Source organism: Dioscorea cayenensis, chromosome 5 (assembly GCF_009730915.1).
Source record: "Dioscorea cayenensis subsp. rotundata cultivar TDr96_F1 chromosome 5, TDr96_F1_v2_PseudoChromosome.rev07_lg8_w22 25.fasta, whole genome shotgun sequence".
Taxonomy (NCBI): Eukaryota; Viridiplantae; Streptophyta; class Magnoliopsida; order Dioscoreales; family Dioscoreaceae; genus Dioscorea; species Dioscorea cayenensis.
Window position 1 is genome coordinate 24,866,620 of NC_052475.1, and position 52,405 is coordinate 24,919,024.

Here is a 52,405-nt window from a genome sequence, read left to right on the forward strand (position 1 = left end):
TTGTGTTTGTTATATCATAGCTATTATGGTTGTATAAGTTTCTAAAAATTAAAATAATAAAATATTTTTAAAGAGAATTTTTTTTTTTAATAGGCCACCAAACTATGATTTTTTTTTTTTTCATTTTTTGTTCCAAACTTCAATTTGAATAGAAAATAATTACTAACTTTTATTTTGTTTCATCGAGTATTCACTTAAGAGATTTTTATCTATTTTTTTATGATGTATATGGCTGAAAATTCTCGTCACCATATATATGACATGTTTGTTCAGTTGATGATTCTATTTCACTTGCTAATGGAGAATTTTTAAAATTACATTATAAAAAATAAGCCAAAACCTCTCGGATGATATTCTGATAAAATGAGTAATAGTTTTGATTCAAATTAAAGTTTGGACCCAAAAATTTTTAAAAAAAAAAAACCATAGTTTGATGCTATGTAAAAAAAAAAATTTACCCTAATTTTAAATCTTTTTTTTTAATATTTTTCACACCATTTTACTCCGTTGGATGTGTCTATTTTCCTCAAATTTTAAATGCCCCTCCAAATCTTTGAAATTTATCAATCTTGCATTAATTAAAAATTAACTTTTCAAATAACTCTTTGCATTATTATATCTCCTTCAACTCCTCTTGTTCAAATGAGATCTTGAGAAAATACAGAGTGCAATTTTGTTTCTAAATTAGTAGAAATCGTATTTCAAAAATATTATTTATTGAGATCATTTGCACCTAGTAAGAAGAATAATAAAGAGAAACTTTTCTATAAATGCCTTGTTTACATCATTCAATTTTATTTTTCTTTCGTTTGTTATTTTGGTGAAAAAATTCTTTCAATTTATCATACTTTGTGCACTTATTTACAACAATTATTCTACAACTAGTGGAATTGATTCTGCATTGTATTTCTCTATACTGTATATCTCTTCCATTACCTCTCTTCTATTTGCGTTATATTATGATTTCTATAGGTCATTGGTAACAACATTATGTGTATAACTAATTTAAAAAAATTAAAAATAATTTAATGGATCAAGTTTTATTTTTGAAAAAAAAAAATATCACTTAGGTTGTTTGAAATCAAACTTTCTTTCAAAAATATAAACACCTTCATAATAGGATTTTAACTTTTAATCATCCTTTTAACAGTTCATTCGAATTGGTTAAAGCTGATGGTTCAAGTTTTGGTTGTTTTGGAAATTAAATTTTTTGTAAAATTTATGTTCTCATACAACATTTTTATTTGTTTGTACAGTTATGGTTAAAAATAAATTTATGGATTTTGTATATATATATATATATATATTTCTTAAAAATGAATGAAGTGGAGAGGAAAAAGAACAATTTATTCTTTTTGGAATTTTTGAATTGATTTAAGCCTAAAAATACATAAATAAATACACATGAATATATACTGTAAATTATGTATGACACATTTTTTGGAAAAAAATGCAAGCAAATATCTTTGTTTAAAGTTTTTATTTGTGTATATATATCCCTCAACCCCGTGTTCATTATTAAAATATTTATAAATTATATAAATATTTATTTTTAAAGTATTTTTAACTATTCTCAAACTAAATTAATTTGTATTTGTTATAATAAATGGGGGGACGCTACTACCATCCCCGCCCCGGATGGCAATGAGGTGGGGCAGGGCGGGGCACGCCTTTACTATCCTCGGCCCACCCTGTCATGCCCCCTTTTTTTTCATAAACTGTCGTCTCGTCCAGCCTGCCCCGCTCATAGTACAAATAAGCAACTAAAATTTTTAAAAATATTTTAAATTTTTTTTTATAAACATATACTTATAAAAACAAGTGTTAATTGCCAAATACCCCCTGAAAGTTTCGTTTATATATTATTTCCCCTCTCTAATTTTGGTATCCCAAAAAAACCCTCATTTTCTCTCCACTTATTTTTAAACCCTTCAAGTCTTTAAAGTGCCTAAACGGAGTCGGTTGGGTTTTTTTTTTTTAACAACAATGACCTTCATCTACTGGCGTAATCTTTTTCTTTTCTACGGGCCTTTATCTACTTGTAAGAAAGGTTCTTCTCCTAAAGGAGTGTTGGTTGTCCTCTTTTGGCATGTTTGCTCGTTCCATGTAGAATCTGTGAGATCTTAGGTTGGGTTGGCAGATTCGATCTGGAAATCGGAGTCACGACAGAGACACCTAGATCCGCCGGTGACAGCATGGGAGTTTGATGGAAGTGCACCATCACCGAAGCGGACCTCAATCATTTCTTGGATATGTGGGTGTTTTCCCTGTTGTTTTTTTTTCTCGGCGGCAATGAACGACAGACACAGAGATCAATGGTTTGAAGCCAAAGAACCTTTTGGAGGACTCCGCTGATGCGACCTTAGCCGATGGTGGAGAGTTGGATATGTAGACAAGCTCTGCTGGTGTTAGGGTTGAGGAGAAAGAGGTCATGGAGATCGTTAGAGAGGTTGAGGAGCTGGTGGCATTGGAAGAGGAGAAGGAGAAGAGCGAGGAGGGTGAGAAATTGGGGAATCATACTAAGTTTCTGGTTGAAGAGACAAAGGAGAAAGAGAATGTAGTTGCGGAGGAGATAGGCATAGATGAATTAGGAGAAAACTTGGAGGTTGCTATGGTTATAGATGCCAATGAATCCGAGAGTATGGTTGAGAAGAAAGGTAGTGATGAAGCAATTGAAAGCCGTAAGATTGTGGTTGAGGAGAAAACTTGAGATTAAAGTATGTTTCTGTTTAAATATACATGTTTTCATGTAACTTAGGTATTTTCTGTTTTAAATTTTTTTTTCTTGTTTAATAATTTTGGTCAATGTTTAAGTTACAGAGTAGAGTTTAACACAGACATACAATTTTAAGCTGAAACTAGGTTACTTAAGTTGAAACTAGGTTAGTTACACACAAACATACACTATTAAGCGGAAACAGAATAAGTTAAGTTGCTAGTACAATAATACATTATATTTTGACTAATTTAGATCCCAAAACTCTTTAGAAATTATTGGATTAAAAATAAAAATAAAAATAAAAATTAAAGTAAAAATTAAACTCAAATTCAATTGTGGCTTAAAATAATATGTAAAAGAAAATATCTTGGAATAAGAACTTTACGGAATTAGAATGTAAGAGAACCACCTTTTTTATGGATATATAGATCAATCTCTAGACTATTTTACCATGGATTAATTCTTGTTCTATAAACTTTAGAATGTTTTACTCATACTCCTTTAAATCATGCAGATTCCAATCAATATTTCCCTCCGAAATTAGAAGTACATTAAACATAAAGATAAATTTTAACGTTTTATGTTTGACAATAGTTGTTTTTGTTTAAGTTATTTTATTTCTGTTTATCAATCCGGGTTTCTATTGAAGCTAACACAATTTCTTTTAATAGTCTTGGTCACTATTTAATTTACTAGTTTATGTTTATCTGATTATGTTAGAGCACATTGTTAAATGTTTTACTTTTAATTTCTTGGGTTTCAATAGTTTTACATTATATGTTAATGCGTATCTGATTAAGTTTACTAGTTTTTGTTTAATAGTTTTGGTTTCTGTTTGCGAATACGCTTTTTACGTTTAACAATAGTTTTTTGTTTAAGTTATCTTGTTTTTGTTTAATAATTCGGGTTTCTGTTTAAGGTAACGCGTTTCTGTTTAATACTCTTGGTTTATGTTTAACAATAGTTATTTTTGTTTAAATTACCTTGTTTTCGTTTATCATTCCTAGTGTGTGTTTAAGCAACGCGCTCCAACAATCAACCCCATGATAAACATTCCGACAATTTCAAATTTATCCATACAAAAAGAATCGACATAAATCAGACGAATAGGAATTAAAACACACACACACACACACACATACCAATTAAGAATCTCCAAGGGGATTGACATAAGTCCTAAATCGTTCCTTCCTCTCTTGCAAAACACCAAATACCCTCCCCCTCCTCATCCTTCTTCCGCCAGTCCGATTTCTTTGGTTCTCTAAAGCACAACACATCCCCCATCAGTATATCGATTCTCGCCGGTCTCTTCCTCTTCAAGGCCGAGCCTTTCCCACTGACTCCGTCGTCAAACCAGAAGGGCGAACCCAAAGAACCCATAGCAACAAAAGGTGGTGATGAAAATAGTCGAAGCCAAATAGAGATACCTAGTGAGGTTGAAGGTTTTTCAAAAAATATTTGAAAAGATGGGAAAAAACTAGGTCATTTTAAAAAAAATAATGTGTTTTTTTCCCACCATTGCCGAGGGTAAAAATGGAATTCAATTAAATGAATTAGACGGAATGAGCTGAAGGGGAAAAAATGAAGTGAAACAAAAAAAAAGAAGGATTGTACGGCAAATTCAAAAGTCAAAGGGTTGACTGGGAATTTTTGAAACTGTTAGAGGGTAAAAAATAATTTTTCCTAAAAACAAATTAATAAGAAATTTATTGGATTTTTTTTAAAAAAATTCATTTACCCCTATATTATATAATATTTATGATAAGTTAAATTATTAGCAGGGTCGTGCGGGGCATGGAAAAACCAAACCCACCTCGTCCCCCCTAAAGCTGCCCCGTTCGGGACAAATCGGGTTGAAAACTACAGGTCAGTTTAGTTTTTACCATCCCTAATGTAAGGGTACCCATATGAAAACATTAATTAGAAATTTTTAAGATTTACTCTCTCCAAGTTTTTTATTTTTCCATTTTAACTAATTCATTTGATTAAAAAACCAGTTAAATTTAATTAATAATTTAAAATTTATGAAAAATCATATTAACTATAAAAAATTATCCTAATTTAAAATATAATTTAATAAAATATGTACTTGAATATGATTAGGTTGTAGAAGCATTTTAAATATAAAAAATAATTTTTTAAAAAAATATTTAATGTTAAATAAATTTTTTAAATGAACAAATAAAAAAAATCAAAGAAGAACTCTAAAGACAATTAAAAAGGACTGGAGGGTATATATCTAATGAACAAAATTAATATTTTTTAAAATGATATACACATAAAAATATTAATGTAATGATTATTAAAAAATTTTAAAGTATATATGAATAGAATTTTTGGTCATTTATTACAAATAATTAAGTGATTTTTCAAGAAGCTATATTTAAAAAAAAAAAAAATTGTTTAAATTGCCTTCTCTGACCAGAGAGCAATAAATAATTTTAAACATTCGAAGGGGCCAAAATGTAAAACCGAACATTCTAGAAACCTTTGTTTCACGGTGTCCGTTCTCCCGCGCCTAGCCTATACTATATAAGAGAGTTCGCTGGAATCCGTCGGCCATTCTCCGGAGCGCTGCCGCCGGGGATATCCCGAAGAGCTCGAAGCAGCCGTCCTCCATCTCCCGCTGCTATCGATAATGGTTGCTTGAATCGGGAGATGAGACTGCCACTCCCCTAAGGTTGCTCGACTACCTTAAATCCCTAATTCGATTGGTTTTGTTCCTTTTTGTTGTGTTAATTGAGGGTTTGGCATTGCGTTCTTTGTCTATAGTATTGATTTAATCACGAACTCGATCGAATGCTGTGTAGTGGGTTTTGATTGATTTAAGTTATTTATTTTTGGGTGGGGGGAGGTGACGGGTCAATTTTTCTCACAAATTCATGGGTCAAGGTGGAGTTCTTAATCGGTAAGAATCACTAAACTCGCTGGTAATGTTTGCACGAGGTGTTTTTCACTGTTTTGTGTGTGTGTGTGTGTGTGTGTGTGTTGTAATTACAATCTGGATTGATTATTTAGGCAAGAAAGACAATTAGAGAAAGTTGAGTTTTGAGAAAAAAAGAAAGAGAGTTGAGTGTTAGCTGTGACAATTAGAACCAAATGAATTCCAGGATAGTAGGAATAATTATGAATTATTATAGTTTTAAAGCATGATCGAAGTTTACATATATCAATAGATTGTTCACAGCCAGGATATAGACAGAAGTGACTCAGGGAGATACATTAAATTAGACTGTAATAAACCCTAGATGAAGCCAGTACACATCTTAAACTAAAGATATGTTATTGACCTTTTATTTATTAAGACACTAGAACTGTGGTGAGTTTTAACATCTGATGATATTTGGTGAAGGAGATGATCGTATTCCATTATTTGCTTAAAGAGTCCAAGCACCAACAGTAGTTGTCAGAAGCTGAGATCTCTAGCAGTGCCTCTGGTGTCATCTTCTCAAGGTCCCTCTGTTTCCAAGATGCAAAGTTATTGCGGCTCTGTGCTTCCCCTGACCCTGAAGAGTAGTCAGGTGGATGCACCTGAGAACGCATTCGATTATAAAGCCTAAGTGCAGCCACACAGTCCTCGTATGGATCTTGCATACCAGTCTGAATATCATATCTGTACCATGTGAGAGAGAGAGTGCTAGTTAGATACTAGAAATCTTCTTGGCATTTTCTTAGAAAGGCATATTTTGGACTGGAAACTCACCCGAGGTATGCTTGGGTAAGGTATTTGAGTGAGTTGCTAAGCTTGCTCGTTTTCATCAGTGGTGGATAGTTGGCCGTGTCCCTAATAATTGATTATGAAAGAGATTAAATTGATAATGACTTGTTCCTGAAAACGGATTAATTTTATATGAAGTGAAGTGATTATGTTGTTTACCTGATTAGAAGGGCAGGGTATTCAATGCCTAGGCAGTTGAGGTCATGATCAAGGCCATGTCCAACAAGAATCCTTGCCTTCCCGCCCCTTGACCGTATCTTCCATATTGCTTCTCCATTGCATAAAAAGTCCTGAATCTTCCTCTGCACTTGCTTCAGTGGTGGTGCATCTCTCAGATGCTCAGCTCAAATGCCCGTTGTCTCAAACCTACCAAGTTACTTCAGGTGTTAGAACAGACTGAACAGTTACTGGTCAAATGAACCAAATTAGCTTGAGATGATCTATATAGTTTTCCTTTTATATTGTAGTGTATGAGTCTATGAATGTGTTGTAAAAGAAGACCTGTGATGAATGGGTCTACTCATTCTTTGGATGGCCTTAGGTTCAATAACTATAAAAAAGTTCTCTTTGTATGTGTTGGTTACCTATAGTTTGTGACTGGGATTTGGGGCTTGACATAAGAGTGAAAGATGATGTTTTCATCTTCATCAATCAGGCAAACCCTTGCACAGATATCTAAAGATCCATCACTCCCACCTCCAACCATCTTGCACGCCAAAGCAACCACTTGTGGGTCTCTTGCTTTTGTGTCAATTTCTGTTGAAGCTTGTAAGTTCAACCTTCCCATTCGGTGGATGAGACCCTTCAAAGCAGAGATTATGTCAGTTTTACTCCAAATAAGGAAAAATTCAAGAGGAAGTTTATCATATACGCATATTGCTAGTAGTTGTTAAGTTAAAGTAATATGACCATAGACTTAATGGAACACTAATCAAAGTTATATATTTCAACTATTACCAGGCTCTGATGAATTTATTGATCAATAGACCTTTAGGTTCCTCGTCATGTCCAAGTATTTGGGCTTATGTTTGTATTATGTGCACAATCATTCTGTTTGTGAGCTTTCACTGAAACAAAAGGGTTTCGTTGCAAGTCTAAAATATAGAATTCCCTGGAAAACCTAACAGTTCCCATTATGTTCACAAATATTAAGTGATAAGATTGTTACTAACACATTACTCATCTGTCATCCTGGTACTTGGGACTGATATGGTACTATCAGGTTAAGCCAAGAAAAATCAAATTGCAGTTAACTTTTTGATTGATGATCAGATTCCTTGTTTCAAAACATCCATCTACTCCTGTTCCTTTGGCACTACAAAGATCACCTCTTTTCCCTGTCTTTTGTGAGGAATCTGCCATGTATCTCTTCTTCAGTCATGTGACCATTAAACAATCGGTGCTTTTCCAATTGTTTCCAAGAGGTTGAGCTAACTAGATCAGATATGTGCTGAAAATGACAAAATCCAACACCAAGGCAAGTGCAGCACTAGAATTTAGTAGAAATGTTATCCAATTAAAATGTACTTACAGGAGCGATGCGTGACAGCTGGCATGATCCTCGGTGAATTCTGAGAGCATTTGAGCTATCAAAAAGGTTCAAGCATAGGTTGCACCCTCTGATGCTGAAAATCTTTGCACATTCAATCTTTGGCAGTGGTCCTTCAAGAATAAAAACCATAGTGGATTTGATAATCAACCAAGAACTGTATTCTGATAGTTCCTTTTTCACTTTTTTAGACCGTGGCTTACCTATGAGATGCTCCCTGAGTGATTCAAATGATCTGCAATGCTTTTGGCAGATCCCGCAATTTGGCTCGTGAGCTGAGTGAAACGAAATCCTCATGTGCTCAACAAGGTGTTCCATCCTGTTGTACTGCTTGAAGCATGCTGCGCATTTGTTCCTGCTGGAGACAAGTAAGGATCAGTTGAATACATATGATTGACATAGGAATGTGTGTCAATATATACATATATGAATGTATGCATGCATGCATACATACTTAATATATATATTATATGTATGTATTGTTGATATCATGTATGCGGTGTCAAGATAACTCCTGCGTAGCCAATAGCAGTGCAGCAGTTTAGGTTTTAGATTTTAGTTAAAACTCTTTATGTTTGTCTCAGGTTTAGTAATCAATAAGGATAAGATTCATCAATTCACAAGCATGATACTTGAGAAGATCCATCAATTTGAAACTGAGTAATGAAGACGAGACTTCTTCCCTTATGTTGTCACTTTATTGATGCTGTCATCAAACAATCATTAACTGATATATTATATATTCATCTGTGATTGACTTGAGGCTACTCTTCAGAATAATGTGGTACTATAGTGCCTGCATATTAGCAAAAAGCTTCTCCTCATGAACCTAGAACAAGAAATATTATCATACCTTTGGGTTTCAGAAGACTCAGGCCTGCTCTCCATCTTTCGTTGATTTGCTTGCTGCTAGGAGCTGTATAGATGGTATGGCTGGTGAGACATATGGGAGGTGGCCTGGTATTTATACAAGAAGCCCAGCAATATTTACTTCCAACAATGTTAACGTTAAAATGCTGTTGGATTTAATGACCAAAGGAATGGTGGTGGGCTGTAGTTCGCAAACTAAAGACTGGTTGCTAATTACTTTAATCTTTCGGCAAAATGCCTCTTGAATCTATTCCAAAATGATTATGGGTTTATCTGTTTTTCCAAGGTATTTTGATGTAGGGACTTCAGAATAATTGCTAAGGTTGCATTTCTGAAAGACTTTTTAAGATTGTGCACACATGTGATAGTGATATTCCTTGCAATCCTTGCCATTTTGAGTTGGACTGTTACTACATGATTGGAATCTGTCTTGCCCATGTGTGCATACATCTGCATGTCTGTCAGTTTCAAATTTATTTGCTTACCCTTTTTCTTAATCCCTATGTATACTGCTCTTGATTAAGTTAAAATTATTTTGTCGTGTGAATACATTGCTCTAGAAAGACTGAAATAACAGCCATGTTAAGATGACACTCATACCAGATGGTAATAGGGTTGGGTAATATGTTTGCAACAGAATATATGTTTGTGTGGTACTGATGACAGCTCCATAATAAGAATCATCTCGCAAATCTTATCCTAACTAGATAGCTTTAAGTAGTTTTGTAATGTGGAAACAAATAGAATATGTGCTTCTGTATCTAATGATACTTATATTGTTATCCATTTGCATGTCCAGATTAGGAATTCCCATCTAAGCCATATCTAGGTTTTTATCATACATTTTGCCTAGGAGGTTAAAAGGATTGAGCGTTTGACTACAATCGTTATTTTTGACAAGCAATTATACTTTGTGATTATTAGTTGCTTGTTGGGACGTAGTGGCTCAGGTCCATAGTCCCACATCGCCTGTGAGACCAATTCTCTCTAGCTTCATATACCCTTATCAAACCTTCCCCATAACTGCAGTTATGGAGAAGTTAGGGTGGTGGGTCCCTATGTAACAGTCTGTACTGTTACTTCTTTGACCAAAAGATTCTCATCTTTGAAAGCTCTTCGGTCAAAAAGGAGGGATAGAAGAAGGAGAAGGGATGGGAATGGAGAATCAATGTCAACACCATCAGCCATTTCCATGGCCATGAAGATCCATTCAATGGAATTGGAATATTATTGGGCTCACCAATGTGATTCTTGTGATAGAGAATCTAAAAACTGCTTGAGACTTTTCCAGTCTTCAAAGTCTTTTTTGTCACAACTTTTGATGTTTGAGAAAATTCTTCATACTTAGTCTTAACTCGGTCATAGTAAACCCTTCTTTAGCTTCTGCCAATTTAATAAAAAACCCCCTTGAAACTTCTCCTTCTTAACTACTCTTCTTATGAATCTATATATACTGCTTTTAATATATTAATTCTTCATCTCATTCTGTATATCAAGGAGTTTATGCTTCAGCTTTGGTTGATGGTGCCAGTGCTCTATATATATAGTGAAATTTCCATGATGAAGTTGGGAAATTTAGTTCCCGCTTCTTAAGATTCCAGAAATGAGCTTCTCATTATAAAACATAATTATTTTATCTTTTCTTTTAGTTGGTGTAATGTATCTTATGTAAGCCATTGCCACATGTCTACTTAACAAACTATTGAATGGCATAACGTTTTACTTCTTCAACTCTCTTTTTCAGCTTTGCTGCTTACAAGGTTTAATATGCAAATGATGTTAGATTTTGGATGCCAAGCTTGTCATAAACAAATAAGATAACCGCTAAAGCAGAGTGTTGTGCATTGTATGTAAATGAACATTCTTGTTAATTGTTACCATTTAAGAGCTATATGCATTAGTAGACAGATTACAAGGATACTAGTATAATGTTCTTTTTAAGTGTTTCCAGTTTTTGCCCTTAAATATAAAGAGGTGCAAGTTTGTCATGGTCCATCTTGTCAGATGCCCTTAGTCTTTTACTTACTAAAGTTGTGGAATATGTGCTTGCAGGCAATAATTTTTTGGACTCTTGACCATCACACCATGCTGCTGCACTGGCAAATCAATCCAAAACCAAAAGCCATGCCTTAACTGAAGTTGTGCAGAACTGGTAAAGAATTTTGAATGTTGATTGTTGAATGTATCTTTTATGTCAATGTTTTATTCTTTGAGTTATACTCCAAGAGCAAACTAACCATCAGATTGAATTTGAATGGCCCCTCCATCAAAAATAAAAAGTTTAGGTTCTTCATTCTTGAAGGAAAGCCGAAAGTGCTTCAGCTTTCTTAGGTTGTTATGTTTTGTGTTTGGATTATATTCGGCTTTTACTCTAATATTTAATTGTTATTTTATGTCGTTTTATTTAAATATAGGGTCTAGATTTTATTTTATTTTTAATAACACTTATATGTTATATATATATATATATATTCCCCTAGTAGTAATTGTTAACTACCACAGATGTTTTGCTGGTTAAATTCTTTTTAATTTTTTTAAGTCTAAATTCTTTTTAGGAAAGCTTTTTGCTAAGCACATGGCAAAAATATGCTAAAACTAATGGGTTTTGGAACAATTGTAGCGGGTCTTTTATGTAGGGTGTTCATTTTAAGAAGAATCTAAGATTGAATTCCATGTTTGCGCAAGGTGAGAGCACGTGGCATGTAGAGTTTGATGGTCGTGCTCCATGGATGCAGTATGTTCCCCGATTTACCTTTAAATCGAGGGACGGTTGTCGCTCTATTGTAAAAATGCTAAAAATCTTTAAAAGGGAAAAGCTTTTGGATTAAAAAATAGGGAAAATGTTTACTTTTCTTTACCGTTCTTTGTCTGCTGATGTTTTTTATGGAGAAACTTTTCTATACGGAAGGAAGGAAATTTATTGATGAATTCTGTTGTTTCTATAATTCATCACTTTTTTCTTTGTTATTTCCTTTATTTTTCCAGTTTGTTCCCTATAAAAAGTAAGCAGACCAGAATCATGGAATGGATGGATGTCTGACTAGACCATTAAAACTTGGACATGTTTCATAAGAGAAGTTTAATATTAATAATTAAATGGCATAGTTTAAGAGATCATTTTCATCAAAATAAATAATTAATTAATTAAATAAGAGATCATGCTTGCAAATTATATGCTCATATTTATTTATGTTTTTTCCCAGAATAAAAGTTATAATCAAAATATTGTCTAATATAATAGCAGGCATGGATCCAAATTTTGAGAAGAAAAATTCAATTTTGTCACAATCAATCATGCACCATATCTGATTTAAAAGGACTTGTTTTATATGAAAATAAATTTTTTTTTTAAATCCACTTTGTAATTAAAAGCTATCTTGACTTTAGAGAAGAAAAAAAAAGTTGATAAATTGAAGGATTACATGGAATCTCTTTTAAGCTTTCTTCTCAAAGTTCAATCTTTCGCTTTGGCAAAAGAAAAGCCAACCTTATCAAATGCCATATCTGAAACATAATATAATATTAAAAAAAAAAATTCTTATACTTTAATAATAAGATCTAGTACAATGTAAGAATGCAATTAAAGTGATCCATAATTGAGTACCATCTTATAAACTATGTTTTTCCAGTTGGATGACAACCATTTTTTCCTTAAAATATACAAAATAAAATGTTCAATTTTTTTATTTTTAATAAAAAAATAAATCACAAATTTATTAAAAATAAATAAATACATAAAATCTAAATTAAGAGAATCGAAAAAATAAAAATTCACTGAAAGTGGATATAATAATTAAAAGAAGAAGAAAGAAAAAAAAAATTTCCTAGACTGGGAAAGAGTCTCCGTCTAGAGAATAGTTAAGAGATTAAACCAAATATTAGTTGGTGACATTATCGGAGCCATCATAGGGTTATATAGATCACGTGTGGATGTCGAAATTATTAAAATGAACAACAATTCATTTAAAAAGTTATATTTATAAAAATGACATTATTTTAAAGTTTCACTATAACATCCAATATTTACTTGCTTATTATTGAGTTGACACATTTGGGGATTTAACAAAGTTAGAAAATAAATTAATTATTTAAGTTTTTTATCCTTCCATACCATATAATAAAATAAATAAACAAACATATAAAATAAGATTGTGAGGAATATTTATAATTGAATTTTACATTTTTTAAATAAAGTGTATAATCCACAAACAAATATATTGAAAATAAAATAATTACAAATAATTGTCATAAAAAAATTGATCCAAATAATTTTATTTTATTTTACTATTCTCTTAAATGAATATATAAAAGATGAGAAAATTTTTGTAAACATATTTATTTTAATTAATATGTCAATTAAGTAGCTAATGATCTACCCTTTATTGTTTATTTGTTCCTTAGTACCACTGGTATTTTTCTCAGAGAGCTCTATAATATATATATATATATATATGCAAATATACTAATTCAAACTTACAACAATATGTGTAAATGTCTCAAAGATTTATTATTTAGATCGTTGATATTTGCATGTACACATGACAAATTTAACACAATAAAAAACATAAAAACTGTAAAAAAAAATTAGATAGTTTTACTTAATCCAACTCAAAGGACAGGACTGACATCGTTTTAAAACTTATGTAGTCCTTCTTTCGGCGTAGAGAAAGAATATATCAAACATCCAGCTATTAATGCCTCCCAATAGCATGCACAACCTCAACAAAATAAAAACACATACATATAAATATCAGCAAATAAAAAACACAAAATTAAATGACAAACTTTACAACATTGTCGGTGGATCAAATCAAAATGAAATCATCCCATATTAATATCCATAAATTTATCACATTAAATCTTCTATGTATCCTCTTTGATTCAAGGGCTGATCTCTGAAAGTGCTTTCATGTTCCAAATCATAAGATAAAATAAAATTAATAAATTTTTTTTTAAAAATGAAGAAGAAGACATGCATAAATATTAATTGGGAGACATTATAAAATCCAATGTCCATGACTCATAAATGACATTAAAGGAGAAGCACATGAACTGGTTGGTGACCTTCTTTTAAGCTATTTATTTCACCACTTTTGCAACAACCACCACCTCTTCTTTTAAATTCTATATATGCCACCTGATATTAAATAAAACTCCAAAACTTTTCATTCTTCTATTCCTCTGTATATCTATTTATTTCTCAATAAACAATTTAATATTTATATGCATAACTATGTAAAATAATCATTAAAAAGTTTTTTTTATTCCTAATGTTCTAAATTAATTCTCTTTGGGATAAGACTAGTTATGGAGAAAGAAGGCTTGAGGTGGATTGGGTCGAATGGGACCATAGATTAATTAATAGAAATTTAATGTTTCCGCGTTTTAGTGTCGCTTCTAATTCATTTCAAACAATTAAAATGGATTATTTTTAGTTGCATAATTTAAGACATAAATTTTCAACAATGACAAATCATAGATTTCTCTGTTTAATTTTTTTTTTATTAAAATAGAATTTTCTATTTAAAAATTTTAAATAAAGGTTTGATCTTAAATCTACAAAGTTAAAATAAATAAAATTTAAATTACTCCCCAAAAAAATTGATATGATCTAATTGAAGACAGTTGAACTATGAAACCATAGAGGTAATAACTAGTAACAAACTTTTATTTTTTTTTAAAATAATTCTTTTATATAATTTTTATTTTTCTTCCCTCACTTGTCAAAAAAAAAGGCATTCTCCTTTACTTAGATAAAAAAAAAAAATAAAAAAAATAAAAGACTTTTATAATCAACATAGATGTAATAAATAAAAATGTGGTCTGAATTTATTATGGAAAAAAAAAGAAATTTGGAAAATAAAAATTGAATACAATACTTGGCATGATATTGTCCAATGGAAGGGCGTACTATTGAAAAAAACAAGGGTTGTGATAACAAGGCAAGAGTTTATTGGGGCGAGTAATATGAGATTATGTTTTTTTATTATTATTATTTTAAGATTTTTTATAATTTTTTATATGAATAATAATAATAATAATAATAATAATAATAATAATTTTTATTATTTTTTCTTGGCTCGCGGGCCAAGTGCGAAAGGCCGTATACGGAAGGACCCATACGGCCTTGTCCGACAAGTCCTCGCAGGAGCTCATGCGGATGCGGGTCCCACCTATTTATAATAATCCAAACCCCAACGTCATCTCCACCCTTCCACTTTTACCCCCTCACCTTCCATTTATTAACCAAACTGCCACCCCTTCTCATAATTCTACTCTCTTTCTTTCTTTCTTGGACGCCATTGCAAAATAAAATTGTAATATTTCTTACGAATCTCTGTTAAGATTTTTTTAATGAAAAATATTTAAATAAATTTATTAACAAAAAAAATATTATTTATAATTTTTATTCATGTTAAGATAAATCAGAAATAACAATCAACGTGTATTTTTATAACTAATTATAAGGTTTCGAAGTTAATTTTCAAACAATAAAAATATATAAGTAAATAAAAGCATTTTTTTAGAGATACATAAATCAATAATAGTTTTATAAAAATATATATAAATTATCCACTCAATTCTTATTGGAGTATGCAAGTCATGTTGTATGTCTTTATTTTGTAAATAAACTAATTGAAAACAATGCAATATACATACACTCTATGATTGAATAATGAAGGATTTTAGTGGATAAAAGCTTTGATACATTAACTAGTAAAATACAAATAATGATGATTGGGATAGTTGCATCTATAGGAACTCTATGTGTGTGTATATATATATATATATGTTTGGTATCTTCTTTAAAATGGGCAATTCATGTTTGGTATCTTCTTTAAAATGGGCAATTCATGCTACCATGACGACAACTACGCTAGATATATATATATATATATATACATATCTGATGGCCATTCAAGACCATCATAGATAATGCTATTAAATTCACATTTTTATAATGTTATTTATCGACATTATTTATAAGACATCCTTGCATTGCTATTTGCTACTAATAACATTTCTTAATTTAATGAACCAAACTTTCATATTGAATCTTCTCAAAGTACACTGACATTAAGTGCATGTTAAAAATAATATACAAAATAAACCATGCCAAAATCACAAGTACACTAAACTAATTAATAAAATTACACACACACACACACACACATATATATATATATATATATATATATGAAGGGTTTAAGATTTAGCTAATTAATAGAATATTCTTGCTTGACTTTGAAGACTTAAGTAGTTAAGTCTGCATATATATATATATATATATATTTTAACAGAAAAAATTTGGAGAAAAATGGACACATTGACAACCCTTAATGAAAATAGACATTTCAGTAAAGAAAACAAAACAAAATTAATATAGTTGGTTGATAAGTCATCCTAATTATCCTAATTCTGCTATAAAAAGATCAAATAAATAAATAAATAATTAAAATAAAAATAATAAAAAATAATAATGTGTTGTTGTTATCAGGTTAATATCATGCCACATCAGCAATCAAGTCAAGCATGGTTTGTAATTTGTCTTTTGGAAGCACAATGGCTTTCAATTCCAATTAAGTCACTAGACATAACATATCAATCGTGACCTAAGATTCCCTAACGATGGCAATTTGGAAATTAAAGTGGAACTACGAGGGTAATTTGTACGGAAGCTTACACTGCTTGCCCCCCAACCCGGGTCTCGTCCCACGTTGTTCATGAGAAACCGCCAATTTCTCGTCCTGCTCCTCTGTTCCCTCTCTCTCTCTCTTTTGCTCTCTCTCTCTCTCTCTCTCTCTCTCTCTGTTCTTGAGACCATAATTCCTCTTCTTCTTCTTCTCTAACCCTAACCCTAACCCTAACCCTAGCTTGGGTAATGTGTGAACCAGTTGCCCGCTTCTTAATCTTCTGAAGCTTCTTGAAAGAATCTATCATCAAGGTTTCTGTTTTTGTTTTTGTTTTATTTTTTTTATAAAGTTTGGATTTTTAATTCATTTGTTTGTGTTTTTGTTTTTGTACGGATATTTTTGTTTGTTTGTTTGTTTGTTTGTTTGGTTTTGATCTGTGGAGCTTTAGATTGTGATTTGGAGGGGAAGAGAGTAATGTAGGCGGAATGGATGGGGTTGCGGGAGCTGTTTTAAGCTCTCTGGTTATTTTGAGGTCCGTTGTTTCGGTTGTTTGTGTTTGTCTGTATTGATTGTTGGTGAAATCATTGGATTTTGGATGATTTTTCTTTTTTGTGTATTGTTTATTGTTTTTTTGAGGTGAATTGAGGTTTTAAACGATGTGGAGGTTGAATTTTGGCTCTGATTACATTTTTCGCACTTGATTTGCGGTTCAAGATTTGATTTTTATATTGAGTTTGGGGCATTTTGAGCTGGAATTGGAGGCCTTTTGATGTTTTGTTGGATGAGTGGTGGTGGTGGTGGTGTTAATCATGAGGAGCTTGGATTGCTTTAAGCAGAACTCCTATCGTGGTGGATCTGATAGACGGATCTCTCTCGGAGAGTATAAGAAGGCAGTGTCATGGTCTAAATATTTGGTGTCTTTTGGAGGGGAGATTAAGGGGGGAGGAGAGGAGGAATGGAGTGCAGATATGTCACAATTACTCATTGGGAGCAAGTTTGCTTCGGGAAGGCATAGTAGGATCTATCATGGAATATACAAGGATCAGGAAGTCGCAATTAAGCTTATGAGCCAGCCAGAGGAGGATGAGATATTGGCAGCTTCTCTGGAGAAGCAGTTCACATCAGAGGTTGCATTGCTTTTTCGCCTTCGGCATCCAAACATAATTACGGTAAACAGAATATCCTTTTTCCCTGAATTGATACTTTCTTAGTTATTTGTTTTATGTCAAAAGGTTGTCTGATGCAGCAAAGGCATGGTGCACATGGTTGTAGCCTCTTGTTATTCATGTTTCTTTAGGTTGTAATATAATTATAGTGATGTCATATGCATTGAATTTACTGGAGTCCAAGTAATTCAGTTTAGTACATTCTGATGTATATCCATCTATGAATTTGGTGCTTGTAGTTTTCAACATTAACATTTAAGAATGTAAATGGTAACTGTAAATGCTCGTGGAAGTGTATGGTAGCTTCAAACAAATGGGCTCTGGGTTATTCTATAACTGATTTTCACAGACTTACCATCATGATAAGTCTGCCACTCCCACCAACTCATGCATACAAAGAAAATCAAGATCTTCCTAATTCATCCATAAATCATAGCATCTTTGTAAGTCACTATCCTTCACTGACATGTGATGGACTTTCTTTTATGTAAAGCAAATTATAGTTGCATTCCGTCTTAGGTGGTTGTCATTGAAGGGGATATGTATTAATAAGATTGTGATGGGTCTTGTCTTTATCTGCCTACTAGTCTTATTAATCTTGATGCCACTTGATGAGTTACTCAAAATTACTAACATTTGCTTATCCATACATGGATTAAATAGGGAAGTGGTAAGTTTTGAGTTTGAGATCTTTTCTGGCCATCTCTTTTAATGTGTCCAGCTTATTAATATTTCTCCAAGTTACTACTTAGTACAAAATCTCATCACCATTTCTTACTTGACCTAGTCTTTTAGAAATATCTACTTCTTGTTCCTTTCTGGAATCAGTTCTCCTTTTTTATTCTTTGTTGCTTTTTTTATGTAATTTGACCTTGCTTGCGTGTCAGAATTTTTACGGCCTAGATCTTTGTTTTTGAAGGCTGTCTCCATCTTCTACTAGGTGGTTTGATGAATCTTGTGCTCTTCAATTTTGTCTTAGCATAATTTAGAGACAATTCTGTAAGTTTCTCAACCAGATTTCTGTTGTGACAGGCCACACTCCTATTAGGACTCAAGATGCAAAAAAACTTCATTGAATTGCATCCCTTTGATACATTCCAAGGGAGATAATTTTGACATGCTATTATGATATATTTAGCAGTCATCTGGTTGCCTCTGCTTATTTCGATTGCTACAATTTTAATCAACTAGTCATTTGCTTTTCGCTTATCAGAAGGTTCAAAAGTGATTGGATGTGGATAATCTAGATGATTCCTGTTGGTTATTCAAAGTAATATCCTGGACGGAAGGGAACTCTTCAAGCTTGGTGATATCAGGAAAACCAAGCTGTTCATTATACCCTACTGTGTACTGCAACATTAGATGAATGTAAAAGTCGCCAATATTGAAGTATGTCCAAATTATGTTTTTTTAACCCATTCTTCAATTAAGACTAATTTTTTGGTTGTTCCAAAACAAGAAACTCAACCACATTACCAGATGCCCCTTTCTTAGTATCACCCTTGTAAAGAAAGAAAAGATGATATGTTATGTAGTGTATCATTGGTCCTGTTTTTAGATGTCATAAACTCCAATGATTATAAAGATAGGATGGTTAATTGCTGGATCAATTATGCACCCATCTGTCATCCTGGTACTTGGGACTGATCAAACCAATCTCTCTGAGCTTATACCTAATCTATGCTCCTTGTATTCACTATATATACATATATATATATATGTCTATTTGTTGATGTCAAAGATCTGTTGCATCAGGGTAGTTGTCAAACATTTTTGTATGACTATCTATTTTTGCCTTCACCATACACGCAATCATTTGAGGTTCCCTGATTGAGTTGAATCAGGATTATTGTTTTTTTAATATTTAAATATCAAACTCAAATGGACACATTTTGCTCTTAATATGTAGTTTGTTGCAGCTTGTAAGAAGCCTCCGGTTTTCTGCATCATCACAGAATACATGGCAGGTGGCTCTCTGAGAAAATATCTCCACAAGCAAGAACCTTACTCATTACCTTTAAAGCTCGTCTTGAAGCTAGCTCTTGATATTGCAAGGGGGGTGCATTATCTTCATTCTGAGGGAATTCTCCATCGAGATTTGAAGTCAGAAAATATTTTACTCGGGGAAGATATGTCTGTGAAAGTAGCTGATTTTGGAATCTCATGTGATGAATCCGAGTGTGGTAGTGGAAAAGGGTTCATGAGTACTTACCGATGGATGGCACCAGAGATGATTAAAGAAAAGCATCATACAAGGAAGGTTGATGTTTATAGTTACGGGATAGTCCTTTGGGAACTTCTAACGGCCTTGACTCCGTTTCAAGATATGACTCCCGAACAAGCTGCTTATGCTGTCTGCCAGAAGGTATGAAAGTGCATTCCACATTATATCATATAAGTTGCACAAGAGGAATTTTTTTCTGAAAAATTTCTGATAAAAATTTATTCTTCCTCACAAATGAAGCTAACAGATTGCATGCATGAATTGCTGCAGAATGCTAGACCGCCGCTACCTGCTGGCTGTCCAGTGGCATTGAGTCATCTCATCAACCGGTGTTGGGCAACCAACCCAGATAAGAGGCCGCACTTTCGGGAAATTGTTTCCTTGTTTGAAAGGTATACAATCTCTCTAGAAGAGGATCCCACATTCTTTTCAACCTACAAGCCTGCTCAGCAGCAGACTCTTCTCAAATGTTTCCCAAGCTGCATTGCAGTGAGGGGGGATCAGCAACTCTAGAAGCTTAACAGCTGAATTTTTCTCAGTTCTCAGTGATATGATTGTATTATATTTTCTTATCATTTACGGGCTTGCGCTATCCTGTTAGCCCCCCGTCACGGCAAGTCCTAAGAAGGTCTTGCTGCTGTCAATGTATGTATGTTAAATTGGTTGAGGTTCCAAGCATTCTTATTGATACCCTGCCAATCAAATGATAATATGTATTAGCTTATATATTGTAAACTCCCCCCTTTTGGTTGGCATTTGCAAATTATATATTCTCTAGAATCTGTTTATAGAATAATATATGCTTTTCAAGAGCTCCTTTTCATGTGACAGTTTGGCCGAGTGGTCTAAGGCGCCAGATTTAGGCTCTGGTCCGAAAGGGCGTGGGTTCAAATCCCACAGCTGTCATTATTTCGTTTTAATCATTTTTTAAATTATAAATAAATAATATTAGTGTCTTTTAATCCCCACCGTACAATAGCTGTATCGCCATCAAAATTCCCGGGTTAATGGGCCCGTGATGGTGCGTTGTCTGTTTCACTGTCCCACGCGCATCCAAAGTTTGGTGCCACACGCCTAACACAACAACCATAATAATAATTAATATTAATAATAAATGAACCCCATGGAAACGTACTTTTAAAACTTAATAATCCTCATGTGGTCATTTAATATAAATTATTTAATTATTTTTTAAAAAATTTGGAAAGGAGGCGGGATTGCGGTAACGTCGCTTTTAGGCTTTGCTTTATTTACAATTTTTTATTAATTTTCACATAAATTAATAAATAAATAAATAAATTCCAACAAATTCTATTTATATTTCCATTTTACCCTCCATTGAAATGAGCTGGTATATAAGAGCGAGCTGCCATTTCTCCCCATATTGTCATTGGGAGGGAAAAAGCTGAGAGCTTTCTCGGATGGCGTGGTGCTAAAGGTATGAGTTTTCTCTTGTAATTTTGCTCTTTCATGGATTTGTAGAGTTTGCTGAATCTTAATGTGTTGCTAGGATGAGCGAGTGCTTGGCTTGCTGAAATTTCTTTTCTTTTTATTGGTTTTATTATTATTATTATTATTATTATTATTATTATTTTCTGATATTTGATGGAGTTCTTTATTGTTGGTTTTATGATATTTTAGGTTTTGGATTTGAATGAATTTGCTGCTTATTTTGGGTTGTGATTAGAATTATTTGCTTCTAATGATCAATAGATTGATGTTCCCAAAACGCATTATTTTGAATCAGTTTAATTAATCAGATTGTAGACATTCATTTAATGCTCCAGATATATTTCCATTTTTTTTCTCTTATTAATAGTATTTTGTTCAACATTTCATATATTTGCACTAGTTCCCTAATCCAAGTTTTTTTATTTGTCTTCACTGGACACTAATCTGCAGATTTCTGTTTATTTAACTACGGTTTGTTGTCTTGTCTTCTCACAATGCCTGGAGTTATAGTGAATGGAATTCACAGTGAGAATTTAAGCTTAGCTAAGTCACCAATGACCACAGTGAGTTTTCAGAGTGAGGCCATTGATATGCTTGCAGAGAATCATGCTGATGCATCAATTGAACAACTTTATGACAATGTATGTGAGATGGAAAGTTATGGTGATGGATCCTTTTCACAGGAAAGCTTTAGTTCAGATGCTGAGGAATCTAGAATTGATTCAGAGTTGTGTCATCTTGTTGGTGGAAATATGAACACTGTTGAGATAGTGGAAGATGAGGATCAGAGGATGAATAATGTGGTTGCACAAAGAGAAAATGGATCATTAAGATTGAAATCTGAGAAGAAGTCTAATAAGATCAAGATGTCTCCTTTAAAAAGTGATGGTATTGTGGGTAAAAAGAAGAATTTTTCAATCAGAGAGGTTAAATTACAGAATGGAAATGAGGTTGCATCAGAGGTAGGATTTGATAAACCTGAGATTGGACTTTCTTTGCTTAAGCATGCTAGGGAGTTGTTGTCTTCAGCTAATCCCCGAAGAGCTCTTAGATATGCACTTCAGGCATCGAAATCTTTGGAGAAATGTGCTTGTGGGAAACCAAGCTTGAATCTAGTAATGAGTTTGCATGTTATTGCAGCAATACACTGCAAACTCAGACAGTATGAGCAGGCTATCCCTGTACTAAAAAAATCACTGCAGATTCCTGTCTTGGAGCATGGTCAGGACCATGCTCTTGCTAAATTTTCAGGATACATGCAATTAGGAGACACTTATGCCATGATGGGCCAGCTTGAAAATTCATTGCAGTGTTATACTAAAGGTTTGGAAATTCAGAAGCAGACTTTGGGTGATCGGGACACTAGAGTTGGTGAAACTTGCCGATATTTGGCTGAAGCAAATGTACAAGCACTGAAGTTTGATGAGGCTGAGAGGTTGTGCCAGATGGCCCTCGACATTCATAAAGAGAATGTTGCTCCATTTTCTCTTGAGGAAACTGCAGATAGGAGACTCATGGGCCTGATTTGTGATTCAAAAGGAAATCATGAAATTGCTCTCGAGCATTTTTCTTTAGCAAGCATGGCAATTGCATCCGGTGGCCAGGAAATAGATGTGGCTTATGTAGACTGCAGCATAGGAGATGTTTATTTGTCTTTGGCTCGTTACGACGAGGCCATCTTCGCTTATCAGAAAGCTGCATCAGTGTTCAAGTCCATCAAAGGGGATAACCATCCAACTGTGGCTTCTGTTTTTGTGCGACTTGCTGATTTGTATAATAAGATAGGGACGCACAAAGAGTCCAAGTCTTACTGTGAGAATGCACTTAAAATCTATGGAAAACCTCTTCCAGGAACAATGCCTGAGGAAATTGCTACTGGTCTTACTGATATTTCTGCAGTTTATGAGTCTATAAATGAACATGAGGAAGCTCTTAAGTTACTGAAGAGAGCCTTAAAGATTTATAATAATGCCCCGGGTCATCAAAGTACTATTGCTGGAATTGAGGCACAAATGGGGGCACTGTATTATATCACCAGGAATTATGGCGAGTCTTATAATTCCTTTAAAAATGCAATCGCAAAGCTGCGGACTTGCGGGGAGAAGAAATCAGCATTCTTCGGCATTGCCCTGAACCAAATGGGATTATCTTGTGTCCAGAGAAACGCGTTGAGTGAAGCTGCAGGGCTGTTTGAGGAAGCCAGGAATATCCTGGTGGAAGAGTACGGACCATACCATCCAGATACTCTGGGAGTTTATTGCAACCTTGCTGGGTCATATGATGCAATGGGAAGGTATGTCACCTGTAATAGCTTCTTATTTGTCAACTTCCTTTTCTTTCATCAATCTTTATGCATAACTTGTGCTAATTGAAGGCATTGAAACTACAATTTCTCATTTTGTGTGCTTGGTTAGCAAATTGCTTGCTATGCTGCTGCTGCTTGGTAAGTTGTACATAGAGTAGCCAGTAGAATTCTGCAAATTGTTTGATATTTTGGGCTTCATTGTATGTAACAAATTGAAATATCAGCCATCCTGCAAATTATCCCCAACAATAGCAGAGTTTAGCATAGGGTGTTTTCTGATATATCTCTAGGCAATGGGCATGCTTGATTTTAAGTAGCAGCTCTTGTTATCTATGAGTAAAACAAAGTTAAACTGCAAAACATTCTTGAGATGAAGTTAAGGCGGCACATGTCTGCTGAAGTACAAAACTGTTTTTACTGAAATGCGGAAAATCATGGTTGATCACTAGTTAGTTTTCAGTTTACAATTTTTAACACCTGTTTCTTCTGAAACTTCAAGCAAGGGTTACCTTTTCTTTCTTTCGATTTTGACACAGGAGTTCTACTTTTCTTTTGCCAACTTCATATTGCTGAAGGCGCATTTTTAACTTCTATTTTCTAGTCTGTGATATTAGTGAAACAAAACATTTCCAATAATTTCCAAGGCATTATTCTGAGTCTCTGACATATTTCTTCTGTAAATTACCAACTTGAGAACTGAAACAACATATTTCAATTGCTCATTCAGGTTGGATGAAGCCATTGAGATCTTGGAGTATGTCGTTGGGATAAGGGAGGAGAAACTTGGAACTGCTAACCCAGTTGTAGATGATGAAAAGAGGAGGTTAGCTGAGTTATTAAAAGAGGCTGGCAAGGTTAGGAGCAGGAAAGCCAGGTCACTTGAAACTCTGCTTGATACCAACCCTTATATTTTGAAAAAAGATTTCATTGCATCATGATCCTTGCCAGTAAGCATGCATGGTTTCATTCCTATCATTATTATTATTATTTTTTAATGTATTCTTTGGTGCTTTGAAGGGTATAAGAGGTTACTAAAATGCTCAATGATTGATGTTGTTGATATGTATATAAATTCATGGATACTCATTCCGTTGGTTCATTGCATCATCGTTGTTAGTGAGTAAAAAGGACTCTTTTCTTGTAGTTGCTTTGATTGTAAGAATGAGTTTGAATGTTGCTTTCCTTTGTTTATTCCTTGGAAAGAAAGGATGTTTACTTGCCAACTGTTCTTCTTATCATCTGCAAACTTTTCTTTTTTGTCGCAATAAAAGTGAATAAATGATGATTATATTAAACATATGATGAAAATACATATAGGAAGAATTTATAAAGTTAGAGGTTGTATGATGACACTGTCTTATGGGGGGAAAGAAAGCATTGATGAATGAATGTGAAGATAGATCATTTACTAGATCATCTTTTTTTCCTCCCTTGTCATTGAGTTCCTCCTTATATTGAGTATATCTTTCTTTTCTTTTTTTTTTTTCTTTCTTTCCCAAATGGGATAAGCACATGAAATATTTGCGAACATGCTGCAATTTTTCACAAGAAAGAAATACAGGCAATGTTAAAGACCATTTCGTCTATGAGCATCATGTTCTCTAGTGTTTGTGTCATGCTAAGAAGACATGTTTGATTCTCAGCGTATGTAAGTTGAGAGCATAAGGACTGTTGAATTTGTGGTTGCGTTTCATACACGTATTTGTCCATGATATTTGGCTTGTTGACATTCGTAAATAATAATAATAATAATAATAATAATAATAATAATAATAATACAGTCTAGTCACTTTGGCATGAGAGGAGCATTCCACCGGATGCCTTAGATGATTCAGTATGGGCTTACTGCTTTAGGTTTGAATATTCCAATTCATAGATGTGTGTGTGGGGTTCACCCACAAATTTCCACAGGCCCATATAAACCTTACGGGCCTAAATTGCACCAAACTTTTAACTTTCAGAATATATAACTATAATAACAAAATAAAAGTTTAATTATTAATGCAAGATTTATTTATTTTTTTAAAATGAAATAAATTGACAATGGATAACGTTTCGACTGATAAAAGAGTTAACACTTACCAACGAGGATTCACTCAAGAGGTATATAAAACTATATATATATATATATATTTTTTTTTTTTTTTGAAAAGGTGGATAAACCACTTGCATTAAAATAAAAGAGCGCGATTACAAAAAAAATCCACTAGACGTGGACAAAGACAAGGAACAAAAAGAAAACAACAAAAGAAAAACCGACGAACAACTACTCCCACCGGTAGGAGCGAAGAGGAAACAGGGAACCACTAGCCGTACATCTGCAACGGGTCCTCCCCTCCGAGCAAATTTGGACTACTGATAAAGTCCACCGATGGCATAATCAATTCGAGTGAAACAAAAGTCTCCTCCGATGTAGTAACAAGGCCAACATTCAGCCCGAACTTCCCTTTGATAATAAAGATCAAAGGAACAATTTGAGAACCCAACTCTAGGTATGCCATACATCCATCTGGGTCCCATGGTCCAATCCAAAGAGTAAACAACCAACCCACTTCACACATCAGTGAAGGCTCCACATAAGCCAAAATGAAGGAAACTTCATCAACATCTCGGCCCAGCTTTAGACCCGGCCCACACCCAACTAAAAAAGGAGATCCAAACCACTCCACCTCCACGTGTTGCGCCCCCATAATCCCAATTTCAAAAACCTTAACCAAATAATAGATGCCACCAGTCACCCTCACGGGAAACGGCCGAGGTATCCGCATCTCGACACGTCTCTGCTTCGAGATCAGCGCTCTATCCTTTTCCCAATTCACCGAACGACATTTCTCGGGGGACCGCTCCCACATCCGACCAACGGTCCGACCAGCGCAACCTCCCACTCCGGCCGTCCCCACCCGAATAACTCGTGACTGAAGCAACACCTCTCCACCATTGTTGGGGTATGGACCGTATGGCGCCACCGACACCAACCGCTCTCCAGTTATCACCAAGCCGCCCTCGTGGGAGTGAAACGCACCCCAGGAATCGCCGATCATCACGTGGGAACCACTGTCTACCGCCGCCCACATCCAAGTGGAGTGAACCAACGGGCAAGAAGCATCCATACCGAGTTCAGACAATCGATCTTCTGCCCGTCTGGCACAATGACACCGGTTATTGGAGAAGCCACTGGTCTTTCTCCCGTATGCCCAGTCGTGGGAGCCCAACTCACCCAACGCCATCTTATCGTTGTAACCACGATAGAGCTCGGACAAAACAGCAGACCGTTGTCCTAACTTAACCGTCAAAGCCGGAGCCACCTCGTCATCGTGGGAGCCAAGCTCTACCACCGCCGACCACTCCACCGGAGCGTCACTCAACTCTAATAGCTTTACGGCGAGGCCCGCCACTTGTATCCCTTCCTCGGTGCCAAGCACCGGCCGAATCACTGAAAACGCCATCGTCTGGTGCTCACCAACGTCACTGGAGTGGGAGCAAAGCTCCACCGCTCCATGAACACCAAAGTCACTAGGGCGGGAGCAAGGCTCCACCACCCTAAGATTACCAATGCCACTGGGACGGGAGCCAAGCTCCACCACTCCCAGCCCAAAGAGAGGACTAGGAACCACCAAGTCAGTTTTCTCCCCCGAGGCAGCCAGCACGAGTCGCTCAATCTTGGAGGGAAGCTCCGTGTCCCCGAACGTCGGGTCAAAGAATGCCGACAACGGCCCCTCATCTTCCTCCTCGACATCACATGGCCAAGGAAACTCCCCCTCTTCCTCCGCCACCACATCCACCTCATGCGGATGAAGGATGGACACTTGCACGTACGTCGGCTGACCATCAGCGCCAAACGTGAGACGGACGTCTCCGCTCATCTTCCAAAATTCAAATTAAAACTAAAAAATTTTATCCACATTTATTCCTATTATAGATAAACACTTAATTATCGGATTCTTTTTCCCGCTAACGGGTGAACCCGATCCAATCACACCCGAATCCTCTCTCTCTCTCTCTCTCGATCGATCGATCTCGAACAAGTCATCGTTTCCTGCCTCCCGCCAAAGATCAAAACCCTGGTGATCTCTCAACTCTCTAATCCTCAATGTTTAATCTCCTTTGCTTTCAATCATCTGAAATCTGAGAATTTAAATCTTTTATTAGAGTTCCGTATATTTTGAAGTCTATGATCAGAAATTCTACTGACTGGATGATTGTTTTGATTTTTTTTTTTTTTTTTAAAGATTCTAATTTCAACTTCTTGATTGCTAATTTGTGGTAGTGTTTTTCGATTTATTTCAGCATAATCTTTATATATATATATTTTTTAATGAGTGATGCCATATTCAACTGCAGAGATTGATTCAATGAAGCCAATGGTGAGGGAGGAGATGATATATAATGCAGTTAATTTTTTATCTGATCCAAATGTGAGGAGCTCTTCAATCATTAGTAGACGTGAATTCTTGGAGAAGAAAGGCTTGACTCAATGTGAGATAGATGAAGCTTTCCGCCGTGTTCCTGTATGAAATTCATGCCTGCAGTCATTGCATTATTGTGAGAATTTTCTCTATTGAGTCTTTTAATTTGTTACTAAGTGCTTGCAATTTGTATTTCTTTTGTGCTACAGGATCATCCACATTCAATGAATTCTTTGGTTGAAGTTGCCCCCATGAATCAAACCAATCAGGGTAATCAAGAATCAAACATTATCTGTTCATTTACTTCATTAAAAACTGGTGTTTTATTTATTTATTTAGTTAATCTCAATGCAAGAATGTTTTCATTTGTTATACTGAAGTTCCAAGTCATTGAAATTGTGATGTTTTTTAGTGTTTTTATTTCAATCTCAATGAAAGAATTCTTGTTCATTAACATGACCATTGCAATTGCTTATCATTATGGTAAAACTTGCAGCTGGTCCTGTTACCCCTGTTTCTTCAGCTTCAACTAAGTTGAAAACCATGTCTTATTGGCCACATGCTTTGGTTGCTATCGGTGGCCTTGCTATTCTGGGAACCGGAACTCTTTGTTTTAAGGTATTCCTTGTTATATTGGCATTTATACTAAAATTTTTGTAGACAAAAGTATTTTGGAATTCTCACTGTGGGGACATGCAACTTACAATTAGTGTGCAATTTTGGTCTTGGTCTTGTTTATTATTAGTTTATATGTCATTGATAATTCTCTTTTTACCTTGTTGAGTATTTGTGTAGAATAAGGTTATTCCTTGGTTGAAAACTTGGGCTGGAAACCCTGTTGCAGAAGAAGATAGAGCCCAGTCTAGTCTGGTTCAAGAAGCTGCACATGCTGCAAAATCAGCTGCACAGGCTGCTTCTCTTGTGGCTAATGCAATTCAAGAGTTACATAATGCAAAAATTGAAGGTCCTTTCATTTTAAAATGATTCTGTTTTTCTTATTAATCTTTGAACTTGATTAATAGATTGATTGATTTATTTATTGTTTTCCACCAGAGAGGATGCAGTTCAAGGCACTTAAAGATATGATGTTTACACAAGTAAAGCAGATGGAAAACATGAGTTACATGATCCAAAAATTGGAAAACAGAATAGGCAATGCGCAATATCACTCCACAATTAGAAATGGTATGTTGATCAAATGGATATATGGGGATATATATATATATATATTGGATTCATCTTGATGGCATTAACGCACAATTCCTTTTATTGAATTGATTAATATATATTAATCTATAATTATCATTGACAACGTGCAACATAACATGTATCAAATTAATTAATGGTATTAACGTTTACTTGGTCAACAGCTAATCCATGGAGAAAGGTTGAATATTCAAGCTCAGGCATGTCTTTTCTCTATCCTAAGGTACGTAATCTTCTACATGGTGTATTCACTAAGAAAGTTCATGTATCTTGCTGATTAATGTGTGTTCAAACGCGGAGAATAGGATTATGTTCTAAGCAATTTAGATGTTTACCTGCCTCATCATTGAATAATGTTTTATCTAGTTTAGTCTATAAGGATTATATTTCTTATGCTTCCAAATAAGTATAGTTTAAGATTTTAGCACTAGGATTAATTTTGACAAACATTTAATAGTTAGTGAGTATTTGATTAAAATACTCTTTAATTTATACAACAAAATCTGACTTTCACACACAACATTATTATTATTCTCTCATTTTGGAAATTTGAAATTACTTGATACTTACATAATATAATAGGCTGGAACCAGTGTATTTTCTGGTTCCAAAATCAGGGAAGATGAACTCGTTATTTATTCAAATAAAGATAATATTGCTAGACGTGTGCATAAGTTTGAAATATCTCTTCTTCTATGTCTATTGTCTAACACCGGACTAGTGATTATCAGAATGACCAGCAGCTTACATGGAAGAGCCATGATTCTTCAGAGTCATGTGATCAGGCAAACAAAACCATGAAGGTGATTGATATTGAACCTGAACCGGAGGTTTCAATCCCTTCTGATATTATAATGGAGAACATGACGAGGCCAGAGCTACCAAACCCAGTTGCTGAAATGGTGAACTCTGTCTCTAACTCCAACTCTATTGCATCACATGCATTAGAATCAGAGCAAACATGAGATTGCTTTATTGAAATTAATATTTTATTTTCTTCGGCAGCCAAAACTTGACTTTTTATGTGATTATAGAGAGAATTCGTCTTCTCTTCTATCAGAAGTTAAAGTTATAATGAAACCACTTTAGTCCCTTTGACATTTTCATGCATTAATATGAATGAATGCACCAGGTCAACAGCTATGGTCCCATGATCTAATCGCCTAACAAAGAACTTTAAACTTTTCCCATTGGCCATCAAACCACAGCTCCAATCCATTAAAAATCCATTCAAATGTTCACATAATTAATGCTGTGCTACATTGAATGCCTCATATATATACCAGACAATTTACATATAAACATGGGGAAATAAAGAAAAAAAAATATTAAAATTGGAATTAAACGTAAAATAAATATTCAAAGTTCAAAAAATTTTTTTTTAAAAAAGAAAATTAAAACGGGCTGTGGGCCCGACTAGCGGCATTGCCAAAGAAACCGATGAACTCAGGCCGGTACGGCAACAAGGATTTGCGGCCCGTCTTCGTAACATCACCGCCTTTCTTCGAGTAATAGAGCTTGTGAGCGGTTACCATATCCAACTCGGTAACCTTACTCGCCTTAGGCTTTTTCTCTCCATCCTTTGGAGCACTGCTAGTGCTTGTTGGCTTCTTATCCTTCTCCTCCGGCGGCATACGCACGAACCTCTTGTTCCCATCGCTCCGGCTCCGACCATCAACGAGGTCCATTAGCCGCCACCGCCTCGATCCCCCAGCGGACGAGCTTCGCCGTTGCTTCTCCGGAGACCAGGGGCAGTAGGTGGTGTCAGGGAGGCTCTCCAGCTCATCGCACTCCGATGATGATGTGGACGCTGGTAGGCTGTCTCGTTCCTCCATCAGGAGCTTCTGCATCGAGATCCTGGTCTCCGGCTCCAGATCGGCGACGGCTGCGGTGGGAGCGTCTCCGGTAGGGGAAAGAGGCCGGCCAAAGAGAGGGAAAACCGGGCGGATCCGGCCGTTGTCAAACATTTCATCCGCAGTGATCTCCTTACCGGAGTCTGGATCCCGAAGCACGAACTCGAAATCAGAATCATCGGCATCTTCCTCAAAATTCACCCCACCATCGTGCTCCTCCGGTGAGATCCAGTTCGACGACTCAAAATGGAAAGCGTGGCCATTGTCCCTTGGATCCATGGTAAGAAATCCTTTTATCTCTTCAGTTGTTCCGATTTCGTTCTTGATTGCGTTCGTTTGTGAGAATCGGGAGTTGCCGAAGTTTATATAGCGGTGGTGGTGGTGAATTTCCTGAAAAATATAAAATTCTAGAACTAGGGCAAAGAAGTCAAAAGCATGATTTCAGCCGTTGGATTTTCATCAATTGTTGCGTGTGAATCTTGAGGGAGTGAATTGATGGTTTTGGGTTTAGAACTACTAATATGAAAGCGAGTGTTTGTAGTAGAGGTAGAGGAAGGTTCGGCCGGTGATATCATTAGTGAGGATGGCTTATCTTTGGTGTGCATTGAAAGAGTAAGCGCCTGGACACGTGATTGGTTCTCTCATGATTTCTGGATGGTCAATGGGTGGTTTCTTGGTGGGCAGGGCTTTCTCAAATGGAGTATTTATCTTTATGTAGACATATTAATTTAATTCATTTTTTATATTAATATATATATATATATTAATTGAATTCATTACTTTGCTTTTGAGGTCAATAGGGTTGGTTTTGTCTTACTTTCATGCAATGAATGGCAATGTTGGACCTCAAGATTTTGACATCTGTATTAAGATAATACATGCCTTTTTGGTGTCTTATCCAATTCCTTTTTATCTTTTAGGATGTTTTTGTCTAGTTGATTAGGTAATCAATGTGAATAATCATATGGCGCTTATTGACCATGGTTAATTCATAATTCTAATTTATTCTCAGATTTGATAAACAGAACTATATTTGTTTTGGGAGGATTTGAGAGGGCAGCCCCAAAGTTCACATAAGAGGAAAGCATGGCGTCTTGAGATATTAACTGTAACATATGCTTGAGATATTAACTATAACATATGCATGTTTATGATTTTTTTAAATTGAGCGGTGCTTATCGTTTATTTGTCCAAAAATAACATGGAGACGAGGATATAATACCTGATACCAAACAATTTTGTACAACAGTTTGAAAGAGTAATTCTAAAAATCAAATATTAAAAAAATATTAAATTTTTTTAATATAGTAGATAAGATAATAAATTTGAGATTGTATGATTTCAGCAATGGAGAGTTGTCATAATACTTTATCCTCTAATCAAAATTGAGGTTTGATGTATGTTTGTATCAAAATGGCTTGTCCATATTTCTTATAAAAAAAACATCTGATGTTTAAAATGTATACAATTAATTAGTTGTAATTTAATTATACATTTAACTGTATAATGTTTGGTTGATTGTTTGTTGCTATTGTGACTCTGCTATGGTAAAGTTTATGGAGGATTATTAAATGTGTTATGAGTAATACAATATTTTCCACTAAAAATATCTTTACGCTCCTGAGTATTTGTCTCTATTGCTCATATCTTTCTCCGTTGGAATTTTATTGTTTCTGGTTGTTTTGTGAAGCCATTGGTTCAAATGGAATTGAAATTTTTTGATAATAAAATCGATTTCGTCTTTGTCCTAGTTTTGATGTTAATTATATTTGCCCCTTTGTTTTTGAAACTCTTTATATATTATCATTTAATGATTTGATGGTTTGTTCATTCCATGAAAATGGTTTAATTATGAATTAAATATATTAGAGCATGAGGGGCATATACATCCTGCTACAGTTTTAATGTTAATTATATTTATCCTTTTGTTTTTAAAACTCTTTATATATTATCATTTAATGATTTGATGGTTTGTTCAATCCATTAAAATGGTTAAATTATGAATTACATATATTACAGCATGAAGGGGCATATACATGCTGCTACAACTTTTTTTTCACAACTTGTTTCAAATATTAAGTAATTTTCTAAAAAAAATGATTATTTTTTTTATAAAAATGTATAAATCATAAAATTCATAATTATGATTTTTTCTTTGTCAGTGTGTATGGGCTATGGCTAAGTCTTGTTTGTAATATTCTATGGAGCAAGTTTGACTTATTTTTCTTCTCTTTTAAGCAGGGTTGGCACCCAATCAGGCTTCTGAGAAGGTCAGCAATTCCCTTATCATGTATTTAATCATGTTTTTTTTTTTTTGACAAATTTTTAATCATGTTTGAAAAATATTAATCTAGATACCATATAAACTATTGCATCCCAGATAAATCTATGATAAAGTATTAATTGTGATCATTCTTTTACTCTTATGTTTTCAACTTCTCATGTCATTCTTTTCTATTTGTGCTCACTTTTAACGTGCATTTTTCTCCGTGGTCACCCACTTATTGCTAATTTTATGCTTGCGGTCTGGTTCATTTAACTAACTACATGGTCCGTGCAGGGAACAGAGTTGAGTTATTTCACAATAAAGCTCTTGACCAGATCTTTTCTTCAAAACTAGAAATCTTTCTAGAGGATCATCTAAGCTGTTAATGTCTCTCTCTCTCTCTGTGAGTATTCCTTTATAAAATATTTCTCCTTTTTGTTTCCTTTCAAAATAATTCATTTTATAATTATACACAGCTCTGATTATTTTATTCTCTACCGAAAAAATAGTCTGTCCATGCTTTTACACAAGATTGTCAGACTCGGCCTGGGTATTGACCCGGTTAAGGCCAGGGGTCAGGGGTCAATGGGTTCGACCGGGTCGAACCGGGGTTACTAATAAAATATAAAAAAAATATTATAATAATTAATAATGAACAAATATAATATTAAAACTATAATTATAATATAAAAAATTACTCAAATTTGATATTTAAATTGATAAATGACCTTATATGCACTAGTGTTTTCTAATTATGTCATTTATTTTTAAATTTTTGTAAACATTTACAAATTTAATATATTAATATATAATTATTGAACTTCTCTCGGTGTTATTTATTTATTTTTTTGTTTATTGGTTGATTTTGTCATAATAGATAAGAAATTTAATTTACTAATTCTTATCTTTTATATGGATGATACATTTTATCAATAAATTATTTAACTTACCCAATTTCAATTGAGATTTTATTTTGTTTTAAATTTTCTTATATTTTATATTTAGTTAGAATATTTTATTTTTATATTTATAATAAAATTACACTCATTTATTGTTTTATTTTTTAAAAAAATTAAATTTTAGAAAGTATTTAGTATTTACATAATATATTAATAAATTTTATTTTTAAATGCTAATTTTTTTGTTGGTATGTTTATGATATATATATATATATATTGTAATTTCATTTATTGATTATAAATTAAAAAATAATATTAATAAATATACATGATTTTGTAGTTTCTAATGAGAAAATAATAATAAATTATTAAATATTGTAAAAAAACTATAATATTGTGACCCAATTGACCCCGCCGGGTCAACCGAGTTAACACCGGGTTTTTTCATACCCGGTTTAATGAGATATACCCGGGCCGGCCACATGGCCGGTTCTTGGGTTTTCCAGTTGAACCGACCGGGCCGGTTCGGGTCTGACAACATTGCTTTTACATAATAAAAACCACTCTCAAAAAAGCTGTTTTTTTTTAAATGCTTATTGATCACTGTCATATTACTGAAATGAATAACACGTGTCATGATTAATTTTTCCACAAAGGCAAAAAAATTCTTCAGTTCTCTGAAGAATTTTTTTGCCTTTGTGGAAAAATTAATCATGAACTGAACTGAAGAATTTTTTTGCCTTTGTGGAAAAATTAATCATGAACTGAAGAATTTTTTTGCCTTTGTGGAAAAATTAATCATGACACGTGTTATTCATTTAGTAGAAACTTAATCAATGAAAAATTTGATAGTAAAAATTACACTTGAATAGGATGGCATACCGGTAGCAAAGTAGAGACTGTAGCTCCTGGGCGGTGCTATGAGATTTCGGGTGGTGCTCGTGAGCCTCATGGCGGTTCTCACGGCGGTGCTCGTCATTCTCGTGGTGGAGCTCGTCATTTTCATAGTGGATCACGAGTAGGTGCTCGTCAGTCCTACGGTGGTGCTCGTAGAGATCTACGTGAATCAGTTACTCATTGTCGAGTGGACAATGCTTCTTCATCAACCCCTCAACCTCATCCTCTGGAGGATTCATCCTTGAAAAACAAGAACTCTCCGGTGAAGGACGGCATTACCTTCACTGACGTTGCTCGTATCTCCCCACCTCCTGAGAGCTCTAACCCACCTTCCTCTTCCTCGCTAAAACGACGTCGTTCACCGGAGAATGAAGTAGTTTGTAAACGCTGTCTTAGATCCGGTCACAAAATTGAAGATTGCCATCATCAACTCACCTGTCGCCGGTGCTCTGGTATTGGACACTTTGCTGCTAGATGTCCGCTAAAACTTTCACATTATTCTACTACCAGGGAGATTTTATCTTTGAAGAAACCCTCGCCACCCACAAAACCATTGTTACATGGTACTGCCCGTCGATCTAGCTCAGGGATACCTTCTCTTAGGGTTTCCCTCCCTATATCCGAAGTCATCATCCAATCTAAGGAAGACCTCAAGCGACGAGTAATCATCAAGGTTGTCTCTGGAAATGCGAGTGTTCAATCTCTCCATGATGCACTCCCGGCTCAACTGAAATCCGATCAGTGTGAAAATATCACTCCATTCGGAGACAACTTCATCCTCACACTATTCACTGCTCGTGCAGCGATGGCAGTTGTTAAGAAGGGACATCTTTCTTTCACCACCAAACACGGCCCTTGCACGGTAAAGCTCTCCCATTGGTCGCCGGAATTCGGCTCACATGCGGTCGCCGCCGGCAACTACAACTGGATCAGGATAACTAATCTCCCACTTCATTGCTGGAACTGGGACTCTATTGTAGCAGTCTTGAAGCCTCTTGGAGATTTGATCTTCGTCCAAAGGAAGGATGATGTCTCTCTTGAACACATGAGGGTTTTGGTGAGACTCTTATCACCCACCTCATTCCCCTTGGAGATAACTGTGGACGTGGGAGTGAGAAGCTTCATAGTCAAGCTTGAAGACGACGGCGTTCCAATCATTCGTTCGAAGATGGTTACCGGCCCTACTCCACAGAATATCCCGGCGGCTGCACACCCATCTCGGCCGTCGATATCTCAGTTTAAACCTCGTGTTCCCGCCGGGACTTCAGACATCTCTCTCTCGGCATCGGGGAGTCGGAGCTCCAGTGAGAGAGCTTCAGTGGTCCCCCAGATTCCTTGTGAGAGAAACGAGGAAGGGGACACACTGCTCATGCACAACACCTATGTGAAGGCCGATGGTGTAACAGCCATTGATGTGCATTGTGATCAGGTTTCCTCTGATCATTTTGGACCTTTGTTGGTGGCTGATTCGCCTCGAGATCATAACTCTGATTCTCTCAATAATTCAATCAAAATTTTATCTCAAGGCAGCTTGATTCAAAAAGAGATTTTATTGCCTCGAGATGCATCTTCCACTGAGATTCCCTCATCTCCTCCCACTGAGCATAACTTACCTCGGGATAGGATTACTCCCAACAGACATCATGATGCTTCAATTCCTTTGAAGACTTTGCCTCGGGATTTGAACTCCACTGAGATTATTTCTTCTTCTTCTAATGATTTGAACTTGCCTCGGGATAGGGAAAATATATTCATCTCAATAGATGAATCATCCCAACCCATGTCTATTAAGTCCACTACCATTAAGGCTAATAATTCTCCGATCATGGACATTTCACTAGAGATAATTCCTAATTCTCTAAATTCAGATTCTAAAGGCAAGGAGATCATTACTCCTTTGGAATCTACTAAATCTAATATTGAGGAGTTACCTATTCACTTGAAGCCCCTACCGCCGTCGATTCATATTCCTGAGGGATACAAATGGATTTTCATCCATGGAGGTTGGTCCCTGGTACCTTGCATCAACTCTGATAAATTCTACTCTCAGGATCCATCCCTTCCTAATTCCCCCTTGATTATTCACTCGGATGAAGAGTTGGTTGACTGGGGTGAAGATGATGATTTACCTATTTATGCAATAACTGATGATGATCATATTCTGAGTGAGGAGCACCTCTCACAGTTAGAAGCTGAAATTCAAAGAGATGATCTTCTCTCTGAAAAATTGATTGCCCCAGGGAATTCACTCCTTATTGAAAATGACACTTCTGCTGGTATGTTGATTGAGACGATCCCTGACACTTCACAATCTATTAAGCAACCTGCCATCACTATCGCACAAAATCAGGTTCAGAAGCAAATCAGAAGAAGTGATCGACCTAAGAAACCTTCTGGTCGATGGAATGAAGATGCTGGGTTTATTCCTCACCCACCAAGATCGTCCAAGAAAAAAACACCTGATGATCCTCGGGACGGTACGTCTAATTCCTTTAATTCAGATGTATTTTCTTCTTGGACTGATACTCAATTCTTTAATTATAGCAATGCATGCGGTGTTAAATTCCAAGGTTCCCCCAATCATAAGTTCAAATGCTTAGAAAAAGTTCGTAGACTTGAATCTGCTAGGGCTAGAACTTCATTTTTCCCGTCTGGATCTCATTCGAGATCTAACACCTAGGCTCCTTCAGTTGTTTAATGATTGTTTTCTGTTGGAACGTTCGTGGTCTTGGCAGACCCTCTAAACGCCACTTAGTTAAAGACATTATTTCTTCTTCACGTGCTGATATTGTTTGTTTACAAGAAACCAAACTTCATGATTGTCATTGTTCTATTTGGAGATCTATTGGTGGGTCGAGACTGAACTCTTTTGAGTTTCTCCCTGCCATAGGTACTGCTGGTGGTATCATTATTGCCTGGGATGGCTCCCAAGTAAATGGTACCCTTATATTCAAAGGACAATTCTCCATTACTTTGGAATTCACAAATCTTTTTAATGACATTAAATGGGTTTGCACTAGTGTTTATGGACCTAATGCAGCTCCCATCAGAGTTGAATTCTTGAATGAGATTCGCACAGTTAAAAACTTACATGATTTACCCTGGTTAATCTGTGGTGATTTCAATACTTTATTTACACTGGACGATAAAAATAAAGGAGACTCTAACCTTAGGGATATTGCTAATTCACAAAAGCACCTAAGTGATCTCAATCTTATTGATCCTCCTTTATCTGGCCGTAAATTCACTTGGACTAATGGTCAATCAGATCCAATTTGGGTCAGATTGGATAGATTCATTTATTCACATTACTGGCCACTGCTTTTTCCTAATACCTACCAAAGTACTTTACCTAGATTTGGCTATGATCATTCTCCTATATACCTTGAATTTGGTAATCATTCACCTAGAGCCAGAATCTTCAGGTTAGAAAAATCTTGGTACACCAACGATCAATTAGAAAATTTAATTCATAATTGGTGGTCTGAACATAACTTTGAGGGTTGCGGAGCTTACATTATTTCTAAAAAACTTGCATTCCTGAAATTGAAGCTACGTCTGTGGGCCAAAGAAAACTTTGGAGCCTCCAATATTCACAAAAAATGTTTGCTCTCTGAACTTAATACACTTGATTCCTTACATGAAATAGGACCTCTCTCTGAGGAAGATTCCAATCGTTTATCTCTTATTCGTAATGATCTACACATCTTAATAAAACAAGAAGAGATTTATTGGAAACAACGTTCCCGTATTACTTGGCTCAAAGAGGGTGATGCAAACACAAAAAATTTTCACCTTCTGGCTAATGGAAGAAGGAATATAAACTTTATTCCACGCATCAGTAGTAATGGGAGTTGGATTGAAGGGAACCAAGAAATTGGGGAAGTTTTTACTGAACATTTTCAAACCCTACTTGGCACCCCAATGACTCATCGCTTCATGTTCGATTGGCATTATCTATTCGATTACAAAGATAGTGTTGATCTTTTTTCTCTTGAAGTTCTGTTCTCCTCTGATGAGATTAAAAAGACCGTGTTTGAGTTAAATGCGGATAAGTCCCCAGGCCCAGATGGTTTCCCAATATTCTTTTTTCAAAAACACTGGAGCCTAATTCAGGAGGATCTCATCAAATTTTGTAGTGATTTTTATATTGGTTCCATTAACTTTGAACGTATTAATTGGGTACACATAGCTCTCATTGCTAAAACAAATGCCCCTTCTGAGGTCACAGATTTTAGACCCATCAGTCTAATCAATTCCATTTGCAAAATCATTTCCAAAATTCTTGCTTCAAGATTGAGTCAGAAAATTGGGGAATTAGTTGACATATCACAGTCCGGATTCATTAAGAGTAGATGCATTGCTGATAACATCATTGCTGCCCAGGAAGTGATCTTTAATCTTCAAAAAAAGAAATTACTTGGCTTTGCTTTAAAGGTTGATTTTGCTAAAGCTTTTGATTCATTAGACTGGAACTTTCTTCTTGAAATTCTCAAAGCTAGAGGTTTTGGCAACCGTTGGATTTCTTGGATACACATCATTCTCAATACTGCCAAAACACAAATTCTCATTAATGGAACACCTCAGGGGTATATCCGATGCAAAAGAGGATTAAGACAAGGTGACCCTCTTTCTCCCCTCCTATTCGCCTTAGCGGCTGATACCCTCAGTGCTATGTTCTACCATGCTATTAATTCTAAAGTCTTGGTTGGAGTTCACTCGACCACTCTAACAAACGATCTCATCAATTACAATATGCGGATGATTTAATTGTTTTTTTCTGCTGGTGGACATGATGATCTCAAAATCATTAAATTATTACTTTATCGCTTTGAAGGTTGTTCTGGTCTTTCAATTAATTTTTCAAAGAGATGTCTTTACTCCACAAATTTTGCTTACCAACCTCACTCATCTTCAGCTAGAATTCTCAATTGTAATAGGGATTGTCTACCCATTACATACCTGGGTGTTCCCCTCTCTGGTAGACGTCCCCTAGGCGACGAGGATTGGACAAGATTAATTGATACCGTCCGCGATAGACTTTCACACTCGGAAAGCAATTTACCTTTCCCCGGGGAGTCGACTTACCCTTATCAATTCCGTACTTTCATCACTCCTAGTGTACTTGGATGTCGATGATTCAAACTTCCCGCTTGGGTTATTCATGAGATTGATAAAATCGGAAGAGACTTCCCTTTGAAGGGCCCGGATCTTGGATCTAAGGGAATTAGATTAATTGCTTGGAAAAAAATCTGTCGACCTCGTAACATGGGTGGTTGGGGTATTTTGGATTTACAGGTCTTCAACAACGTGTTGCTGGGTAAGTGGTGGTGGAAAATTACAACAAAGCCAGTTTCCTGTTGGACCAAGATAATCAATGCCAACTACGCGATTAGAGAAACGCATGGCATTTTATACCATCAACCACCTAGAAATAAGTCTTTCTTCTGGTCGGGAATTAATGCCATTCTACCCTCATTTCGATCATGTATTATCAAATCAATTGGGAGTCGTAACGATACACTTTTCTGGTTTGATAGATGGTTAGAGGGTATATCTCCAAAAGATCGTTGGCCTTTACTCTTTTTGGACTGTTCTTTACCTTGGATTACAATCAGACAATTTTTTCATATTCTTAATTCCCGTGGTAATACTTTCACAACAACCTCTACAGACGATTTTGACATAATTCAAAATTATATTCCGAATTGTTCCAATGATCAAGAGGATTCCTTTCTCTGGTCATTGAATAGTAATGGAGCCTTCTCTGTCAAATCATACTACAACTTTCTTATTGATGGAGGAATCGCAGATCAACTTCACTCCAAATTCGGAAGATAAAATCACCTAGTAAAAATAACCCTATTCATTGCTTTGCATGGGACAATAAAAATTTCGACTCTTGAGAATCTTTTTAAAAAAAGGTTGTAATCCAAATGCCATCGACACATGTATACTATGTCATAACAACTCGTAATCGAGTGGACCACCTTTTCATAAATTGCATTTTCTCAGAAAGAATCTGGTCTTACTTTAAATGTTTATTAGATATTGATACTCTTCCTTCCTCTGTCTCTAATATCTGGACCACTTGGATCCCTTCTTTGAATCCTACTTCCAGGATTATCTGGGATCTTTGCTCTAGAGCCATCTTCCGGAATATCCTGCCTGAACGCAACAACTGCTTTTTTTAATCAAATTCGGGCCTCCCATTTTTTTCTACTCTTTACAAAACAGATTTAATTTGCTTCTTTCTTGGATTTCTGCAGACGCGGAGGCCCATCAGCAGGAACCCTCAAATGCTGTTCAGAGGATTAAAAGATCCCTTAATTTCCTAAGCTCTAGATCAACCGATCCCGCTGGGGATTCCGTGCATACCTCTAGTCAGGAGTAATCCGATCTCGTTGTTCTTTGGATGCAGCCCTGTGTCTCCGATGGTTGACTTGCACGTCCCGCTTATTATCGCTTTCTCTCCTTGTCTTTTTCTGCTTTTTTTCTTTTTCGCTTCGATTTGTTTTCCTCATTTCGGTGAGGAAAATGCATTTTTATTTTTATCTTTTATGCAGTACTTTTAATTTTTTTGTACTTATTGTTCACTGTTACCTTCTATCTTTTCTAATAAATCTGTGGTTTATCCACTTTATTAAAAAAAAAAAATTTTCATAGTAACATAACGGTTAGACTAATTAAAAATTGAGTTTAAACATCATTTATTATCCAATAAAAAATCTAGAAGAAAACAGGAAGTGGTAAGTCTCTTATCTATGATAATTCTTGCAATTATTATGGTAGGGCCAAAGCCAGAGTTTTGAATTTAGAGATAATAAGGTGCTAGGAGCGCTCAACTTCTAGAGCCAAAGCTTTCAATTAGATGTATTATAATTAGATGGTGGGGTACCACCGTTTAGAAACTTTGCACCCAAGGTGTTTGGGGGAAAAACGTAAACTCTAGCCGCCAACTTTGTTTACATGTATCACGGACTTTGTGCCTGTGTGGTCAACTCTAGGACTCAACTTAGGAGTAGTCAACATTCAAAGTTTCCAAGTTGGTTATAGGGGAACTAATCTAAAAGGAATAAAAGGATATATGAACTTTCCCCAAACGAGTAGTGGCTTGCACTGTGAGAAAGAGGAACCGTCTGAGAAATCCTCAGTGATATAAAACAATTCAGGGCTCAAATAAATCTAACCAGAAAGTACAAAGAAAACATCATATCTAACATTCTTTTTTTGTTTGTTTTATTAATTCCAAAGATCTAAAACCGGTCTGAAGCATCCCTAAATAGCACGTTTTGCATCTGGAGAAAATAGTCTTTTACCAATTTATTTTAGATATTATTGACATCTATGAATCCTATGTCATCTGGTTGTTGTTTAATATTTAGCCATAATGGAACGAGGGATCTTTGGGCTATAAAATAGGTTAAACTTTGTGAAGGCATCTCTATAAAATTTTAATGTCTGTATTTTTTTTTTTTTTTTAAACAAAGTTGGCGAGCCATAGTTTCATTAAAGTTTAAATAAATAAATAATAAAAAGTTCACAACCTTGGTGAGACACAGTTGCAGAGAATGTAAGTAGACATTAATAAACGGGCAAAATAGGTTCTGGAAAACCATTTATACCATAAACCATCTGTTAATGATGTTTAAAAGGTAGGATTTTACAAAATATAAATTTTTTTTCTTTTATTTGTGTCAAGGACAGTAGCCTATGACATATTGGTGTTGTTATTATGATTTTGAGAACTTGACGTTACAGTTAAAAATATTACAAACTCAAAGTTTTGTAGAAATCAGTTCAATTTACAATGAAAATAGCAGTGATAATATTTTTTATTTTTATTAAAACAATTGAGTTATTAAGAATTTTGTCAACAATTCGGTAGATAATCCTTTGCTTGAATAAAAAAAAAATCATTTTTAATTTATGTAATTTCACTATTTTGCATTATTACGATCCATATACTTTGTTTTTTCTCTCATTTTTTCCCATGGGGTTGATGTGGTTGCAACATATAATATAAAATATATGATTATTTTGGTTCAACATAGAAGATAGAGCTATTATGATGATTTCGTCTGCTTTAGGATTGAAGCTGTCAGAGCAAAACTCACGGCCGGAATGACTGACATCAGGTGATCACCCAACCAGCACCGGGGCTGACTAGTCTCTGTCATCAGGTGACGCTGTGGCCTGGCGCATGCATCTCACCTAGCACCCATCTCTAGAGTCTCACTCACCCTACTACAGACTACCACTCTGCTGCTCTCTCCTCTTGGTCATTCTTCTTCACTCCTGGGCTTGCCTGGTGGAACAAGTGACTTGTGCTTCTTCTTTCTCTTCTCTTCCTTGAATCCTTCTCTTCGTGTTTGCGTCTTTCTCATGTTTGTGAAGTGCCTTTGTACGCCCCTCGCCTCTGTTCTATTTTTTTTTTATTCAATGAACAGGGTTTATTCACCAATTTTTTTTTTAAATGACATCGATTTTTCTCTTTTCTTAGTGTCTGTGTGTTTTTTTTAATATGCTTGTGTCAGTGTGGATATTCAAATCCTATGGTGTATCTGTGTGCTTTTTCTTTGCCTACTCGCATGAATTTGTGTTTGAAAAATGAGTGCTTAGGAACGTATTGCTTGTGCGCATGTAGATGCATTTGTGTTTGTGAAATGAGTGGTCATCTGAGACAGGGGCGGAGGCAGAGGGGGGGCAAGGGGGCGGCCGCCCCCCCTGCCGCCGCCGGCCCCCTTCCCCTTTCTCTCTCTCTCTCTTTATCCACACTCTGTCTCTCCGTCCGCCCCCCCTTATCCTTGGCCGCCCCCTCTCTCTCCCTTTTTCCACACTCTCTCTCTCTCTCTCTCTCTCTCTAATTAGTTTTTTAGTCTCCCCCCTCTCTCTCTCTCTCTAATTAGTTTTTTAGTCCCCCCCCTCTCTCTCTCTCTCTCTCTCTCTCTAATTAGTTTTTTAGTCTCTCTCTCTTTAAATATATATATATATATATATATCTTTTTCTCTCTCTATGTTTTTTTATTATTATTTATTTTTTTATAAATTAATAGATATAGTCTAAAAACAAGCAAAGAGCTTTATAAAGCTTTAATAGCAAGATCTTTAGTTCAAAAACTTATTAAAAAAATAATAGTAGTAATAAAGTCGACGTTAGTTCAGGGTGTAGGTTCAGTAATCCAAACTTTTTCGTTTTTAGGGTCGAGATTGTATGGATTGGATGATTAAATTTGAGTCTGTGCACATGATCCTAATCTATACAACGTTTATTACTTTTGTTAACAAAAAAATCTAAAACATATTTTTTTAAAAAAATATTATCAAAAAAATTTATTATTTGATTTATTAATATTTTATAAATTACTTTTATGTAATATTTTTTTAAAAATATCTATGTTTTTTTAGTTTATGATTTTTTTACACATTAATTTATATAATATATAAAATTATATTTTTAGTAGATTTTTTTTAAAATATTTATTGTTTAAAATTTAATTTTTATAAACTAAACTATAAATTAACATATAAATACTTTTAAAAAAATTATAAAACTTTTAATTAATTAATTAATTAATTTTCAACTCGCCCCCCTAATCTTTACTTTCTGGCTCCGCCACTGGTCATCTGTATCCCCAGTTTGTGTTTCTGGGTTCGTTTGTCAAAGGAGTGTTTTCCATTAATGGGTGTCCTCATGTGTATGATACGTGCGCACACATGGCTGCGTATGAATGTGCTTTTTATACTTAAGATCCATCTGTGCTTATATTTGTATTATGTGTGTGTGCACGCGCATTTACAACTGGTGTACGTGACTTGGGTGTAGCGTATGTGAGCTCTTGGGTGTATGCATACGCCATCCTTTATTCATGTTGTGCGCCCCTGTATTTATATGTATACATGTGAATATCGTGCATCCCTGCAACTGTAACCATGTGCATATAAATAGTCATTCTGAGTACAGACAATCATGTTTGAATGCTGAGTAAGCAGATGCATGTGCATACCTACTAGCTGTATTTTAGTGCCCGTAGAGCTTAGATTGTATTTGCAAAAATGTAATAATCGTTCAGTAGATGCAAGCAAGAGAACCAACAACCATTGGAAAATAAAACAAGTTTTTGCATTAAAAAACATAAGTGAGAGAAAACATGAAAAATTCCATAAACAAAAAGAAATAAATGCACTAGCCCGAAGTGTATACTCCATTCTACATAGTTAAAATCACAAGTTTTTTATGAGGCAGGCCTAAGCAAGGGGCGGCCATAACACATGCGCTGTATGATGCAAAGATGGGCTGAAGACGAGCGTGAATGCAGCTGAGGAACTTTGCTGAACAGCCTAGCGCAGCAGGCTTAGTGCCCGTATTTCTGGAACTCCCACTCGCTGTTATCTGCACATGTTAGTGTAGTTGATTCAGGTAAAATCAGCTTCCATTTTAACAAAGGAAAGAAAAATAGATATAGATGACAACGATGCGTTACCGAGTGGGCACACTTGACGTGTTTTCAACCACCTGCTAATACAGTGGAAGTGGAATGCGTGGTTGCAAACACCTGTTTAAACACCAAAAACAAATTAATCAACCCCTCACTCTATAAATGCCATTGAAAAAAGAGGCCTCAGTTCCACAAGAACTTGAGTTTTCATTTCTGCATAGCAATGATGCGAATCAATAGCTGCTGTAGTATATGTTATAAAATGTTGCCTATTGACTGACCAACATCGTCCAACAACAGTACAATTAAACACACGCACAAATCCAAACACAAAAGCAAATTTAGAATCCATAATTTTGAATATATCATATATTATGAGCCAAGCTCCAAGAAATGCAAGCAATCAGTTAAAAAAAGAAAAAAAAAATCACATATCTAACTTTCTTCAATAAATGCCAAGGTTGACCTCATCTGTGAAGAATTTATTCAAAACAAAATAAACACAATCGACCGGGCTGAGACGTAAAAAGCTATTATTAAAGCCATGTATATATATGTTATCCTCTATACATAGGAATGCCAACACAATTTGTCACGAAAATAGCATGAAAACTTGGACAGCAAAACTGGGCATCTGAACCTCTTTCTCCCACCCTCAAGCTTATCTACCCACTCCAACCATGTTTTATACCTCAAGTTCTTAACCCTGTCATAAGATCAAGTTGTATGGCTCCTTTAACCAATATCCTCTGTATTTATCAGCTTTTATGCTCTGCCTACATAGTGGGTATAAATATGAACATAGAATTCAAGGTAAATTCACCTGTTGGTCTTCAATATTTAAAATTCAATTGAAACCTAATCATCTTGTCGTGACCTATAACATAAGCAACCTTGAAGTACAAAACTATATGATTTGGATGTTCTTCAATTGATAATATTAAGTAATTGTTGGAAGAAAATAAATATGATAGAAACCTAACAAAAAGTGGAATTTAATCCATATATAACTTTTAGGGCAGGTAGTTACAATTTCAAATTTTCAATGATAAGTCATGCATTTCTCCTCATTATTGGATTGTGACAACTTATTGTTTAATTCATGAGCCATGTGAAACCAAATAGGAATAAGATAAGTCACTTAAGTTACATATATTTTTGCTTCAAGAAAGTCTTCATGGTGCGTATCACATCAACCCAGATATCTTACCTTCACCAGTAAAATTCATTCCTGAATCCCACTCATTCTATCCCAACTTCACTCTTCAAATATCACAAGCAACCATCCTCACTCATTAATATAAAAAATGCTTTATTCACTTCCATGGTCTAAATATATAACTATATCCTACCAATACTATACTATTATAGAGAACAATTGACAAGTAAAATGTAGCCATCCTCCTAAGTCAAGAAGCAGACCAGAAAACCTAAAGAATAATTTTGCATGTCTGATAAAGAAACACCAAAACCATCAAAACAATTAATTGTCACTTAATTACAGCAAAGTTTGTTAGCATGATCCTCATGAATCACTAAGCATTATCAACTAAAATCTACCCAAGAAAACAAACTTCAGCAGTTCAGTTCAGATCACAGAGAAATATTGTAGTTAACTGACAAGCATGATGACATATTTGAGCAACCAGAACATTCTGCAAGGATTTGCATAAATTTGAACATAAAAAACACCAAAAAAATCATAAATCAAAGAACAAAGCCAACAGAGCCATACCCCAAGCCACGGTGCACTCCTCACTGGTAGCGCTTGCCTGGTTAGCCTGACACTCAATACCTGCCATAATTTCAAGAGATCAGCAGAAGTAACCAAACACCCCTCAAAGAACAACCATAGAACACGAAAATCTAACCCTGGCCATAGATTAAAATCTCCAGACCCAAAAACTAGCCCTAGATTAGGAACTCAAAAACCTTATTATATAAACCATAGATTAAGAACTCCATCCCCTAAAACTAGGCCTAAATTAAGAGTTCAAAACCCTAATTCTAACCCTAAATTAAGAACAATGGAACAAGAATATCACACCGAAATATCCACCAAAAAGAAAATAAAAACAGAAGCAAAAAAACTCACAGAGATCCATGATATGATTTCTACAAATCGCGCAGTTGTCGACGACGATATCTGCAACGGCATCAAGTATTAGAGAAAGGGAATCAGAGCTCAAAACCCTAGTTCTAGGAATCAAACAAGGGAAAACCAGTGAATAAAGTCTTAATTTCAAGACGTCATACCCCAAGCCCAGAGGGCAACGGCGTTCCACTTCTTGATCTCGAACCGCTTCGCCTTTTTCGCCGATGACGACGGTACAGCACTGCTCGATCCCTCGCCGGCGGGGACCATATTGATGTCAGTGTCCATGAACGCAGTCGGAGGAGAAGATCGTGATCGGAAAATCGAGAGAGAGAGAGAGAGAGAGAGATGTGATCGCGGAGTAGTGAAACCCTTTTATCGGGAGGGATGACTTACTGACCGATATTAGAATTAAACCTGAGTTAGTGGGATTAATAAGCCCGATTAGGATTAGGATTAGGATTAGGATCCATAATGACACCGACTTCGGATTCGAGTACGAGTGGAATGAATTAATTCTTATATATATATATATATATATAAAAAGATTTATGAATGGACTTTTGAATTTTATTTAAAAATAATAATTATCTTCAAAATATGTATCGTTGTTATGAATATTTGTGGATGTGCAAAATTTTAAATTTTTTTTAGAATCTCATCTGTGGCTGATCTCGTATTTATAATTTTTATGAAAAACTTAAACATATGTGACTCTTAATATTTCATCTCTTGTGATATATATATATATATATATATATATGAGAAAACAATCCTGTAGATTTAGTTTTTGGTAACTATCACGAAACCAAGGGTTCAAACGTAGCTCATTTTTAGTTATGAGTTTATAAATTTTATTATTTATTTATTATGTGATATAGGGATAGATTGATAATTACTTTAAAAGATCACTACAATTTATTTTTAAAATTACTAAATTGAGATAACGAATAAGGATAACGTAACTACCACGGAGCCGTTGCATTCATTTTCTTAAAAAATTTAATAATAATCATAACTATAAACCGTTAAAGTTGATTAGTTATGTCATTTTATAACCTAACAAGAAAATATCAACAAAAATATCTTTTAAAATATATTAGCTTCATTATTCATTTATAATTATAACGGATGCTTCACTTCACATATGAACTTTTCTTTATAAATTGGAAATTAGAAAATGAGCCAATCTATGAGGCTTTTACATAATTACATTGTCGGGTAAGCTGGTTGTTAATTCTATATATCTATATATATATATAAAGAATATTGTTATCGCCTAAAATTATGTTGAGCCAAACATAATAGATATATATATATATATATATCTATAAACATCCATGCATCATAATAAGTGGTTTGACTTGAGATATATAATAGGTTACATTTCAACAACCTTGTTCATCCTAACAAAGTAGGGTCACCCTGTTCAGTAGCTGACGCATATACAGACCCTTTTTAGTTTTTTGAGCAAAACAGCTAATTTTACGGGTTTGCTTGGATGAAAGTTCTTGGGGTAAAATAAAGAAAGGGTTTTTAAAAATCTATATTTGGGTAGGAGGTTTTAGGGGAAGATAAGGGTTGAGAGGGGTTAATGGAGGTTTCAAAACCTCCACTTTTCTCTCATTTCTCTATCCTCCAATTTGGAGGGCTAAGGAGGTTTGATATCAATATTTTTTATTGATCAAAATGTTCATACTCATTTATAAAAATTACAAGATAAATAATTAATTAATAATATAATACTATTAATTAGTATTATTATATTATTTAATTATTCTAATTAATATTTTTATATTAATTAATATCATTATTAATATTATTATATAATATTAATTGTATAATTGTATTAACTAATATTATTAATAATAATATTAATTATAATAATTATCATATTAATTATATTAGTTAATATTATTATATTACTTTATTATATTAATTAATATTATTATTAATCAATATAGTAATAATTAATGGTGATATTTAATTATACTAATTAATATTGTTATATTAATTAATATTAATAATAATAATAATAACAATCATAATTATTATTATATTAATTATATTAGTTAATATTATTATTAATAATAATTAATGGTGAGATTTACATAAACAATGAAGTGAATGATGTATAAGTTTCATGTAATTGTAAATAAAGTTACAATTTTTGTCTTTCATCCCAGGGGTAATTTACTAATATTAAATTATAACCTTACCTCCAATTATCTTCAAACCAAACACAACAAGATTTCAAAACATCCATTTATCTTACCTTATCCCAAGCAAGAAAATGTTTAAAACTTCCTTTTACCTACCATTACCATACTTTACTTTATTTTATGAAATTTTCTTATACCCCCATCCAAGCAAGCCCTAAAGGAAAGAGACAAAACAATAAAAAACAACGGTAATCAAAAGAAGAGGTTAAAGTTGAAGCAAAGCTCTTCTATCCAATTTGGGCACTTCAAACCTCTAAAAAAGAGGGAAAATTGAGGATTAAGGTTTCCGTAAGCAGCAAGTTCTTCGGCAAAAGTGTTCTCCTTCCTTGGAATAGTTGAAATGCAGATGTTCGGAAAGGCTTTCAACAGATTCTTAAGTTTCTTAAGTTTTTTAACCAACGCAATTGATTTCCAGACGATGCAAGGGTGAGGATTTTGGATCAGTTGAGCGACCCCTGGGCAATCACAGCACAATTTATTTGGAATCCAATTTTTGTCTCTGTAGATTTGAAGAGCTTGACAGATTGCATCACATTCAGCGTTGATGGGGGAGTCATGCCTGGTTCCCATGGGTCTTGCAAGTAAAATCATACTAGGATTAGTTATGACAATGAAACCAAGACCAGCATTTTTAGTGAAGGTATTCCAAGCAGCATCTGTGTATACATAAATGATTTTGGAAGAAGAATGAGGTTTAAAGAACTCCCTGTAGTTTATGCCAATTGCTTTGAAGTAGTCCTCACAATAAGCTTTCGCTCTGGAAAGGATATTATCGAGTCTAGGAGATGTTCAAGAAAATGAAGTTACATCTCTCCTTCCAATGAGCCAAGCAGTAGTAGCAATTAGTGCATTGATTTTGTCTCTATTTCATCTATTCTTATCCTTGTAAATCAACCAATTTTCCGAGCACAAAAATTGTATATCATTTGGATTATGATTTAGCATGGTAAGAATTGTCATCCAGCAGTGTTTAACTTTTGAGCACTTCCAAATTACATGATAAGCTGACTCTTCTTCCAACCCACATAAGTGATAGTTAACATAGGGCCCACTATTCAAGCTATAGAGAAAAGCCCCAATGTTTAGTTTCCCATGAGCTAATTTCCAAGTGAAAGTTTTCACACGAGGAATGACATTGAGGTTCCAGATTTGTTTCCACCCTTTCCATGAATCAATTATAGCTTCAGTTGAATTTATGTGTTCATAAACATTTGAAGAAATGGTGGCATTGTGATTTGGGAAGGCCCATACCCACAAAGTTGTACCATCAATATCAATTTTCAGATTCTTAGAAAGATCAAGACCACAAAATCACCAAACATCAATTTCAGTTAGTCATTGCGAAAAGCATTATTCTCCAAGAAGTCTTTGAAGTGAACATTAGCAAGATCAATGTTCATGTTCATGTATGTTGGCTTACGAGAGATGGGCAAATCCAATAACCAGGGATCCCTTATCCAATCTAAGCTCTCCTGATGTGCAGAAGAAATTAAAAAGTTTGTTTTAAGAAAATCAGAAGAGTTACAGATAGATTTAAAAAACCAAGAAGAATGGGTCGGTTTGCTTTTACTCCAGGGATGCCAGTTTCTATATTTTTCTTTAAAAATATCAATCCAAATCTTGTTTTCAGAATTAATTATAGCAAAGATGTTTTTGGCCATAAGAGAGTGCTGAACAAGTCTGAGATTTTTATGCCAAGGCCTTCCTCAGATTTTTTATTTTTTATTTTTTATTTTTTATTTTTTATTTTATTATTTTTTTTTTGGTGTAGTAAGAGTCCCACAAACAGAGTGGAAACCTTTATTATTGCCTCCATTACTCCAGAGAAAATTTCTACCAACCCTGGAAATAGAATCAAAAATAGAGATTGGGAGATTCATGACAGAGAGAAAATAGTTAGGAATGGCAAAAATAGTGCAATTAAGAAGGACCGATCAGCCAGCTAAGGAAAGATTTGAATGATTCCAAGCATTAATAGCCAGATGAATCAAATTTGGAAGGAAGTCAACCTGGCTAACAAGGAGTCTTTTGGGAGAGATGGGAACACTCAGATATGTGAAGGGAAAATGCCCAATCTTAATACGAAGAATCTTAGTAATTGAACTTGCAATTTTTCCGTTACACCAAGTGGAAAGATAGATAGTCAACTTGGAGAGGTTTGGCTTCTGACCAGTGAGGCTATAAGACAAAGAAGACAATTTTTTGCAATTTTTTGAGAGGCTTTGGTAACTAAAATGAGATCATCAACAAACATTAGATGGTTGAAATTTCTAGGGAGGTTACGGTAGAACCCATGAACAAGATTGATATTCAAAGCCTTGTTGAGAATTGCAAAAAGAGTTTGGGAAGTGAGAAGAAAGAGAAGAGGTGAAAGGTGATCACCTTGTCTTACTCCTCTGCTACTAGTAATCCAGGGAGAAGAATGGCCATTAATAAGGAAGGAGAAAAGGCAGAAGACAGAATAGCCTGAATCCAAGAAATCCAA

At 34.8% G+C, this 52,405-nt stretch overlaps 6 protein-coding genes, 1 long non-coding RNA gene and 1 other non-coding gene across 10 annotated transcripts; 5 read left to right on the top strand and 3 right to left on the bottom strand.

The window, feature by feature from the left end:
- Positions 1-5,236: 5,236 nt before the first annotated feature.
- LOC120260541 lies at positions 5,237-11,555 on the top strand. 3 transcript variants are annotated; one of them, XR_005536427.1, is made up of 3 exons: positions 5,237-5,399; positions 10,909-11,008; positions 11,542-11,555. It is a non-coding gene; the product is annotated as an uncharacterized LOC120260541 (long non-coding RNA). The 3 variants fall into 3 exon arrangements; XR_005536426.1 differs by having other exon boundaries at positions 11,477-11,554; XR_005536425.1 differs by lacking the exon at positions 11,542-11,555 and having other exon boundaries at positions 5,239-5,399; positions 10,909-11,157.
- LOC120260540 (RNA exonuclease 4-like) lies at positions 5,846-9,391 on the bottom strand. Its single transcript, XM_039268036.1, is given in 7 exon segments — positions 5,846-6,332; positions 6,423-6,503; positions 6,597-6,803; positions 7,022-7,239; positions 7,969-8,099; positions 8,190-8,344; positions 8,840-9,391. Coding segments are annotated over 7 exon segments (1,071 nt in total). The 5' UTR covers positions 8,875-9,391; the 3' UTR covers positions 5,846-6,088.
- A 5,037-nt stretch (positions 11,556-16,592) lies between the features above and the next one.
- On the top strand, positions 16,593-20,635 carry LOC120261465 (serine/threonine/tyrosine-protein kinase HT1-like). The gene is made up of 3 exons (XM_039269369.1): positions 16,593-17,659; positions 19,566-20,021; positions 20,151-20,635. The coding sequence occupies exons 1-3, from the start codon at positions 17,300-17,302 to the stop codon at positions 20,391-20,393; spliced, it is 1,059 nt and encodes a 352-aa protein (XP_039125303.1). The 5' UTR covers positions 16,593-17,299; the 3' UTR covers positions 20,394-20,635.
- A 71-nt stretch (positions 20,636-20,706) lies between these two features.
- TRNAL-UAG lies at positions 20,707-20,786 on the top strand. Its single transcript has one exon. It is a non-coding gene; the product is annotated as a tRNA-Leu (tRNA).
- Positions 20,787-21,234: 448 nt separating this feature from the next.
- On the top strand, positions 21,235-24,860 carry LOC120261633 (protein KINESIN LIGHT CHAIN-RELATED 2-like). Its single transcript, XM_039269588.1, has 3 exons — positions 21,235-21,318; positions 21,783-23,625; positions 24,365-24,860. The coding sequence occupies exons 2-3, from the start codon at positions 21,827-21,829 to the stop codon at positions 24,573-24,575; spliced, it is 2,010 nt and encodes a 669-aa protein (XP_039125522.1). The 5' UTR covers positions 21,235-21,318; positions 21,783-21,826; the 3' UTR covers positions 24,576-24,860.
- Positions 24,861-27,557: 2,697 nt separating this feature from the next.
- On the top strand, positions 27,558-30,282 carry LOC120260357 (peroxisomal membrane protein PEX14-like). Its single transcript, XM_039267809.1, has 8 exons — positions 27,558-27,701; positions 27,979-28,145; positions 28,253-28,313; positions 28,540-28,661; positions 28,839-29,007; positions 29,097-29,228; positions 29,414-29,472; positions 29,981-30,282. Exons 2-8 carry the CDS (start codon positions 27,990-27,992, stop codon positions 30,212-30,214), a joined length of 933 nt encoding a protein of 310 aa, XP_039123743.1. The 5' UTR covers positions 27,558-27,701; positions 27,979-27,989; the 3' UTR covers positions 30,215-30,282.
- A 196-nt stretch (positions 30,283-30,478) lies between these two features.
- On the bottom strand, positions 30,479-31,771 carry LOC120260359. The gene has a single exon (XM_039267810.1). It carries the CDS (start codon positions 31,379-31,381, stop codon positions 30,644-30,646), a length of 738 nt encoding a protein of 245 aa, XP_039123744.1. The 5' UTR covers positions 31,382-31,771; the 3' UTR covers positions 30,479-30,643.
- Positions 31,772-45,268: 13,497 nt separating this feature from the next.
- LOC120259932 (RING-box protein 1a) lies at positions 45,269-48,089 on the bottom strand. The gene is made up of 5 exons (XM_039267389.1): positions 47,860-48,089; positions 47,699-47,749; positions 47,339-47,398; positions 45,649-45,720; positions 45,269-45,557 (listed from the first exon to the last, which is right to left on the bottom strand). The coding sequence occupies exons 1-5, from the start codon at positions 47,984-47,986 to the stop codon at positions 45,520-45,522; spliced, it is 348 nt and encodes a 115-aa protein (XP_039123323.1). The 5' UTR covers positions 47,987-48,089; the 3' UTR covers positions 45,269-45,519.
- Between the last annotated feature and the right edge of the window lie 4,316 nt (positions 48,090-52,405).

Bases quoted from the DNA above. Each gene is read 5' to 3' on its own strand.
- LOC120261465 (XM_039269369.1), top strand. From the start codon at position 17,300: ATGAGGAGCTTGGATTGCTTTAAGCAGAACTCCTATCGTGGTGGATCT. The intron at 17,660-19,565 runs GTAAACAGAATA...CTTAATATGTAG, and splicing joins GGCATCCAAACATAATTACG to TTTGTTGCAGCTTGTAAGAA. The intron at 20,022-20,150 runs GTATGAAAGTGC...GAATTGCTGCAG, and splicing joins CTTATGCTGTCTGCCAGAAG to AATGCTAGACCGCCGCTACC.
- LOC120261633 (XM_039269588.1), top strand. From the start codon at position 21,827: ATGCCTGGAGTTATAGTGAATGGAATTCACAGTGAGAATTTAAGCTTA. The intron at 23,626-24,364 runs GTATGTCACCTG...TTGCTCATTCAG, and splicing joins TCATATGATGCAATGGGAAG to GTTGGATGAAGCCATTGAGA.
- LOC120260357 (XM_039267809.1), top strand. From the start codon at position 27,990: ATGAAGCCAATGGTGAGGGAGGAGATGATATATAATGCAGTTAATTTT. The intron at 28,146-28,252 runs GTATGAAATTCA...TTTGTGCTACAG, and splicing joins AAGCTTTCCGCCGTGTTCCT to GATCATCCACATTCAATGAA. The intron at 28,314-28,539 runs GTAATCAAGAAT...TAAAACTTGCAG, and splicing joins CATGAATCAAACCAATCAGG to CTGGTCCTGTTACCCCTGTT.
- LOC120260359 (XM_039267810.1), bottom strand. From the start codon at position 31,381: ATGGATCCAAGGGACAATGGCCACGCTTTCCATTTTGAGTCGTCGAAC.
- LOC120259932 (XM_039267389.1), bottom strand. From the start codon at position 47,986: ATGGACACTGACATCAATATGGTCCCCGCCGGCGAGGGATCGAGCAGT. The intron at 47,750-47,859 runs GTATGACGTCTT...ATGCCGTTGCAG, and splicing joins CGTTGCCCTCTGGGCTTGGG to ATATCGTCGTCGACAACTGC. The intron at 47,399-47,698 runs GTGAGTTTTTTT...AAATTATGGCAG, and splicing joins AAATCATATCATGGATCTCT to GTATTGAGTGTCAGGCTAAC.